This window comes from Silene latifolia, unplaced genomic scaffold, assembly GCF_048544455.1.
Source record: "Silene latifolia isolate original U9 population unplaced genomic scaffold, ASM4854445v1 scaffold_70, whole genome shotgun sequence".
Taxonomy (NCBI): domain Eukaryota; kingdom Viridiplantae; phylum Streptophyta; class Magnoliopsida; order Caryophyllales; family Caryophyllaceae; genus Silene; species Silene latifolia.
This window is the reverse complement of record NW_027413609.1, coordinates 2,558,811-2,630,899: the sequence shown is the minus strand read 5'-3', so window position 1 is coordinate 2,630,899 and position 72,089 is coordinate 2,558,811. Positions and strand designations below refer to the sequence as shown.

At 37.4% G+C, this 72,089-nt stretch overlaps 1 protein-coding gene across 1 annotated transcript; it reads left to right on the top strand.

The window, feature by feature from the left end:
* The first annotated feature begins 19,395 nt into the window (after positions 1–19,395).
* Positions 19,396–70,941, top strand: LOC141639999 (uncharacterized). The gene is made up of 43 exons (XM_074448967.1): positions 19,396–19,582; positions 20,231–20,389; positions 22,184–22,262; positions 30,452–30,532; positions 30,608–30,688; positions 32,874–32,950; positions 33,059–33,113; positions 33,229–33,277; positions 34,014–34,151; positions 36,485–36,566; positions 37,611–37,686; positions 37,791–37,837; positions 37,950–38,144; positions 39,248–39,323; positions 48,338–48,418; positions 49,646–49,726; positions 50,177–50,247; positions 50,588–50,642; positions 50,722–50,770; positions 51,757–51,894; positions 52,450–52,531; positions 52,615–52,693; positions 52,951–52,997; positions 54,384–54,595; positions 54,903–54,990; positions 55,107–55,226; positions 55,619–55,737; positions 55,815–55,887; positions 55,979–56,098; positions 56,506–56,574; positions 56,688–56,858; positions 57,167–57,214; positions 58,227–58,368; positions 60,195–60,292; positions 60,575–60,719; positions 61,265–61,353; positions 61,448–61,558; positions 64,521–64,595; positions 65,249–65,314; positions 65,474–65,662; positions 65,764–65,874; positions 68,634–68,714; positions 70,224–70,941. Exons 2-43 carry the CDS (start codon positions 20,276–20,278, stop codon positions 70,404–70,406), a joined length of 4,143 nt encoding a protein of 1,380 aa, XP_074305068.1. The 5' UTR covers positions 19,396–19,582; positions 20,231–20,275; the 3' UTR covers positions 70,407–70,941.
* The last annotated feature ends 1,148 nt before the right edge of the window (positions 70,942–72,089 follow it).

Here is a 72,089-nt window from a genome sequence, read left to right as displayed (position 1 = left end):
GAAGCCAATTTATCGCTTTATGTTATTTGTTAGTTTAATTATTTCAAGCATGAATTCAGTAGTATTAACTCTTAATCTTATTGTTGTTTTCATCATAGTCATGAGTAGCTAAATACTTTGTGCTAGGATGTAGGGAATCTGTAGAAGTAGGCGACATTAGAATAGGACGACCTAAATCGCCATGGTCGATCGACTGGGTCCCCTGGTCGATCGACTGGCCTCGTGAGATTACCTTCGTTTTAATTAATTTAATTGCTATGTTTGACGAATCGAGTGCACGCGACTAGTTAAATGTTTAGGATTTGACCGACCCAATAAAGATCAAAATATAGGGAAGGGAGATAGCCTACCTAATTAAGACGACTAGATTAACAAGATCGAAAGATAAGTTAGTTTAGTATTTTTAGTCACTTTTCAGGACGAAAGTCAGTATTAGTGATATTAGGGACCTGTAGCGAGATCGAAAGATGCTACCTGTGAGAGTGGACCGAGAGGACCTCTTATTTTCCCGTCTCACGTGTTTGTTTTAGACCTACCTAGTATACTGCCGCCGAAACTATAGTGAACCGACCATCTTAGCACCCTTTTAATATCTGTTTCCACCTATTAGTTTAGTTTATCTTTCTTTTATTGCCATTAGTATAGATCAAATCAAATCAAACCCCCACATTTGTTACCTTGGACTTAAAATTAGACAACTAATAATTGCATCGCCTCCCTGTGGTTCGACCCTGTTACCACTAGCTTCTGTTAGTTTTAATAGGTATTATAAATTTTATCTTTGGTGCACACAACGACGGGCATCAAATTTTGGCGCCGTTGCCGGGGAGGCAATTGTTTAAAAATTTTAGTTGTTTTATTTTTAGTCTTTTTCTTAGTTTAAGGGACATCTGTTCCTTAAACTATTCTCATATTCTATTTATAGTTTCTTCTTATGCGCAGGTCACAGGGTGGTGAATTACTACTGTTCAATCCTGAGATTGAGAAGACTTTGCGTGAGTTGAGACGATCATCTAAAGTATTGCCGACAGAGGAAGAGTTGAGTACTCTGTCTAGTTACTACGAGAACGAGCTATTTGAGGAGGATCCACATTCATCTCCTGTTTCCACTTCTTCAGCTGAGACCGTCACATCTCCAGATTTTCCAGTCATGGCTGAAGAAGCAAGTATAGCCAGTCACTCTGAGCCGACAGCTGCGAATCTTTATAAAGGATTCGCACTACCAGGGGAAGACAGAAAATTCGAGCCGAAGCCTTCGTATAATAACTTGGTTGAGAGAAACCAATTCGGGGGAGCTACAAATGAAGATGCAGCTAAGCACATGGAGACATTCATTGATTATTGTTGTTCCATACCCCCACCAACCGGTGTGACCCAGGACCAGGTGAAGGAAACTATGTTCATATTCTCTCTTCGTGATGCTGCAAGGGAGTGGTACAGAGACCTGGATCGAGCTGCTAATGGGATCGCTGACTGGAACTCCTTGGCCCTAGCATTCTATAAGAAATACTTTTCTGCCTCGAAAACGAATGCCATTAGAGCTCAGATCACGAGCTTTAAACAAGGTCCGGATGAGAATTTCCATGAGGCGTGGGTCCGTTTTAAGAAGCTGGTGCAAACCATTCCGCACTATGGGTTTGAGAAGTGGAGCCTATGCAATCAGTTCTATAATGGGCTCTATGACGATCAGAGAGTTATCCTGGATGCGGCAGCTAGTGGCAGATTCCAGGAGAATGTGGGAGAGACTAAGGGGTGGAAAATTATTGATGATTTGGCCACCCATAAAGCTGAGTATGGGAATTCCAGGGGAAATCAAAGGAGAAGTGCTGAATCCCCTTCTGTAGCTACATTAGAGGCTCTCACGGCCAGATTTGATAAGTACGAGTTGGGAGGAGCTTCAAAAGGAGGGATCTACCATGTGAATGTTGTTTCAGACGGTCCTTTCGTCTGCAAAAGATGTGGAGCTGAGGGACATGTTTCAGACAATTGTCCTAATCCCTTTGAGTCTTGTGCTGCCTTTCAACATTATAGGCGGACAAACACGTATTATGAGCCGAATGTCCATCCGAACTTGAGGTGGAGTAGCCAAAATGTCTTGAATCCGACTCAACCTCCACAGCAGCAGCAGCAGCAGAATTATGTGCCCCCTCATAAGCAACAACAGTTCCAAAAGCCTCCATATGTTCCTCAGCAGCAGCAGCAGTCCCAAGGTTCCGAATTTGCCGAATTGAAGAATTTGTTGCTGAAAGAGTCTCAAGCTAGAGAGGCCGGGATGAAGATATTAGAGAGCCAAATTGCTCAATTGGCAAGCAAGAATACAACTCGAGCTCTGGGACATTTACTGACTCAGACGGATCAAAAGGAGACTCTTAATGCCATTACCTTGAGGAGTGGGTCTACCCTTGATGGGCCCGCTATAGTGGAGGACATTGCTGAAAAAGATGAGGCAGAGCCGAGTCAGTAGAAAGCTGCAACGAACAGTGGAAAGAAAAAGACGATTACCAGGTATATCAGTCGATCGACTGATATACCCAGTCGATCGACCGACCATCGCGACAAACAAGTAGCTTCGTCTCAGTAGAAGTCGGGCGATCGATCGACCAACCTGGTCGATCGATCGACAAATGCTGATAGTGAATCTTTTCGCCCTCCAATGCCTAACAACTTGAGTAACCACTTGTTTTGGGGTACGACTACTCCGAAAATATTGAGTCAAGACCCAAATACTGATGGGTCAGTTCCAGTTCCGAAGTACGATACGATGACGGTTAATGGCTCATTTTTTAGACGATCTGAAGAGGGTTCGAGCTTCAACAAAGAGAAGGTAGTGGATTTTCAGCCTAAATCCACCGATGCTGCCATGAGAGACCTAGAGGAGAGGTCTAAGTTACTTCTTTCAGCCCCTTATCCGGAGAGATTAGTGCCGACGAAGGATCAGGTATCGTTTAATAAATTTGAAAATGTTGTTCGTAGCTTAAACGTACAAGTTCCTTTTCTTGAATTAGTTAATCAAGTGCCTGCTTACATGAAATTTATGAAGCAATTATTGTCTAAGAAGAAGTCACTTGAAACTGTGCATACTGTCGCACTAACTGAGGAGTCATGTTCCTATTTGACCCATACTGCACCCCATAAGCTAGAAGACCCAGGTAGCTTTTCCGTCCCATGTAATATTGGCACCTTTCCTATTGAGAAAGCCTTGTGTGACCTAGGAGCCAGTATTAGTGTGATGCCTTTGAGTCTTGCTAGAAAGCTGAAATTGACTAGGTTTGCAGTTACCAACATGACCGTACAGATGGCTGATCGTTCTGCGGTCCAGCCTATAGGAGTCTTAGAGGACATTCCCGTGCAAATAGGAAAGTTCTTCTTCCCTGTTGACTTCGTTGTGCTAGATATGCCCGAAGATGTCCACATACCTATCATACTAGGTAGACCGTTTCTGCACACTGCTGGTGCAGTTATTGATGTTGGCTCTGGGACTTTGACCTTTAAGGTAGGGAAACATTCCATCGTCTTTGCTCAGACCGCTAAGAAGAAAGACCCCATGTGACCAATCACTTGTAATACGGTTTCTGAGAAGAAATCTTATTTTGTACTTCCTGATATGCCTATCTTTGTTCCTACTCCTGCTATGACACCTCCGCCCCAGACTGGGAGCAAATTGGAGGAAGATTCTTCTGTTTTGAATATTGCAGGAGCTGGTTTGGGGAAGGGAGAGCTATATGTTGCTCCAGCTGCGAAGGAGCCAATCGTTCAAAGAGGCGGTCTAGGATGCCTTAGCTATGGCACTGATGAGGGGCCCGATGAGGATCCAGTCAAAGTGACGGAGTCCGATTTGGATTCTGACGAGCTCGCGGAGGTCATTGAGTGGGAAGATGTCCGACATGTTGATCCGTTGAGTTCTGCGGATGCTGGAGCTAAGAAGAGTGCAGCTGAGAAGATGAACACTGTTGAGGCTACCTCTAGTAGTCAGAAGCCGAGCAAGTGGGCCATTCCGTGGCCATTCTTGATCAACTATTAGTTGATTAAGGCTTTTTCAAAAACTATACATTTTATTGCTTTTAGACTCCTTTTTATTGCCTTTGTGTGCGCGAGACTTCGCATTTATATAAGTTTGCTTAGGATTTTCTACACTTTAGACTGTTGCTTTGGGTTTTGCGCAATTTTGGGCGCGTTATTATGTGTGTTTGCAGGTCTGTAGACCTTGATAGCTCAAGTTATCGAGCTAATTCGAAGAAATCAGAAAGTTACAGCGGGTTTCTCAGTCGATCGACCGCCCCCTATGGTCGATCGACTGAGCTGCGACTTCCAGGAGCTTCTGTTCCTGTTCATTCCGGTTGATCGACTGCCTGCTATGGTCGATCGACCATTGTCGCTGTTGTACTTGTTCACGACCTTTCCCCTGCTGTGTTTGGTCGTTTTGCTGAATTACGGGAGTCTTCCCTCCTCTTTATTTTTCGCCATATTTCTGTTTTCTTCCGTTTTTAATTTTTGCACCTTATTACCGCTTCCACATTGCTTTCTCGGATTTATGCGTGGTATTGTTTGTCTTTTCAGGTACCTATGGTAGCACTGCTGGCTACTGAAACCTCCTAGCTCACGCCGGTTTGGGGAGATTTCCTTCTGCTGCGCTTAAAGTCTTGTGAGTTTCCGAGTTCTTACTTCATGTCTTGTTTAGTTAATTTATCGCAAATTCCCGTTTTCCTTTTATTTCATTATATGATTTTGCACAATGGGGACATTGTGTGATTTGGTTTGGGGAAGGGTTTTGCGTTGCATTTCATTTGCTTGAATTCACGTTTACATTTTTGTCTTGCATTTGTTATTTATTTTCCCTTATATATACCAAAAATTCAAAAAAATTCAAAAAATTCAAACAAATTGCACGTTTATTTTAGCATGTAGGTCGAGTCGGAACGATAGTATTTCAATGATGACATTGCATTTGCATCTGTTTATGCCTAAGCCTTGCTAATTGACATGTTATTAGTAAAATCATATATGCATAGTCTACGAGTTTTTCGTTAAATTATTTGCTGAACTTGAGACTTGACTTAAAATTTTGGCAAACTACATCATTTTCTGAGGTTTAGAGCTTATAACTGGTGTCACTTATGACCAGTTTATCTAGGATTGTGAGTAGTTACTCCTTATGAGACATGTTGCATAAATATGCATAAATATGAACTTAATCTGCTTAATACCTGTGTGCATTCGGTCTATGGTTACTTGACACATGCGGTAGAGGTCCCCTTTTCTCATTTTACCCATAAGCTCCACACTGTCAAAAATAGCCTTTTTGTCCCGTTAACTACATCCTACATTTAGCCTGCCTTTGTCAAGCTAGTAGTTTACATTTTGGGATTGTTACTTCATTTTTGGTAGCTAATGCTCATTTTGAGATAAAGTTGGGAAGAGATGAAAAAAAAAGAAAAAAAAAGAAGAGAAAAGAAAAATGATTCGAAAAAGAAAGAAAAAAAGAGTGCTGTACTGTAGAGGACGGTCGACCGACTGCCCATTCCGGTCGATCGTCTGAAACCCGAGAAAGAGAAAAAATCAAAAATCACATGGTTTGAATCTTTATGAGTTGGTGATTTTCACTCCCATGTTTCATTTGTATCTTATGGGGAGTTGTTTAATTATGGAGATTGTGGGATTTGTGCTTGCTATCAGCACCGTTTCGATTGAATTTTGAGCAAGGATTTGGGATGATTTATTAATTTGGTTCCCTTAGTTACTAGCTTGGCTTTTAACTCTGTTTTTATCCAAATTCGTCTTAGCCCTTCTTGCCCATAGCCTCACATATCCATATTTATCTCGGCATGTGTCATGGTCATTTGTTTGGTTGGAATGCATATGTACGGTTGTAGAGATTACTTTCATATTATATTGCAGGCATGTTCTTATAGGTCGTAGTTAGGTGAGTGTCACTAACGAGATGAATTCTTTCTATCTTTTACATATTTCCACCTGTGCTTATTTGAGTGATTTGAGCGACCCATGAGAGTCCATAATGATAAGTTTCTATAGTTGACGGTTCAGCAGTTTTTAACGACTTCATAACTCGTTTGCATGATTCATATTGCTAATTGATTGTTAGTTAATGCATTAAATTGGTTTAGGCTATTCGGTTTGCATTTCGCTCTGAGATTGAACTCGTTCCATTAGGTTTTAGGATCGAGTCTAGTTCTTGCTTGGGGACAAGCAAGGGTTTGGTTTGGGGAAGTTTGATGCGTGTCCTAAATATGATGTTTTACACCCCATTTTACACGCATTTCGGAGCTCATTTGTGTAGTTTATGCTACTATTTGCCCCATTTCGTCTACTTTCGTATTTTTATGTAATATTGCAGATTTATGCGGAAATGAGTAGAAATTGAGCTAAATCCGTCCCTGAGTACCTTGCATTGCATTTGACGTGAAGTATTTACTCAAGGAACGAGCTTGGTGCGCATTTCGAGGCCCGAAAGACAAATCCACGAGAAGTTAGAAGTCAAGTATCAGCTACTTCGGTCGATCGACCGCTGCCCTTAGTCGATCGACCAACCCACGAGTTCCAGTAGCTACTGTTCAGCGAAGAGCAGTCGATCGACTGCCTTGTGTGGTCGATCGACCAAGCCGCTATGTCTGACGTGAATAAGAAGATCGAGAATTAAGAAGCCCATTGTACATTAGGTTTTGGAATAAGAACTACGTTGTATTCCTATATAACGTAGCTTTAGCATTCAGAATAATCATCAAGTTTTTATTCAGTTTCTATTCAAGTTTTTAGCATTTAGTTTTAGGAAATAATTAGGGTTTGGTTTTCGAGTTTAATCATTCAATACAATTCCTTTCATTTGTGTTTCCGATCTTCTTCCTGCAATTCTTCTACTGGTATTCTTTTGTTCCATAATTTCGGTTTTATCGCTTTATTGTCGTTCGTAATATAGATTTGCTAGATTAGTCTCCCGAAGCCAATTTATCGCTTTATGTTATTTGTTAGTTTAATTATTTCAAGCATGAATTCAGTAGTATTAATTTTTAATCTTATTGTTGTTTTCATCATAGTCATGAGTAGCTACATACCTTGTGCTAGGATGTAGGGAATCTGTAGAAGTAGGCGGCATTAGAATAGGACGACTTAAATCGCGCCATGGTCGATCGACTGGGTCCCCTGGTCGATCGACTGGCCTCGTGAGATTACCTTCGTTTTAATTAATTTAATTGCTATGTTTGACGAATCGAGTGCACGCGACTAGTTGAATGTTTAGGATTTGACCGACCCAATAAAGATCAAAAGATAGGGAAGGGAGATAGCCTACCTAATTAAGACGACTAGATTAACAAGATCGAAAGATAAGTTAGTTTAGTATTTTTAGTCACTTTTCAGGACGAAAGTCAGTATTAGTGATATTAGGGACCTGTAGCGAGATCGAAAGATGCTACCTGTGAGAGTGGACCGAGAGGACCTCTTATTTTCCCGTCTCACGTGTTTGTTTTAGACCTACCTAGTATACTGCCGCCGAAACTATAGTGAACCGACCATCTTAGCACCCTTTTAATATCTGTTTCCACCTATTAGTTTAGTTTATCTTTCTTTTATTGCCATTAGTATAGACCAAATCAAATCAAACCCCCACATTTGTTACCTTGGACTTAAAATTAGACAACTAATAAATGCATCGCCTCCCTGTGGTTCGACCCTGTTACCACTAGCTTCTGTTAGTTTTAATAGGTATTATAAATTTTATCTTTGGTGCACACAACGACGGGCATCAACGACTTGTCGCAAATTTTAAAAAAATCATTTCAAATTTCAAATTTTAACTTCGTGTCATCGCGGTTAAATTTTGTCTTCAATCGAGTGCCTTTTACGTGTTTACGTTTACGCATACGTGTTGCATGTTGCCTGTTTTCTACACTAACGATGCAGGAACTGATGCAAAGCAAAAGGGGAATTGACAGCCGACAACGCTCCTCCGAAACACAACACAAAAAAAGCAAAAATCACAAAATGAACCATAATCCAAAAACACATATATACAAACCGCCTCACTCAAAATACATCGACACACGTTTGGTACAAACGACTGACCATGCAAACAGGAGCTAGTACAGACATCTATCATACATACACTGGCCTAAAACAACCATCTATCATACAGACACTGGCCTAAGACAACAAACTGGGGGCTATCTGCCACCTACCGAACTAAGCACTCCCTATCCTTTCGCTCGGAAAAGAAAAGGAGCAACGCAGGAAACAAAGGAGTAACAACAGAAGAAGAGGTGGTTACCATGACGGTAATACCTCGTTCCTGCTCCACGACAAAAAAGAAGACAGTGTCTGGCAGACTTCGGATGATAAGGAGGCCAATTACCATGATGCGGCGCACCACCCCGGTGTTGACCCCCAATCATCAGTCATCCTGTCTATGAGCCATAATGAAAAAGACAAGCCGGCCACATCAGCCGCCTCCCCTTCTCTACGGAAGCATCCTCTACCACCACCTCGGCTCCAACAGCCCCCCCGATCGCTTCTGCTCCTCCCGGATCATCTTCCTCCTCCAAGATCTCAACGACAGGCCCCGTAAGCCCCGAACGCTCCCCTGCAATCAAAGGCAAATCAAAGAACGTCTGCCGAAATTTCGGCATTACGACGACGTAAAATGGACAAATCCAAAAAAAAAAAAAACTTGCAAAGCAGAACAAGGGCAATCCCGTCCCAACCCAACCAAACAAAAACAATTTACAAAAAACGCACAAAAAAAACGACTCGCCCTTCTTTTCTAGCAAAAGACGAGTCAAATCAACAACAGACAAAAATGGCATCCCAAGACCTGCACAAGGTCCGCCAACAAACCAAAATACGTTCCCGATGCGACGGGGTATTTTTCTACGACTCAAAAAAGGCAATTCCTACGCCAATTTGAGCGCAAACCGGTCAAAATTTCAAAATACGACCACAACAAGGCAACGTGATTTTATCACGCCTCAAAGCGACCTAAACTATCAATAAGGTCCATTTCAAGGCAAACTGACTCAATTCAAGCCCTAAACAGGGGCTTATTCTGTCAGACATAAGACCGTCACAAAAGGCAAAAATTCCAATTTTGCCCACAATACCCAACAAAGGCCCACAATGGCAAATACGGTCTTTCCCGACTACAATGCAACCTAATAGGACCCACTACCCAAGCAAATAAACTTGGCGTTGTGAAATGAGACGGTTTCTTCGCCTCACTCACGTTTTTCGAGCATAGGGGACGCAAACAGGGACCAAAATGCAAACTAAAAGCACCCTTATACTCCTAAACAGGTTTCTAACCTAATGCAATCATCAATTTCACTCGAAATGGGCTCAATCAAAAACGCCCAAATCGATTCTCAAGGGTAAACATTTCGCCCTAATTCAATCTATCAAAAAGGCCAACAAATTCAAATGGATTCAAAAGGAAATACGCACCTTGAGATGACATGTTGATAATGGCACGAATGGGAGCAAGCAAGAAGACCAACAATGGCGATTTTCGCGGGTTTTCGAGTTTGTGTGAGGAAGACGAAGAATGAATGACGAGCAAGCCATTCTCGCGTCTTTTACAGGAAAATAGGGAAGCCCCCTTACCTCGCCAAGTTGCTCGCGCCTCAATGGGGTGCTCCCTGCTCTATTGTAGCGGAATTTTGGGCTTTGGCCCAATTTCCCATCAAACTTCAAATTTTCAATGACGACATTAAGGACCGTCATTTTTTAAATACAAAAAACAAATAGTGAAATCAAAATTCCCTATTTTCCTTCAAAATTCCAAACAAACGGCGATTAAAACCGCCATTTTGCAAATACAAAAATAATAGTGAAAATTCAAATTCACTATTTCTTCAAATTTCAAACGACGGCAATTAAAACCGTCATTTTCAATAATGATAGTGAAAAATTCAAATTCACTATTTCTCCAAATTTCAAACGACGGCAATTAAAACCGTAATTTTCAAAAATGATAGTGAAAATTTCAAATTCACTATTTCTCCAAATTTCAAACGACGGCAACTAAAACCGTCATTTTCAAAATAATAGTGAAAATTCAAAATTCACTATTTCCTTCACATGTCAACGGCGGCAACATAAACCGTCACTTCAAACGTGATAGCGAAAATTCAAAATTCGCTATTTCCTCAGAAATTTAAACAAACGGCGATTAAAACCACCACTTCAAAAACGAGTAGTGAAGATTCAAAATTCACTATTCCTTCAAATGTCAACAGGGGGCTTCCTCGCGAAACCCACTTATTTCAAAAACAATAATAGTGAAATTCAAAATTCACTATTTCCACGGCGGCATCAAGAGTTCGTTATCTCTAAAATAAGCCCATCCAACGCGGCTATTCTCACGGTCTATCAACCGACCGCCCCATGGCTGGCGAGCCTTACAATGCATCGCGGCTGGCGAGCCCTCCTCATATACGCCCCATGGCTGGCGAGCCTTACAACGCATTGCGGCTGGCGAGCCCTCCTCATATATGCCCCATGGCCGGCGAGCCTTACAATGCATCGCGGCTGGTGAGCCCTCCTCATATACGCCCCATGGCTGGCGAGCCTTACAACGGATCGCGACTGGCGAGCCCTCCTCATATACGCCCCATGGCTGGCGAGCCTTACAACGCATCGCGGCTGGCGAGCCCTCCTCATATACACCTCATGGCTGGCAAGCCTTACAACGCGTCGTGGCTGGCGAGCCATACTCATGTACGCACCCCAGCTGGCGAGCCTTTGTCCGCAAACACGCGAGGACATATTCGAAGATGCCTCAGGTATGACTCCTTCTTATGGCTCGCGAGCCTTTGTACGTAGTCTAACTGACTTTAAACGACCCGCGCGGATAGTCGACAGACTCTAAATTGTTCCCGATGACAGGTCCTTGGCTCGTACCCTCGAGTCGCCTTGGCGTCGCCCTTCCCGACGGCAGGTCCTTGATTCGAATCCTTTCGAGCCGCCTTGACGTCGCTTGGGTCTCCAGGTTGTAATCTTCGATTGACCTGGGGGCTCTAATTTGACTTTTGCCCTGTCCAAGCCTCACTCAAAATGTGGGCTCTGTAGATACCCGGTATCTGCTGAGACTCCAACAAACACCCGATGATTATCGGACTACAACATGCTTTGGAATCACGGCGTTTGATCAACAGTTCGTATACAACTTTACGTCAAAAAACTTAAAACAATTTCGAAAATAAAACATTTCAAAACTTTTAAAAAGTACCTGGAGTGTTTAATGCATGACGACGGGGTCGCAATGACATTAACTAGAGTCAAAACCGACACCGGACCAAAAACTGACTCAAAATTCAAATCTCGACTCCAACAACGAGTCAAACCGAGTCAAACACAAAAAAAACCATTCAAATGCTTCCATGTTAAGATTTCCCGGATTCATGTATGGTCAAGTACCAAACATGTGCATACAAATCTTAGGATAGAACAAATCATGATTGCATTTGTGTGATAGTGACAAGACACCTCGAAGACGTGCTACATTGCTCGCATCTCTTTGAGCAACCCAGGTGGCCACGTCGCTCAAAACTCACACAACCACTCATTCTCCTATAAATACCCCTCAAATGCCACCATTTGAGAATTTACGTGAGTGTCCGCCCCCTCTTTTCTCCCTTAAAATTCTCGACTCGACTTCCTAAGTCACAATCCGACGCGTATTTACGACCTACCGATCGTAAATACAAGCCTTACACATTGTTTGGTACCGTCATCGTGCATTAAATCAATTGACCGACCACTACACCATCACTAAACTTAACAAAACACTCTTTTTACTTACTAAAATGGTTTTAAACCGAGTCTTTTCCGACCAAACGAGTTGATACACTTACGTCGGTTTCTCGCCATAAACCAAGCATGTAAGTATGAGGGTGTAAAAATCTTTCTTTTATCATGTCTTTACTGGTTTCATGACTACAATATGCTAAATCATGCATAACACGATCCAAATATAGGTTGGACGGGCCAAAACTGAGTTTTGGCCTGAGACAGAAGCCCCTTGTTATGCACAAAGGCTCGCGCCTCAATGGGGTGCCCAGGTCAGACTCAGCCGTATTTGTTCTCGTCTTTCCTCTTTAATTTATTTTCATATTTGTAATCGGTTTTCACCATTTCAAGTATTTTCAAACCCATTTTTATTTTATTTTACCAGTTTTAACCATAAAACATTTTTTCACCCTTGGTTCTTAATACCATGACGGTTTAATCCGTGTTTCGGTGATAATATTTGGTTAATTACATTTTAAGAGGTATTTTACAGCCTTTTATTTCATTTCTTTACATTTTGGAAGGTATTTTAAAGCCTTTCATCATTTCTTTACATTTTCAAAATAAATGTATTAGTCACCAACACAAAGTCATCCTTGGTTCTACATACCATGTCGGATTTTAACCCGAGTACGATGATGAGTATCGACTAATTATATTCAAATGAACTTAAAACAATTAGTTCATAATTACTTTCAAAACTATTCATGTCAAGCTTATAAAGTCGAACCCGGCATCGAATATCATCAAAACAATGATGATTATTCAAGTCTCGTTCCTCAAATCAACACAAATACGACCTAAACGGTCCTTTCAAACCAAAACGGGTCCAAATACCCATTTTCAATACGTTTTATATACGTTTTTCAATGGTCAGACGCGTCTTATACCGTTGACTGACCCGCGCCTAAACAAGCCATTTTCTTTTCCTATTTTCAAACCAGGGGAGACCCCTTACATCGCCAATAGGCTCGCGCCTCATCTGTCGCTGCGTGCGGTCTGCCCTTTCCAAAGATTAATCTAGGACGATCCCGACTCCGACTAACCCGGATATAGGACGGATCAGACGACTAACTTGCTCATTTAAAAACCGTATTTGAAAAACGTCTTATTAAGACAAATGGATCACGTTATGCACCAAAAACCTAATTTGGTAAATGGATGTTTAATTTCCGTCTTGCATGCAAATCAACCATAAATCCAACTCGATATCTTATACTTGATACTTGGATCAAATCAACCGACTTAGAAAGCTCTCACATGTTAGGTTTAAATTATTGGATGCGCATTCATGCATTTAAACCGTTTTATCAACTTTTGCATTCAACCAACCAAGATCGATCGGAGAGGCGCTACATCGGGCGGATTGGGTGTCCGATTAAAGGGCTTCCCAATACATACCTTCACCTCTTACTCGAAACTTTGGATAGTGTACGACCTTATCCAGGGCGCATTTATCATTCTAGAGATAGGATGCTAAAGAGGGACGATTCCTTATCTTTAGTACCTATGTCAAACACTGCTTTGTGCTTCGTTTGACCGAGGTATAAAGTGGATTCGAACGGGTTCTAAGCATCCCACAAATGCTTGGTGGCGACTCCGAACATCTCTAATCATTTAGAGACCCTTACCGAGACGAAACCGACCGATCTAAAACGATCCGGTCGAAGGCATTTTTACGCCGCCGAGCGTGGCTTTCAAAAGACCGCTATACGTCCGACAGATCGGCTCGGCGTATAGGTGGGCCCTTGTCCATAGTACCCACGTAATGTCATTTATGTACTAGTGCACAAATACAACTAATACAATCCAATCCAATTATAGTACCATCCTCCAAACTCCATTCGTAACCATTAACCGACTACACACCTAAGTGTGCAGCCCTGTCACGTTACCCATTTCAACAGGTAATCCTCACCACCAATGGGGGACCGCAATTTTGCGCACCTAAGCCCCGCTCATCGCAACGATCGAATAATCCATGTCCATTAATATGCGCATCCCCCTTGTGATAGGAACCACAAGTGCGTGAAGCCATTTCTGATGATGACTCCACTCAGCCGAGGGCGCACCTCGCGAACCACAAACAAACTAACCACCAAGCTCACAATACCAATATAAACATGCCAAATCCAAGGTAACGATCTCAACAATAAAAGTAATCATGCCAGTAAAATAATCACCATCTTACAGTTAATTACACAGTCAATTGAGTAGGGAAAACCCTACCTTATTACGAATCCGAAATCACAAGCAATCAGCGGAAGCTAGAACTGTTCCTCTACGAATCCTTTACCTAGCAATAATCACAAACATACCTTATGTCACAAACATGCCAAATAACCCCATTTTTCCCCAAATTAAGAATTAGGGCAAACCCTAAAAGACAACATACCAACTGATTACAAAGCACTAGAAACTTACCAACGAAATCGGGATAAAAGACGAAAGTGTAAACTCACGATCGATCAATTAGCCTTGAGAGTGAGTAGGGTGATTAGAGAGATGATGAACTTCGTTAGGTTTTGTAAAAGTGATTTGAAAACTGTTAAAACATAATTTATAATCTCTAATCACCTTAATCAAAACCGCGGAAATTAATCCCGTCAGACCAGATACTCGGTCGAGTACCTGGGGTAATCGGCCGAGTACGACCTACTCGGCCGATTATCTCACTACTCGGTCGAGTGCTCCTAGGCAGTAGCCTGACCAGAAGTCACACGACCATCTACTCGATCGAGTTCCCCTATTCGACCGAGTAGACTAGATTCCGAAAACCGTGGTATTACACTCTTCCTCTCTTCTCTATTTGATTTTATGTGAATACTTGTGTAAATAAGCAAAAGGGCATAAATCTGGTGTTAATAAGGTATTTATAGGCTTTTAATAAGGTATGTCAATCTTAGGTAAGAATATAATAATATAAATGAATTAGGAAACACGAAATTAGGAAACAAAATATGCGTGCTGTGGTTGCTCAATCAAGCAAGTGTCTCTGCTCGATCGAGCACACCTTGCTCAGTCGAGTTTCGTCTTTGCTCGGTCGAGTTGGCGATCGACAGCACTCTAAGAATTTTCCTTTCAAAACTTTGACTCTATAAGAGGGTTGCTCGATCTAGCATTGCCCATGCTCGATCTAGCATCCCTAGAAATCTCAGGTATTACAGTCGTGGTGTAGTGCTATGCCTCTCGCATCAGCTACCATCACACTGGCTTTTAATACAGATGAGTATACTATGTAACAAATACATTAAATAACACGAGCAGCACCCTTCCTGGCGGATATCACATACATGAAAAGATAAAGAACTAACGGGTTTGTAACGAGGTTTAATCAGAAAACTGATATTTTTAAGCCCTTGATAACATAAAGGTGATCAATGTTTTTAAATTGCACATGCCATCATATAAGACGTTGCACAAGTAAGATGACTTAGAATCGGCCCTGATCAATTGATATAGAATATAAAATGACCTACAGGTTATTTGAAAACGGTTAAGGTGAGTGGTCATTTGCATGTCGATAGCCATTGAAGGTGATGATTGTAATAATTATCAATATTCATTGCAAGAACCAATTACTACAAGTGATTTAATTTGAACTATCGTTTTTTTTTTACTTATTCCCCTACATTTGTGAAAGGTTGTGTAGTGTTAACTATGTTCTGTATACGTCTACGACCACAGCAGATGCGTCGCGTACGTTTCTACTACAAAGGCTCATGTTGTGTTCTGCTAAACGACTGGCCAAAATGGGGATAAGGCGTGGGGCAACAACTAAAGTACAAAGCTACACAACTACTATACATCCCACAATAAGCAGATGGGTTATGATCATTCATGGACATGAATGACCATTATACCCTTCTCATTTCTCACACCCATGTTCAATTTGTTTCAATATTAATAAATCCTCTCAAATTACTCACTCAAACAACCGTCCACTATTAGCTACCAACCACCACGTACAACCACCATACACCACCATGATGCGGGAGCACTTGAAGAAAATGAAAATGAAGTCTTAATTAGTCGAAATGTAACTCACATTTTTGAAGGTTTCAAAATGGGCTCAAGTATCATGAATATGATAACATGGAAGGACAATGGAGAAGGGTTGGAGTCGGTCTAACCAACACGCAACCCGAGGGCTGTCTAAGTCGGTTCTGATTTAAGCTCTGGGATTATTAGTTTCCTTATTTCTGCTTTCCTAATTCTAGTAAATGAATTTAAGGTAGTATTGTTATTTTTTTATTGTTTCTTTCCTAATCTTATCAAGATTGTAATAAGGCAATTTGCCATATTCAGGGTCGGTTTCCTTATCAGTTTAGGCGTGTGATTTAGGGAAGCTTAGGGAGTTTAAGGCCAGTCTATTTAGTATAAATAGGGGTCTTTTGTATTCAGTTTTTACATACATCCGAGTTTAAGAATCAATATAAGTTTTCTTGCTGCTTATTGCTTGCGAGTTTTAAGTGTATTATTTCTTTCTTGCGAGGGAGAGATTAGAGTGTGAGTCAATCCTTGCGAGGTGAGAGTCACAAAACCAGTCGTGTGTTGCAATCAAGTTCTTTGCGAGGGAGGAGAGAGTGATCAAGTCATATCCTTTTATATTTTCGTTCCAAATCATATAAAAACCAAAATAAACAGTTTAAACTGTATACTTGATAATATAAAACGAACAGTTCACAAGACCGTTCTATCCTATAATTCCGAGTAGTTTTTACATCACACCGTCTCCCAACGTCCCATCCATCCTATGCACGGTCGTCATTCCTCTTTTTTCGACAAGATTCATCACTTGAGCATCGCCGCCAAGACTACATCCTCTTGTCTCTAAACTCAATCCTCAATAATCAAGTAGTAAAAATATACACCAATTAATGAAAATAAAAAAGTAAGACAAAAGTTTATGCTAAAGCTTGGTGTTTTCCGACGAACGTGCTGTGGTGAGCAACTGAGCATGGGTTTGTAATTTGTGTTACACAGTGCTTAAGGAAGTGTGTCATGCCATTTTAGTGTGTGTTTGACAACCTAGAGTGGTCGAAAGCAATCGAAACAAGAACTGAGTCAATATGAGAATTAATCTGAGTATAATATTAGGTTAAATATGAGAATTAAACTGATTAAAATAATATCAATAATTTTCATTGACAATATTCTCCAAACCCTAATTTCATTACTCTAAATCTCCCTAATTTGACAAAAAGTTAATAAATTAGAATTATTAATTGATTAATCTGAGAATTAGTGTCCATCAATACTATATACGGAGTGTATAATCCGGAAACCAAGGGACTTTAATGTAATTAAATAAATCTATACAAATTAATTATACTATATAGTTTTAATCGATAGCGCTGTGTGATAGACGTGACTAAGAAACTTCAAAATAAATATTATATAGTTTTGGTTGAAGTATAAATTTAGAGAATTTCAGAATATGGTGATTTTCCTTAAAATAAACATGCCCCACTTATGGTATTAATTAGTATAAAGATGTTAATTATTTAACATCACAACTATAATATAAGTATGTTATATTTTGAAAACTATCAAAAGATAAATAAACCAAGCTAGATTTCCAAAAAAATATAATATTTCATAATTATTTTGATTTGATTTAATACAAATATGTAATATATTTATATAAATATATAAGCCTTTTAAAATTGCATGCCTAAATAGTAAAATTAATTCTGTTAGTAGTGAAAAGAATTATAGTAATTGGATACAGTAATATGATATTAGTGACCCATTTGAATAGTCAAAGTAACAATATTAGCAGCGAGCGGGAATAATGGAAGTAATAGAAGTAACAGCGGGAGTAGTGAAATTATCAATATTAATGTGGCGGTAGTGAAAGTAACAATAATTACGTAACAATAATTACGGCGGGAGTACTGAAAGTAACAGTAGTAATAACGAATGTAATAAAAGTAACCATACTAACAAAAAAAGAAAGTATAAATGAAAAATAATTAGCTAACCAATCGATTTAAGTAAAATATTAAGAGCGGGAGCACTGAATTTGTCTCATAATTTATTTCATCTTAATTTTAAGATCTGTCATAGAAAAATATATTAATGATAAATTTACGTAATTTATTTTCGCAGTACACAATTTACTCAATACAGTACTTTTTGCATAATATTTTCCATGCCCTTTTGATAAAAAAGAGTGTTAAATTCTCTCTAATTCCATCGCTACAAACTCAAAAATCTATCGAAAAATTCTATTATAGATCCCAATTTAATCGAGAAGCATATATTTGATTTGTAAATAAAATTAAGTGCTAAAATTATTTTATTATTTTGTTAAGAATCTTGGTTATGGTTGAAGACGAAGCGAGGGTTTGAAATTCATTTTGATGAGGGAGTCGTCGGTCACGGCGTGAGGTTTGCGAGGGCTTCGTGGATGGCACGAATGGTCATGGGGAGGGGGATGAAGCCAGTGGTTGGATCGACACCAGTGCATTGACGTCGGAGGATTGACGGATAACGACTTGGGGGTGGCTAGGTGTGCGGTGGGTGGGGTGGTAGGCTGGGTAGGATGGTGGTGGATGGGGGGACGTAGTGTACTGTATACATCTTCCCTTTTTTATGCAAAATGTACCATGCAGTACAATTTTGTGAATTTGATTTCATTTTCTTTGGATGCAGTACAATATTATACACTTGATTTAATTTTTTTCTCAATAGAATACAAAAATATGTTTTGATTTAATTTTGTTTTCCTAGATGTAGTATCAATACATTTTAATGTACGACTTTTGTTCAGTGGGAGGGAGAGAGATGGGAGGTAAAATTAGCGGAGGAAATAAGAGGGGTAAAATTGTCAAAATGTACTGTCTTGAGTAAAATGTGTACTGCGAAAATACTAGTAAAAATACTAATAAAGGAAGATTTGATTAATTGTGTATAGCTAGCTATACAATATGCAATTTAAAGTAGTGCATCAATACTAGTAATTCATTAATTTGACAGATTTAATTAATTTTGTGAGGAAAGTAATTAGAAAGGCTTGTTTATTGTGTTTTTTGGGGAAGGATAGGAATGTAAGGTCTCGTTTGATTCATCTAGGAATTTAATCGATACCGGAATATCCAATTCATGTGAATTATTTTCCAGTATACGAATTCACATGAATTCGGAAAAATCGTTTGGTTGCGCATGCGGGAATTGAATTCCACAGGAGTTGTGAACTACCTAGGAGGGCTAGGTCATTCAATTCCACCATTATGTAGGTATTTAAAACTCTTTGGAAACTTGAATGCCTACATTTTGCCAAAAAAATTGGTAACCAAACATCCACCACTTTTTATAATTCATGGGATTTTTATTTTCCCATGAATTGAAAGGACAACCAAATGAGACCTTAGGTCTAGTCTACAAAAGAGTAAACTAAGTCAATGAAAGAGCAACTATGTTTACAAATTTGCTTAAAAATTGACACTGCCATGTGTTTTAAGCTTAAGACGAATAATAAGACGGTAGGCCCTGTATGTGCATGAGGAAGACGACGAGAACAGGCGTGGAGGTTTGATGCATATCCTTCCAAGTGGATTCCGTGTAGGATTGATTGTACATCCCAGTTTTCGAACTTATTAAAACTAATAATGAATTAAAAATTAAGAATACTCTATAAGAATACAAGTCAACCTATTCTCGCTAACTGCTACTACTTGTGATTTGAGATCACAGATTCTTGATGTGATACTCATCTCTGCATTCTTCTCCATCATCATCATCATCATCATCATCATCATCTACAGCCTTTACAACTGACAAGTTAAGTGTAATTTGATTTTATTTTATTTTCTGAGTTTTTATTTTGAGCTGAATTATTTAATTAATTAGCAAATGAAGTGATAGTGTCAATTTTATTGCTTTCAATGCCTGTTTACTAATTCATTTCTTTATTTATTTTTGTTTCATCCGACTTGACTTGCTCCACAGTATTGAGTTTGATCACATTACATTATACATGTATCATACGGAACTAGTATCTCAATAGCTAGCTATACAGTTTGCCTAGAATACCACAAATTGGAGGTATCCGTTTTAAACCTTAGAGCATTCGCAAAGGTGTATTTTAACCTCCCCATATCCTTTCTCTTTCATCAAATGAGGAGCCTCATTGTTGCGGGTGGTTTCCCATAATTTGGGGTGCTTCTAGTTTTAGGGAAGGTTCCCAACTAAAAGCACACAAACTTTTGGAGCATATGGGGAGGTTTCCAAATTATTTATGTGTATATTAGTATTGTTGGGGAACCCCATTGTTGCAGAGATGTAATTATAAAATGGGGAGGGTAACTGATAAATTTAGTGGAAAATGAGGTGGACGAATGAGAAAAAGAGAGATAAAATATGGGGAACTCCATTGTTGCGGATGCTCTTAGAATACTGCCTTTATTTATTTATTTCACTTATACAACAGGCTCGATCTCATATAACGTGGATTGTTGCACAAGGATACGAAAATATGACTTCCGCACCAAATGTGGTTGGTTTTGTGGGACTAGATGATGATATTAGCTTCGACTTGGCTGCTTCACTACTTCGCTCTGGCTACACTGTCAAAGCTTTTCATTCTCAGGTACCTCAACTTCAATTATGTTTCTCTTTCTTCAAATATACTGTATTACTTTAGGGCACACATTTTTGACTTCATAGCTTTGCCACAAACAAATTAGCTTTATTAGCTTTGCACACATTTTCATTCCCTTTTGGCTTTTGCTATCTTATTTTTACCTTGAGAATGGGTTTTGATCATTTTATGGGGTCATTTTGCCACAAACAAATTAGATTTCACATGTTCAGGCCATCCAATGAGATTGTTGAAGAGAAATGCATTTACCTTGTGTCTTTCTATTTATAAGAATTTTGTAATACTCCCTGGTTTATCTTAGTTTGAAAAAGGTGTGCCTAGCCGCAACTAGTGAGGCGCACTCGAGGTGCATTACTTCTGTGCAATGCCATATTGTTTTCCCAAATTCTTTTACTTTTTTACCCTCCTCTTCTCCCCGCATCCTTCATAGCACTTATAAATACATCTTAGCTCTCTTTAAAAACTGAAAGACGACTATTGTTACACAAAATTCTAAAATATACATTTTTGTTGTTTGCCTCATATTCCTAAGGCCTGCGCCTACGTCTCGTTGCCTTGGGGCCTCATCGCATCAGTCGCCGCGAATTTTCAAACTAAGAGGTTGTTTCCGAATGACACAAAATGAAAATTGCGTCAAGAGCTGCATTGAATGATTGCCGCTTCACAATAAAAGAAGCCCATTTTGATTTATTCCATCATAATCCAAAACCAAACAACAATGAGCCTTTGGCTACATTAGTGCAATTGGACCAATAAACAACCTTCCCAATATAGTAAGGTAAACAAATGAATGAGACACCCTAAAATGGAATAGGTAAACAAATTCCGGGGACAGAGAGAGTAGTTTCATTTGAGCCCTTTATATTTTTTGTTGAACGAAATTCTCATAGTGCCTGATTTGCTGTCCTGTCCAGTATTTTGCAGGCCTTTCCCTTTGATATAGGGTGCATATTAATAAAAAAAGTTCAGTTGGCAGCATTTTTCATTGCATTAATGAATTCTCTTCTTTTTTACTGTGTATGCAACAACAATTTTTTTAGAATGTATTATTCTTGGCCGATTTAGGATCCTTTTTTCATCAAGTTGGCCATCTACACATGATGTGAGAAATTTAGTAAGGCTGTAGCTCAAAATGCTTGGAAATGTTGTCACATTTTGATTCTTATTCTTATAATTAAGGGCCGTTAATCAGTAATCACATTACATCTTACAAGCTGCAGTTAGCCGTATATGTACTAAGAACCTCTAAGCTGTTAGCATTACACTTGTGTAGCATTGCCATTACTGTAATTAATCTATAGTAGGAACTAGGAAGTAATGTTCACTTATTATTCATAATTTTCTTGATATAGATGTTTGAAATGTATTCCTCACAACCACTATGGTACTTGTGCTGCATGAATCACCTTGGGTGGCTGGTGTCATATATTTGCTACATTTTTTTTTGTCTTTTTCGCACAAAAGGTACTGTACGGACTTAACTTTTAACACACATTTTGCTCCTTATACTCTTTAGTTAGGCTGATCTATGTCATAACCTGGTATGTTTACTTGTAAATTTTGGACATTCTGTTGCCCTATTGGCCAATCAAATCACTTTTGTTATATGACTCGCATTTGTTAAGTTTTCAGAGCTTTCCTTACTTATAGTCATGGCTATGAGGATACAGTTGCTCTTTCAAAATAGTGGCATTTGCTTACATTTTTATTTCACCTCAGTGCTAGTGGTCTAATATTCAGTGCACTCATTGGATGTTGCATTCTCTTTCACTGTGACTTCAGAATGATAGTCACGCAGCAGTTGGATTTTCTAAAAGGTTTGGAGGAATAACATGTGCCTCTGCAATGGAGGCTGCCACAGGTAGTATTTGATTGCTAAATTATTTTTACTTTCCTGGGACTACTTGACCTTTTGTTTCCAAGTTTTTCTGTCGTGAATGTGTTCTTATTTTCGGCTCTACCGTTCTTGTTATTTTACCGTTTTACATTTTGATTGTTAATTTACTTTTTGATTGCTTCAACCATGGAAAAAGATTACAATGTGGAGTACAAAGAAAATCAACCACTTGTGAAAATTAAGACTAACAAATTGGGGTAGTTTTAATTTCTTACCTACCGTCAAAATGCTCGTTTCGAAATGCTTTTCTGCATGTGCCCAAAGAGAGCTGCATGAATAAATGTTCAGATACACAAAGTTACATAGTCTCTTATTTGGATATTTCTCATATGGATATATTTAACCGTTTGTTTTCGTAAAGCAACATTTCCACAGTGCCTCAACGGCTCCCCAAATAATAGGGTATGACCCGGATGTACGCAGCCTTACTCTTGTACTAAAACTTAAATTTTGATACCAAGAGATTGTTTCCGAATGACTCATAATGATTAATTGTGTTTAAAATTGCATCACTCTTCATTATAGAAAGAACAACAACCAGTTTAGTAGGCCATTTTGCATTATTGCATCGTAATACAAAGAAAAAGAATTTGAGTCTTTTACTCCATTTAAAACAGAAAAAAATGTTGTTTTCTTACAAATTATAAATTCGCCACTGCAAAGTATTGGGAGAAAGATATATTTCCCTCTTTTCTGCATGTTTATTGTCAAAAGCTCTATGTTTCCCACTGAAGTGATCCATAATAGCTGCTTGGCAAGTACAATGTGTGCCCCTGTTTTCAAAGAAACTCTTCCAAGGGTGTCAGGCATGTAAAACACATTGCCATGCCAAGACAAAGCTGATAAACCTTCGTGAATATAGACTCAGTGAGCTTACGCTTAAGGACTTGTAGCACGTCATTTGAAAATGTGTACATGATTGAGTAAATCATGTACATGAAAGAGCATAACCCTTTTTTTTTGGGCAGTAGCTATAGAGGATATCCCGACTGGAGATAGTTGTTTCTATTGTTTTGACAACAAAGAATCCACCGACCATTTTTTGCTTTCTTGCTCTTAGGTCTTTCCCTTGCATTTTTCATTGTCTATTTTGGTGTGAATTTAGATCCTTCTCGTAAGGGTAAAGATGTCTTGTTGACTTGGGTAAGAAGGACGAATAAGGGTAGAACTGTTGCGGAAGTATGTAAGATGATATCACTGCTGATTTGGTGGTGCACTTGGATGAAATGGAATCATCATAAATCTGATATTCTGATGATATTGTCTCTATGCGTCGAGAGTTCATATTTCACTTTTTGAAGTTGCTGTATAGTTGGAGCCATGTTCTCCACTTCAACCAGCACACTTGACCTTATTCTTTGTTTTAGATGAGATTACTCATGATAGCTTGAGAGCAGAGGTGTCTAGATCTATTTCTACTTCCTCATGTTTTCTTTTTGTATATAAGGGTCAACCCATTGTATCCTTTAAAAATATTCTCTATTACCTATAAGAAAGTAGGTCATTCTCTGTCGACATCTGTGTCGACATCTGTTTCGTGGATGGCTAGACATTTTATATCTTTGATCTCTTATATAGTTGGTATAGGAATAAGTGTAATTTTGTAAAGACGTATGGAAAGGTGATGTGTAATTGTGTACTTCATTTCAACAACTTCATTGTCTTTCTGCACATATAAATCATCCAATTCCGTTCTCTCATATTACCTATGCTTTCTGTATCTTTCAATTACAAAGTTTAAAAAAAGTAAAATCAAATTCTCCTTTACATTTCACTTGATTTTGTTTTTAGAGTTAACAAAAGTTGTTTTATCTCAATTTGTATGAAATTTCCGTCATATGAAGCAGGAGGTTTCCAAACCTTATATGTGAATATAATAGAGATTTTGAGACTGATTTTCTGAAATCTCGAAATTCACGAGAAGTTATGGTCTAGGTAGCATGAACACTCCTTTTTACCAGCGTACCGTGTCCGACAATGACACTCATGGGACACACTTCAAAACGTGTTGGACACGTATAAAGACACTGATTTTTTAAATTTATTTGGGCACGTATCCGACACATGTCCATGGTATTTGGACTCGACTCGGACGTGTGTCCATGGTATTTGGACACACCTTCAAATGAAATCAAGTTCAATCCAAGGTGAATGGTGTGTGTTGTTCTATGGTGGAGGCGCGGACTATGTTACTCAGACACGGGAATGAAGTATCGTATCCGATACGTATCGGAGTATCCGACACGTATCGGAGTATCCGACACGTAATTTTAAATTTTAATAGATACGGGAATACGGTCAAAGGAGTTTCCTGACTATTTTATAGACACGGATACGATACATCTTATATATTTTTTTATCATATTTGAGAAATAAATAAAAAATTTGCTTTCAATTGGTATCTTTTCTGTTTTGTGTAAGTGATAGTCCTACACTACTCCGTATGTAATAATTGTATTAAAGGTGACTTAGAGAATAAAACATAATAAAATATTATAGTTTATCTTTCTAGCCGTCAGCCTGTCATCCACCCACCTTTTTACCCCCACTCATTTCTTAAAAAATAGAAACCCTAACTTACTACCCTACCCGCCGCACTACCACTTTCTTTTTCTCTCTCTCTTCCTTTTTTTTCTACCTCCTGCTACAGAACCTCCTTACACCCATCACTCCATCAGGCTTCAACTCCTTGAGATCTTCTCCTTCTCCAAGCACTGATAACATACTCCAATGTAACCAGATCTGTGTGAAGGTCAAGATCTTTCCTTTTCCTCTTCCATTGTAGGCGGATCGCTTCCTTCGTCTTCCATGTAAGTTTTCCTTGCCGTGTCAGTATCGTGTCTGTAATCGGCGTATCTGATACGTATTACGTATCGTATCGATACGGAATACGTCATCCAAGTGCCGTGTTCGAGTATCGTAGGGCGTGGAGCTTGGTGGGTGTAATGACTAATGAGTTAAATTGGGGGTGAATGATGTTCTTTAGATTGGGGGTGAATGAGATGTTGAAAGATTAATTAGAAGATGAGTTTGAGTGGGAAATGAGAATAAGCTATAGTAAATGTTAAGTTTTACCTTCACTTATATAAATCTAATATTAAATACTTTCACAAAAATAAAATCGCACTTTTATAACTATAAAATTTATATTTTATTAAATTTTAATAACGTGTACCATGTCCTAAATTTTATGATATGCCGTGTCACGTGTCCATATCCGTTTTGCTGTTATCTTGGTCTTGGTGGGTTAATGATGAGGTCGATCGCGGAAACGAATTTTTTTTTAATGGTTATGGACGCTTCCATGCAATGTTGTTAGGGTTAGGGTTGGGATTGACGCTTCCATGTAATGTTGTTAGGGTCGGGATTCTACTTTGGATCGATGGTGTGGATAGGGTCGAATTGGTAGAACCGGATCGTAGGAACGATCCTACGAGCTCCCTAAGTATAGTTTTTTATTTTGTAAAAACATATCATTCAAGATAATAACACTTCTTTATTAATATTTATTTATAAAATATTGATAATTAATGATTTTAGAATCCTTGTATTAACATGTTTCCACAACTTACACAAAATTTGGGTTTTACAACGTCATTATATAAACATATATATTTTTGTTTTTATTTTTACTATAGAATCGGATCCTAGGATCGTATTATGATCCTACATAGAATCGTAAGTTCCGGGACCCGTCAAGCGTTTTTGGATCGTAAAGTCGTATAATTGAATCGGGATGATTCTGTGCTTTCAGGGCTTGGTTGCCTGTTTGAGGGGTGGTATGGTGTGAACTTGGTGTAAGGCATTGAGGGTGGGTTCTGAAGGTGAGGTTTGGAGATTTGAAGGAGTGTCAGATAAACATATTTCTAGTTGACGATGGTTGTAAGGTAATGTAAAAGTAAAAATTGGATGGTGGTTGAAAAATGTTACACAAATGAATATATATGGTTGTTGATAATGAAGATGAAGGTTGATGGGTGAGGAAGAAGAACTTGATGGAAAGTTAGAATTAACGTAAAACTTAACAGAAATTACAACTTAGGTTACAAAATACAAAATACAATGTGTAATAGGTAATAAAGTGATGATTTTGAAAAAGAAGAGGTCTGAAAAAACACGGGTATCATATAGAATTTCTCCCTTTTTTTTTGTTTTTTTCCTCTCGCTATAAAAGATGCTCACTATAAAGGCTAGATGGAGTTCTTACTTTGATACTTTATTCTATGGACATCAGGAACAAGGTTTTGGGGATGTAGAGGTAATACCAAGCATGGTTAATCGGGAATTTGTGCGTAGAATACAAAAGAGTGAAGTTAGAAAGGCGTTAAGGAACATGGGGTCAAAGAAAGCAGAGGGACCGGATGGTATACCCATAGAAGTTTGGAGGTGCTTCGGGGAGAAAGGGATTGAATGGGTAACCATGCTCTTCAACAAGATTTGGAGGAGCAACAAGATGCCATCGGCTTGGAGGAGAAGCACTCTTGTCCCTTTGTACAAAAACAAAGGTGATGTTCAAGAGTGTTCGAATTATCGGGGAATTAAACTTATGAGTCATACGATGAAGTTATGGGAGCGGGTAATCGAGCAAAGGCTTAGGAGATGTGTAGACATCTCGGATAACCAATTTGGATTTATGCCCGGGAGATCGACTATGGATGCGATTTTTCTCATGAGACAGTTATGGAATACCATCGGGACAAGAAGGACTTACATATGGTTTTTATTGACTTGGAAAAGGCATATGATAGGGTACCAAGAGAAGTACTTTGGTGGGCTTTGGCGAGAAAGGGTGTGTCGCGAAAATATATTGACCTCATAAAGGACATGTATGAGGGGGCTAGTGCAAGTGTACGCACTAATGTTGGGAGAACGGAAGAATTTCCTATTACCATCGGGGTGAATCAAGGTTCCGCACTTAGTCCTTTTCTCTTTGCTATAGTTATGGATGAGTTGATAAGGGATATTCAGGACGACATCCCTTGGTGTATGATGTTTGCTGATGATATTGTGTTGATTGATGAGACAAAATAGGGGGTGAAGAGAAAGTTGGAATTGTGAAGGCAGACTTTAGAGACTCGTGGGTTCAAGCTGAGCAGGAGTAAGACTGAGTATTTGAGGTGTCAGTTCACTAAGGTGGCGGCGGGGTTGAGATCGACAGAGGCGGGGAGTATTATTTTCAATGGGAATGTTGTTGACTGTTCGGATTTCTTCAGATATCTAGGATCTATTATTAAAAAAGATGGGGAGTTAGACGGAGATGTGGCTCACAGAATTAAAGCGGGATGGTTGAAATGGAAGAGTGCTTCAGGGTTTCTATGCGATAAAGATATGCCCCAAAGATTAAAGGGAAAATTTTATCGTACGACAATTAGGCCTGCCTTACTTTACGGCTCCGAGTGTTGGGCCGTGAAGCATTGTCACATTCATAAGATGAGTGTGGCGGAGATGCGCATGTTGAGGTGGATGTGCGGACATACAAGGAAAGATCGGTTAAGGAATGAGGTGATTAGGGAAAAGGTAAAAGTGGCGCCAATAGAGGACAAGATGATGGAAAACTGACTAAGATGGTTTGGCCATGTGAGAAGGAGACCTATGGACGCACCAGGGAGACTTGGAGAACAGAAAATGTCCCTAGAGGTAGAGGAAGACCGAGACAGACATGGTTGAGAGTGATAGAGCACGATATAAGAGTGCTGGGGCTTGAGGAGAGTATGGTGACGGAGAGGGCACAATGGAGGGAAAGGATACATGTGGATTTTTAGTATTTGATGTTTTTTGACATATTTAGTGTTTTTATTTAATTTAAAGAAATTAAATTATTTATTCTTCACTCCTTTATTACATTTTTTACCAACCACTTTCTTATAGATTTTACCTGGTTCATTCCGGATCCTTAATTCTATTTCGGTTTTTAAAAATCGTTTTAATCTTTTCTCTCGATCTAAATTTTAAGTTTTTATAAAAGAACGCCGGAATTCGATTTTAAAACCCCTAAGTTTACCTTGACTTTCCATTACATTTTCGTTCTTCCTTTTTGTTTTTCATCTTCCCTTTTTTTATTCGCATTTTGAGGCGTGCGTTCACCCATGGACGGTTCGAAAGGATGATTCATGTCAGCCGACCCCAAATCATTTTGGGATTAAGGCTCTGATGTTGTTGTTGTTGTTGTTGTATAAAAGATGTCCACTATTAAAATTGTAGAATTTCCCCGAAGCATGGTTAATCGGGAATTTGTGCGTAGAATACAAAAGAGTTAAGTTAGAAATGTGTTAAGAAAGATGGGGTCAGAAAGCAGAGGGACCGGATGGTATACCCATAGAAGTTTGGAGGTGCTTCGGGGAGAAAGGAATCGAATGGGTAACCATGCTCTTCAACAAGATTTGGAGGAGCAACAAGATGCCATGAGCTTGTAGGAGAAGCACTCTTGTCCCTTTGTACAAGAACAAAGGTGATGTTCAAGAGTGTTCCAATTATCGGGGCATTAAACTTATGAGTCATACGATGAAGTTATGGGAGCGGATAATCGAGCAAAGGCTTAGGAAATGTGTAGACATCTCGGATAACCAATTTGGATTTATGCCTGGGAGATCGACTATGGATGCAATTTTTATTATGAGACAGTTGATGGAACACCATCGGGACAAGAAGAAAGACTTGCATATGGTTTTTATTGACTTGGAAAAGGCATATAATAGGGTACCGAGAGAAGTACTTTGGTGGGCTTTGGCAAGAAAGGGTGTGTCTCGAAAATATATTGACCTCATAAAGGATATGTATGAGGGGGCTAGTGCAAGTGTTCGCACTAATGTTCGCACTAATGTTGGGAGAACGGAAGAATTTCCCATTACCATCGGGGTGAATCAAGGTTCCGCACTTAGTCCTTTTCTCTTTGCTATAGTTATGGATGAGTTGACAAGGGATATTGAGGACAACATCCCTTGGTGTATGATGTTTGCTTATGATATTGTGTTGATTGATGATACAAAAGAGGGGGTGGAGAGAAAGTTGGAATTGTGGAGGCATACTTTAGAGACTCGTGGGTTTAGGCTCTGCAGGAGTAAGACCGAGTATTTGAGGTGTCAGTTCACTAATGTAGCGGGGTCGAGATCGACAGAGGCGGAGAGTTATTTTCGATGGGAATGTTGTTGAGGGGTCGGATTTCTTCAGATATCTAGGATCTATTATTCAAAAAGATGGGGAGTTAAGACGGTGATGTTGCTCATAGAATTAAAGCGGGATGGTTGAAATGGAAGAGTGCTTCAGGGTTTTTATGCGATAAAGATATGCCCTAAGGATTAAAGGGAAAATTTTATCGCACGGCAATTAGGCCTGCCTTACTTTACGGTTCCGAGTGTTAGGCCGTGAAACATTGTTACGTTCAAAAGATGAGTGTGGCGGAGATGCGTATGTTGAGGTGGATGTGCGGCCATACAAGGAAAGATCGATTAAGGAATGAGGTGATTAGGGAAAAGGTAAAAATGGCACCAATAGAGGACAAGATGATGGAAAATCGACTAAGATGGTTTGGCCATGTGAGAAGGAGACTTGGAGAACTGAAAAGGTCCCTAGGGGTAGAGGGAGACGGAGACAGACATGGTTGAGAGTGATAGAGCACGATATGAGATTTGTGGGGCTCGAGGAGAGTATGGTGACGGAGAGGGCACAATGGAGGGAAATGATACATGTGGATTTTTAGTATTTGATGTTATTCGACAAATTTAGTGTTTTTATTTAATTTTTTTAAAAAAAAATTATTTGTTCTTCTCTCCTTTATTACACTTTTTATCAACCACTTTCTTATATATTTTACTTGGTTTACTTTTAAGGTATTCCGGATCCTTAAATTCTACTTCGGTTTTCAAAATCGTTTTAATCTTTATTCTCGATTTAAATTTTAAGTTTTTATAAATGAAATTCGGACTTCGATTTTAAAACCTATAAGTTTACCTTGACTTTGTATTAGCATTTTGAGGTGTGCGTTCACCATGGACGGTTCTAAAGGATGATTCATGTCAGCCGACCCCAAATCATTTTGGGATTAAGGCTGTGATGTTGTTGTTGTTGTTGTTGTTGTTGTATAGTCACTCTATTTTCTGTATGTGGTATGCTGAAAGACGCTGCTTTCAAATTGTTTTTTGATTTATGGCTTGCAGGTGTGACTGCTGTAGTTCTATTAATATCGCGACTGGAACAAATAAATGAATTTATCTTGGGGCCAAATGGGGTTGTGAAAGGTAAGGTGGTTTAATTTGGAGAGAGTGAATTTTTTTTCAGTAAACTAGACTACTAACTGACGTCCATCATTGCAGTTTTGGACAAAAATGCAGCAGTTATTCTCCATACTGTAGTATTACCTGCTGAAGTTCAAAAGTTGGAAAAATGTCTAACAGGCAAGTTGACACTCTTGCTGTATAATCTTCCTTTGATAATGACATACACAGTATCTTAATACATCTTGTGAATTTCGGTTTTATATTTCTCTTGTTAATATTTGTCATTAGTCCTCTGTAATGTGTTTTTATAGAAGTCTTGTGTAAACAAATGCAATTCACCAGGAGCTCTTGACCCAATATTAGTGAAAAAATAGGTACCAAGGAAACCCGTTTACAATGTACTTGTGTTGGGCTGCCTTACACAAGTATTTGTGTACTCTTTGATCTTTTCGTTTCCTTCTAGAGCACTTTAACAACAATCACCACTGACTGAATCTGTAATAATACGGGTGGGAAAGCATTATTATTGCTGAAGTATGTAACCTGTTGTGCGGAAGCGTGAAATATCTCGTGTTGGGCCTCAGCTCCATCTGTGTCCACAATCCATAATAGTACGATATTGTCCTCTTTGGGCGAAGCCCTCACGGATTTACTCTTGGGCTCCTTCCCAAAAGGCCTCGTACTATTATATTTTCTGGACACTTGTAAAGATAATCTTACATCTTTATTCTACCGATGTGGGACATGAGTTTGCACCCTAACAATCCTCCCCTCAAACCAAGGACCATCATCTTGACTCGGACCTTGACCTCTATGGAGAACTTCCCACACCATACAGCCCCAACTTCTAGACACTCGCATCACCAAGTCTTGATAAAGATCCCCTTAAACGACACACCATGTGTCTCATGGGTTGTGCTACACTTGCGTACCAAACTCCTCTACATCCAATATATCCAGTCCAGTGCCTCAGTGCGTCGCCCCGCCCCGGAACCGCCATTGGACTTACCATGGATCGCTTTTGCTGCCTCCATTAAGCCTCATCCCACCTCGCCGGGTCGTTGACGATCTTCTCTTGGACGGCCTGCCGTCTCATCACCGTGAGACCAATGTCGCCTTACGCGAACTAGCTCTCCTTTGAGCTATAGGAGTTCCACGCCTTATAGTGTACGTCCACCTTCAAGTCTTGGTCCTGATGAATATCCGTGTCTAGCCCAAGTAGAGCTAGCCCAAGTAGAACCTAGCTCTGATACCACTTGTTGTGCGCAAGCGTGAAATATCTCGTGTTGGGCCTCTGCTGCATCTGTGTCCACAATCCATAATAGTACGATATTGTCCGCTTTGGGCCAAGCCCTCATGGATTTATTCTTGGGATCCTTCCCAAAAGGCCTCGTACTATTATATTTTCTGGACACTTGTAAAGATAATCTTACATCTTTATTCTACCGATGTGGGACATGAGTTTGCACCCTAACATAACCCATAGATGATATAGCCTTACTAATGAGTTATGCATCAATGGATGATAGATGAGTTAGCCTTTCAAATGGCAGAAAATGTGGTTGTGGTGTAGATATTAATAGAGGACGGAAGCTTATTTACCTGAATCATCATAGCATTTGGTGATTGTACTAATTTGGTGGGTATCCTTAGGTCTCATTCCGTGGTATTTTAGGATACAAAAGGATATTAGCCAACTATAAAGAAAACGTAGCCAGAACTACAGGATTTAATTTATTGCGAGTTTTCTAGTACGCCTCTGAGTTAAAAGGAATAACATGAGGGGCAAGGAAATCTCTTTGATGCAATGAGTGTCTAGTTGCTCTACCCCATTGGAAACAAATTCAGACCAGCTACCCAAACCAATTAGAGGAAGGTAATTCGGAGAACGACATGGAAATTTGAAATCTAAATCATTTTTTGATTGGAGGGATTAACAAGAGGCTTTCTCAGCTAAAAATCTGGAATTCTCTTAGCTTCACGTTTTTCCCGTCTTTCTTTCAGTTCTTTTCCTCTTCTTGTTCTTTTACATAAATTTTCTTCCGATATAAAGGGAATAGTCTTTTTCATATATTTGTAAGGAAAGCAATTCAAATATCTCACTAAGTGTGCTATTGAGTAGTTGTTTCGCACTTCCACTCTACCCAAAAAAGACGTGTTTAGGCATAATCAAAAGTTGTATATATTAAGTTTTGTGAAGCATTTCTGGACAAATCACATTCTTGACAGTTTAGGCCTCTTGTAAAAGTTATCAATTGTCCTTACACATTTTCTACTATTGTTCAAAGGTGACAGGGCCATTATTTTTTTGCACTGTATTCTCATGCTATTTCTGATAGTGTAAGTAATAAATTTTTTTCAGAGGAGTATGGAATTAGTGTAGTGGTTGACGCTTATGTCTCTAAGGGAATGTCCGAAGATTTAAAGGAAAAACTTATGGTATGTCATCCCTGTCCTTTTAGCAAAGGATTATGTTCTTTTCTGCTCTGGAATTAGATTTTCATCTTGATAAGTATCTAATTATTGTTTTTTTTCTAATTATCATAGATAGTATCATCAGGGAAGTCTAATGCAATTACACAGGCACATCCGCTTCTCTCTGGTAATCATAGTTCCAGACGCAATTGATTGACCTTTTTTCTCAACTAATGTTGTACCAGAAACACAGATAGACAGTCTGTATATTGACTTCAGGAATATATTGTCTTTGTTGGCAGCTATGTGTGAAAAGCTGTATGTGTTTGATGGTGAGATTGGTGCTGGAAGGTACGCTTCAATGTATAGTTGCAACTGAGTGTATAACTTGTAACCACTAACCAGTAATATACACAGATTAGTTATTTTGTAAGATTTTGCAGGAGCTAAAATTTAATTTCAAATTATCACACCCCAATTGATCTAGATTCTGCTTTCATTTCAGTTAGATAATTTGAATTGTAACAGCATGGTACAAAATTACGGCTTGGCCACTGTCCAGGAATCTTCGTTTCGGGATATGGTTACAAGTTGCGGACAATGCAGCTGTAGTTTCAGAGATCTTTACCGAATGCATTTAATCTTCACGCCAGCTTAAGATCTGAGATTTGTGTTGATTTTTTATGTTTGTAGTCAATCTTCAGTCTCTTAGGACCCCTTTTTTTTTTATCACAAATTCAATTGTCCCTTACTTTTCCAGAAATATAATGGTTAAAATAGATTATCCCATGAGAGTATTGGTTAAGCAACATCGACACTTTGAAATATCCGTTGGTGAAGCCAGTCAGCGTTTTATCCGAGGCTGACGTGATAAGAAATAACGTGTCAACACTAAATTTTGTTACGTAGCGTAACATGAGATTTTTAATACCATTGTTGTAACGTATTTGATTTTCTTAACCATCTGTCGTCCTATTGTCTTCTAAGCCATTAAATTTTATAGACCTTTGCTTAATTGCATCTATATTAGGCTTACTACGATCTCATGTGAGACATGGAGGCCTTATACAGTTTGTGCCTTTTGCAGTAAAGTAAAAATGGTTGTTGACGTCCTTGAGGCCATCCATCTTGTTGCTGCAGTTGAGGCTATTTCTCTTGGAGTACAATCCAGAATTCATCCATGGATTCTTTATGACATCATCTCTAACGCTGCTGGTAATTCCTGGTGGGTATCTCTTTGTATAGTCAAATAATGGTTTGAAGTAGGTTTTGATGTTGTTATGGTGATTAATGACATGAGACACGGAGTAGGACCTTCTGCAACCAACATATTACCTCACCGACGCAAAGGCTCAAGGGCTTCTGCAAAATTGTGGCCATGGGGGTGGGATCTCTGGGATGGCTAATCGGTTAAAATTGTCATCAGAGACTTCAAGAGTTTTGTGGCGTGTTACAAATATAAAATTTATAAAAGAAGAGAGATCTTGTTAGTTGTATTTTGTCTGGGCAATATTATAAGCAGTCTGTCACTAGGGTTAAGGTCGGTTCCTTCCATGGTTCAAAATCATGGTATCGGTCTCTGTAATGGTGTTGCGGAAGCGTCCTCGACTCGGCCATCGCGCTCCAAGCCGCAGTTATCGCGGTGATTGTTTTTGTTTTACAAGCATTTGTAGTTAGTTTATCATTTATTGGCTATTTCGTATAAAGTTAATATTCAATCTACGAGTATTTAGAATAATTAAATTTGACCACCGTATACAACTTCTAAGAGCTTTTCATTACAAAGTTTGGCTAGTATAAGTTACAACTCGTACATCTCGAGTTCAACGCGGGCCGTATCGAGCCGAGTTGGCCGATACATTTTATAAATCGCACGTATTGGCCGATGTTTTCCTATATTTAATTTACCCAATACATTTTGGGATATCTTGTATAGGCCACCTCCGATACTGATGCATCTCGGGAGATATGATATGTCTTGGCCGAGATTTAAAACAATGTTTCTTCAGCTTTGAGTCCGGTAAAGAACTAAATCGATGATAATAAATTTAGGCTGCATCACGACTGTCGGGCTATGAATATTATTTTAAGGTTGGAGTCACGATCCCAGGTATTGTTTTCAGCTTAAACATAGTATTATGTTCTGAAGAAGATGACTCAGGAGAGACTGCACCTTTCCTCTGTTGCTCATGTGTTCTTGGGCTTGGTTGACATTGACTAGGAGTTAAGATCATCAGTTTTGTTGTCGATTCCTTGGAATAATTTGTATGATAAGTAATAGAGGATGTTTATTAAAGGATACAAATAAGGTGACAACGTGGTGTACCTCTCATGGAGGCAAATTACCCTCACGTGAGTAATTCTGCACCCGACTCTGTTATAATCATATTTATATTGGAAGAAAGAAGGCAAGTTTCTGTATAGTCCTGGGCCTCCTGGCATTCAGTGGATGGATTATTTTTTTTTTTTTTTGAAATTGTCATCTCATTAATAATCAACTAAGCGTAGGTTACAATGAAGATAACAAATAGACAAAGGAAAATCAAGATTGCTAACGTAAAAAATACATTCAAAATAACTATCTAAATACTGGTAATGGCGCTGCCGCTCCAAAATCATAAATTTCTTGAATCTATGAATAATCGATGTCTTTGCATCCTTCTTGATGGAGGGAAACAGTGTAGCCGTCTTGATGTATTCATCCACGAAACAAATTTGATAATCTCCCCGTCGATTAAAACTTATTATATTGATAACAAACCCACGAAAAAATGGAAAAACCCCGAAAGAAGGGACGGAACAACAGATCTCACCAAAAGGGAGACTATTATTGAAAATAAGATAGATCTGCATAATATTAGTTGTTTAAGAAAGCTTTTGTGGGGCTTACCATCGATGGATGATCGATGGAAGCCCCCGAATAATAATGGAGGCTAGGTTTTTAGAGAGGGTTTTTTTAGAGAGAGAGGAGGTGGTGAGTAGTGGATGGATTATTTTTGTCAAGAGCTTTTCTATCTTTTTGGTGGGCTAAGGTAGCAGGTGCTTTGAATGATATTCCTACTACGCTCATTAGTTGTTTCTGGACCTTTTTGTAAACTTCTAGTTATGTGATTCTTTGTGCTCTATTGCTCCTTGATCTGTTTAATAGTGTAATTAAATTGTCATATTGACTCATTCTGAGCTAAACTGAAACTGCCATAGACTGAGTTGGTAACTGTAGCATGAATTAGCATGGTCCAGAATTAAAGACCAATCTACGACAACTTGATTAAATGTATCTTGATACTCCAATCCAAAGGTTTTCAGCAACTCGGTGTAAAGTGCAACATCTTGATTAAATAAGAAAACAGAGCAGTCTGGCATTCCTATTGTCAAGGACATGGCCTCAGAAAGAGCATTATAGTGGTCGATGATTGGGGTAGCTGATCCAAAATGTTGTTAGCTATTAATAATATTTGATTAGTTGTTGTTTGCTATCATTCTTATTATTGGTCTTTATCCATGCTGAATTTTTTTTCTTCTCATATGGTTGCTCATCCAATCCATTGAAACATGCAGGGTTTTCAAGCATCATGTTCCAAAGTGGTTAAAGGCCGACCACATGAAGCAAGAAAAGTTGAATACTGTTGTTGAAAGTTTGGTACAACACTGTTCTATTTTTAATTTTCAAGTGTGGCTTTTATTATAACCCTTCTTTACCATTTCCCCCATAATATGAGGTAGTGCCAGGTAGTGTGAAATGTGAATGTATTTGCCATGCTTTTTCTTTTCAGATAATTTTCTTTTGTTTGGATACAAGAGCACAGCTTTTGCAATAGCCTTATTTGGACCTTTTAATCCTCAGTTGTGGGTGTGATCAAGTCAGATGTATAACATTAGCCAACAGCTCAATGTTATTGGCTCGACAGCCACTTAGAAGATTTTATTGATGGAAAATTTTGGGATGCTGTAATCATGGAAACGTGCATATCTTTATTTGTGGATTTCAATGTTTTTATCTTATCCATGTGAAAATAGTGGTTGCCTAGAGAACTGGCTGAACTAATGAGGTCGACCATTAAAAGGAAACTTATTGTAATGGTATACAAGTATACAACTACTCCGTATATATTGTTTTCACAGACCAGTCACACACTCACACTAGACTCGGACTATTCTCCTAAGTCACATATGCAGCAGTACGAAAAGTAACCAGGCTATGATATTCAATCAAAAACTTGATCTGGGAAGTTGTAGCCTTATCTCGGCCATTACGCTATAAATGTACACAGTACAAGTTGCGGTAACTTTCAAACCTTTTGTATGTTGGTGGTGATGCTGTGTCCATAAGTAGCGGCCTAGATTTTGTACCATATCAGTAACCCTTAAGCATAAATCAATCTTATACTTCACAGGGCATTGTTCATTCCCTCTCTCTTATTCTAGAAACGGTTTGGCGAGGCTATTAAAAGGTAAAAACTAGTCATGAATAAAATGTGGTTATGCCAAGTTAATCCTCACTTGAATTGCAATTATCTGTATTCCTCACCATACAATTTATTTATTGGTAAAAACAGTGCCACCAACTTTGGAAGTTGTCTTGTTATGTAACCTATAGTGTATTTACGGAATTACAGTGTGTTGATATGTTTTACTTTTCCATTGTAATTTTTATACCACAACACTTGTCTGTTGTATTTTGAAGGGAATTATTTCTAGTCTGGCTAAATCTCTTCCATTTCCTCTGCCACTTCTTGCAGCTGCACAACAGCAACTTCTAGGTATTGATTCGAGGATCATTCTCCTTTTGTTTTGTCTGTACCGAGTATGCTCTATCTAGTGCCCTAAATAATAAACTTGATTGTTATTGGTCGTGCATTGGCAGGTTGCTCAAATAATTCCGGTGGGAATTATAAGTCACCACTATTTAAGGTCATTCCTTTCTTCTAGGGCTAAATTTGAGACCATTAGTACCCCAAAATACCTTTATTCGATAATATGCTGGCTATGGTGTATGGATTTTACAATCAACATTCCTAATCAGGTATGGGAGAGAGCTGTTGGAATAAATTTTAATGCTGCAGCCAATGAAGAAACTTATGACCCTGAGGAACTAGCAAGTAAACTGATCTCCAGTTCGAAAAGAGTAAATCGGATTGGTTTTATTGGTCTTGGTGCAATGGGCTTCGGCATGGCAACTCATCTGTTGAGGTCAAATTTTACTGTTGTTGGTTATGATGTAATTACACTTTCTCTCTCTTAGTAGCTTTATTAGTTCTACTTTATTAGTTTATTGCTTTCATTTGGTGAAAATAGTTCGCATATTGTGTGTACACGTGACTACGTGAGTGTGCCACATTAAAAGAGTTGATCACTTTATTTACCAAAGTGTTGCTCCACCCATAGCCAAGCGGTTTTGGATTGGAACCTCCTTTAGGCTTATGAAGTGGGGTCTCTCATCGTCTTGTGAGTGTGGCCCAGACTTATTTTATCTGGAATTTGGCACATTTCAGTGCTACTGTCGGAAAGAGATCATGTCATTTCATCATGTGTAAACATAAGCAGAAAATTGGATTTAGTCAGCACGAGGTTTCTCAGGTTGTGGTCAGACAGACTTTCTCAAGCCATGTTGGCTAAGCCGTAATTTTCAGTGTAGCTCCTGATTGCTTAGTCAAGTAGCTTGTAGGAAAGATTAGGTTTCTTCCATGTTTAATATCAGGTTTTCAATGTTTCAATTTTTTATGTAAATTGCCCCCCCCTAATAAGATGGACTACCCCGATGAGCCTATCATGGACCACTTGAGAATAAAAGGGAAAACTTCATCACTGACATGGCAGGTGAAATCTTTTGCAAACATGTGAGACCGTGGGTCCGTCAGATTACTCAGTCTTAAATCTCTTGATTTATAACAATTCTCTTAACCCTTTGTTTGGATAGACATTGAGGAAGGGTATGGAGTATGGTGCTATGCCATTTTCCTTCTAAATAATTTCTATGTTTGAAGGAGTTCTATTTTGTTTCTAGGAAGTAAAATAGAGCCGTTTATTTTCCGTCCTCACCTCCATATTCGTCGAGTCAACTTGCTAACAAAAGAAGGGAATTTCCCCCTTCCTTTTTCCCTCCAAACCCCCCTTCCCCCAATCAAAACCAAGGCTTAATCACTTGTGGCATTAAAGTATCTCCTTGTCTCAGTTGGTATAAATAGGAGTCATGAGTTTTGTATATAACTGTTAGTGATGAGCCTGTTTGTTATGTGGATTTTATAAGAAATCTTTTTTAGTTCTTTAAATTTTTTGTCCACTTTTAGACATCATTAATTTTTCTAAATTTCGTGACTGAAGGTGTATAAGCCTACATTATCCCGGTTTATGGAAGCAGGTGGACTAGTCGGTGATTCCCCTGCAGAAGCAGCGAAAGGTATTTGACTTCTTGTTTCATCTCCATCCAAGAAAATAAAACATGAAAGAAGTTTGATTGTTAAATGTTTAGACAGAAAACATTACAACGTAGTATCAAATATGCAAGAAATGCATGCTCTTAATCTCTTATTTGCTCATTTTCAACTAATTTCATATATATATATATATATATATATATATATATATATATATATATATAGTAATAAGATCATGTAAGTCCACCTTGTAAGAGTGAGTCCATAAGTTCTCTTGAGAACCATTAGATGAGGGAAATGGAGGGGTAAGATGAAAACCAAAAAAAGAGGATTAATTAGCTAATTTACACTATCTCTCTCTACCTTTCCTAAGTTATCCTAATTAATCACTAATTCACCATATATCATTTTTCCACTCATCCACTTATCTCTCATCTCATACATATCACACATTACTCTCAACTTCTCTCTCAAAAAACCCCCAAAATAAAAACCCAAATAAATAAAAACCAAATAAATCACTCACCCTCACCTATTCCATCAACCACCCCTAACACCACCACCCACGCCCCCGACCCACCACGGCTACCACCAGCCCACCACAAACCATCTCCTTCACGCCCTCCCACCACCCGCGACCCCGACACACCCTGACCGACCCGAACCATCACCCACCAGCACCCACACCACCCGAACCGTCACCCACCATCCCACCTACCCACCACCACCCGCGTGACCACCATCCCGACTCACCACAACAACACCCACACCTCACCACCACACCACCAGATCTGACGCCTCACCCCTGCCTCACTCCTCCCTCCCTTACGCCCCACAGCCACGCACAACCACGTACACCGAACGACGACCACCACCCTCCTCTGCCGCCTCTCTCTTGCTCTTTTCAGATCTGAAATACCTCCTCACAACACCTGCTCACGCCCACCTGATCCCGACAACAACCTCACCACCACCACCACAGATCTAATCAACTCGGCCTCCAAAACAACTCCACCACCACACGACCACATTAAATCCCGTCACCAAACAAACAAACAAAAAATCAGATCTTCTCATTTTGTTTGCTCAAAAAACGAGATCTTTGAGGAAAACGAGATCTTCTCAATTTTTTTTTTTAATTTATTTCTTTCGTTCTGTGTGTGATGGTGGAGATCTTGGAGATCTTCTCATTTTGTGTGTCACCAATTTGTTTCTTTCGTTGTGTTTTTCAATTTTTTATTTTATTTTTATTTTTACTTTTTTTTTTTCCTGATTGTTGGCTTCTCATTATTTTTTAAATTTTAGATCTAGGTTTTTGAAATAGATCGAAAAAAAAGATCTCACATAAGTTGTTTAATTTTGTGAGATCTTTTAATTTTAATCTTAGATATATTTAAAATGTCCTCTCATTTTTCTTCAATTGTTGTTACACAAATTAGATCGTTTTATTTTAGTCTTAGATCTAATAAATAGATCTAAGGTTATTTGTTGAATTTTTAAGGTATTACACTTTTTTCATTAAAATTACACTTTTTTTTATTAAAATTACACTTTTTTCTATTAAAGTTACATTTTCTCTATTATTAAAGTTACACTTTTCTTTATTAAAATTACACTTTTTTCTATTAAAATTACACTTTTTTCCTGTTAAAATTACACTTTATTCTGTTAAAATTACACCTTTTTCTGTTAAAATTACACTTTTCTCCATTAAAATTACACTTTTTTCTGTTAAAATTACACTTTTTGTTGTTGTTAGAATTACACTTTTTTCTGTTAAAATTACACTTTTCTCCATTAAAATTATACTTTTTTCTGCTAGAATAACTCTTTTTTCGGCTAAAATTACACTTTTTCTACTAGAATTACACTTTTTGTTGTTGTTAGAATTACACTTTTTTCTGTTAAAATTACACTTTTTTCTGTTAAAATTATACTTTTTTCGGCTAAAATTACACTTTTTCTGCTAGAATTACACTTTTTGTTGTTAGAATTACACTTTTTTCTGTTAAAATTAAACTTTTTTGTGTTAAAATTATACTTTTTTCTGCTAGAATAACATTTTTTTCGACTAAAATTACACTTTTTCTGCTAGAATTACACTTACTTCTATTGGACTAATGTTACACTCTCAATGGACTTGGTCATATTCTCATATTCTCATTGGACTAATGTTACACTCTCAATGGACTAAAATTACATTCTCAGTGGATTGAAATTATATTTTTCTGGACAAAAATTACACTTTTCTGGACTAAAATTACATTCTCCTTGACTAAAATAACAATCTCATTAGACTGAAATTACACTTACCTGGACTAAAATAACACTCGTAAAATGCTAAATTACAATAACTTGTGATAAAATTACAAAAATTCAAAATATTATTCGTTAAAATCACTCGGAAAAGATTGAAGTTAAACTTGTAAAACGCAAAATTCTCGTAAATATTCCTTAAAATTACTCTTTTTGCTGTTAGAATTACACTCGTAAAATCCTAAAATGTCGAAAACTTGTCTCGAAAAAAAATATGAAAATGCCGAAAACTTGTCTCGAAAAAAAAAAAAAATGAAAAAACCGAACCAGGAAAAATGTTAACAAAATTTTCACAAACTTTGAAGTATAAGACAAAAGGTGGTGTTAATTGTGTATGATAATGAATTAGTGAATGTATTACTAAAACTAGAGAGAGAAGTAAATTAATTAGTGTTAAGTGTGTTTCTTGCTTTCAATCTCAACCTTCCACCATGCATGATCCAAGGGTTGTGGAAAGGACTTATGGACTCAAAGTATATGAAGGGACTCATTTGAACTTTACACTATATACTCGAGTCAAGTTCTTATAAGTCCACCTAAATATTTGAGTCCCTAAGTCCTCACTACATCCCTTAGATCTTCCCCTATGGATGGTTGAGATTCAAAGCCAAAAAACACACTTAACACTAATTAGTTTCCTATACACTAATTAATCACTTTCTCTCTCTAGCTTTAATTATACATTCACTAATTGATTATTCTACACAATTAACACTATTTTTTGTCTTTTTATACTTTCAAGTTTATACAATTTTTTTTTGAGAGAGTTTATACAAATTTTATGATACTTTTACTGTTTTAAAAGTGTAACTTTAACAAAAAAAAAGTGTAACTTTAACAAAAAGAAAGCGGTTTTGACGGATAGTATTTTGAAATTTCAAATTTTGAACAAGTTTACGACAAATTTTGCATTTTACGACAAATTTGAAATTTTGAAGCAAGTTTACGACAAATTTTGAGAAATATTATTTTGAATTTTTCAAATTTTAACACAATTCATTGTAAATTGAGTGAGTTATAAGTGTAACTTTAATCTTTTAGAAGTGTAACTTTAGTCCATTAAAGTGTAATTTTAGTCCATTAAATTGTAATTTTAGTCCATTGAGAGTGTATCTTTAGTCCATATTAAAAGTGTAACTTTAGTCCATTGAGAGTGTAACTTTAGTCCTCTGAGAGTTTAATTTTAGTCCATTGAGAGTGTAACTTTAGTCCATTGAGAGTATAACTTTAGTCATTCAGAGGGCAACCTTAATAGACATAAGTGTAACTTTAGTGGAGATAAATGTAATTTTAATGGATAAAAGTGTAATTTTAATGGAGAAAAGTGTAACTTTAATAATAGAGAAAAATGTAACTTTAATAGAGAAAAGTGTAACTTTAATAGAGAAAAGTGTAACTTTAATAGAAAGAACTGTAACTTTAATAGAGATATAAGTGTAACTTTAATAGAGAAAACTGTAATTTTGATAAGTGTAACTTTTATCGAGAAAAGTATAACTTTAATAGAGAAAAATGTAACTTTAATAAAGAAAACTGTAATTTTAATAAGTGTAACTTTAATAGAGAAAAATGTAACTTTAATAGAGAAAACTCTAATTTTAATAAGTGTAACTTTAATAGAGAAAATGTAACTTTAATAGAGAAAACTGTAACTTTAATACGAGTAACTTAATAGAGATACGTTTTTTCAAAACCTAGATCTAAAATTTTAAAAATATATCTAATGTCATACTAACACCCGAAAATAAAATAAAAAATAAGACGATGTTTTAAATACGAAATATGAAAAACAAAACCTAGATCTAAAACATCACACCTTTAACAAAGAAAGAAGATATCAAAAAAACAAAAAAAAAAAGAAAACTAGATCACTGGCTCCAAAAGTAAAGAGGACTCAATAACAACCACCACCATAATCCTCCTCTTTATTTTATAGATCTAAAATTTTTCAAAACCTAAATCTAAAACTTCAACATTAACACCAAATCTGATTTATTTTTTTCAAATACAAAAAAAAAAAGGAAAAAAAAGAAAAAAAAACGAACGACATTTGAAAGGGAAGAAAGCAATCTCCCTGTTTCCTTAGTTCAACTTAAAAAAAAAATTGATAAAAAAAAAAGAGGAGGTCTGGGAAGAGAGAAATGAGGGAGAAAAGGAGAAGAGGACGGCGGAGGATGGTAGGGTGGCGCGCGGCAGGGCAGCCGTTAGGAGGAGCCATAGACGAGGTGGTGACCGTCGGGGGTGGTGGTGAGGCAGGGGAGGAGAGGAGGTTGTGGTTGTGATGGTCGGTGGTGGGATTGTGGTGGGTGGGTGGTGTCGGCAGGGGAGGAGAGGAGGTAGTGGTGGTGAGGCAGATCGAAGAAGAGAAGAGTAGGTGGCAGCGGAGGGGGTAGGTGGTGCATGCGTAGGGTCGACGGCAGTGAGTGTCAGTGGCAGTGGTGGGTGGCGTCTGTAGTGGTGGGATTGTGGTGGTGTCGGGTAGGGGTGTCGGTGGTGGGTGGGTAGGGTCGGTTGGCGGGATTTTTTTTTTTTTTTTTTTTTTGGGGGGGGGTGGGTGGGTGGGTGGGGTGGGAGGGAGGTGGTGGTGATGTCGGGGTGGGAGGGAGGTTATTTTTTCGGTTTGTTTGGGATTTTTGAGAGGTGCTTTATTTAGGATTTTAGAGAGAATGTATTGTGAAATGAGGGAGAAGTGAGGTAGAGAAAGAGGAAGAGGTATATATATTAAATTAGTGAGGAATTAGTGATTAATTAGGGATGGTAGAGAGTGAGAGCTAAAACACCTTATTAATCACCATTTTTTGTTCGAATCTCAGCCGCCCATTTCCCTCATCTAATGGCCATATGAGGACTTATGGACTCACACTTAGGGAGCGGACTTATATGATCTCAACTAACTCTCTCTCTCTCTCAATATATATATATATATAGAGAGAATAGATCAACTAAGGCCATGTATATGTATTGAGTCCATAAGTCCTATTATGAGCCATTGGATGGAGGGAGAGGGAGGGATGAGATGAACCCACCCAAAGTCATTATAGAAGCTAATTAACACACTTTACTAATCCACCCTAATTAACCACTAATTTACTATATATTTGTTTTCTACCCATCAATTTCTCTCTCATCTCACACATTTCACTCTTCTCTTCTCTCAAAACCTCCATAAAAAAAACCCAAAAAATCCAAATAAATAAAAAACCCAAAAAATCCAAATAAATAAAAAAAAACCCAAAAAATCCAAATAAATAAAAAAACCCAAAAATTCCAAATAAATAAAAAAAAACCCAAAAAATCCAAATAAATAAAAAATCCAAAAAAACAAAAATCCAAACATATCAAAAACCCCAAAAATCCAAATAAATCAAAAAATCCAAATAAATCATTCATTCCTCTCTTCCTCATTCACCACCACCCACCACTATCCCACCCGACATCACCCACCGCCCACCTCCACCTCCACCGCCGCCGTCGGTAAATTCTATAATTCGTTTTTTTTTTCCAGATTTTGCGTCTCGGTTTTTTTCGTCACATTTTTTTTTTTTTTTTTTCAAATTTTGTTTTAAATTTGTTGTTTGGGGTCGGTTTATTTTATTTGTTAATTTTTGTTGGTTTTTGTTGTTATTTATTCTTTTCAAATATCTTCTTGTTATACGTTTTTTTTTTAAAATTTCGGGTTTTAGATATTGTTTTTTTCATCTAAGATCTACTAAAATATTTATCATAAAATTTGTTGTTTTAATCTTAGCTATATAAAAATTCTTATAATTTGTTGATTTTTAATCTTATATTTCACATTTTTATATAAAAATTATATAAAATGACTAAAGTATACACAGTTATGGACAAAAGTTATACTGTTATGGACCAAAGTTATATAAAAATGGTCTAAAGTTATACAAAAATTGACTAAAGTTATACAAATAAGGACTAAAGTTATACAAAAATTGACTAAAGTTATACAAATAAGGACTAAAGTTATACAAAAATGGACTAAAGTTATACAAAAATGGACTAAAGTTATACAAATAAGGACTAAAGTTATACATATTTAGTCCATATTTGTATACCTTTAGTCCTTATTTGTATAACTTTAGTTCATTTTTGTATAACTTTAGTCAATTTTTGTATAATTTTAGTCAATTTTTGTATAACTTTAGTCCTTATTTGTATAACTTTAGTCCATTTTTGTGAATAAAAATAAACCAATAATTCAAAAAAGTACAATAAAAAAACTTCAATCTCATTTTTGTATAACTTTAGTCAATTTTTGTATAACTTTATTCTTTTTTTGTACAACTTTAGTCCATTTTTGTATAACTTTAGTCTTTATTTGTATAACTTTAGTCCAGTTTTGTATAACTTTACTCCATATTTGTATAACTTTAGTCCATTTTTGTATAACTTTAGTCCAAAATTGTATAACTTTAGTCCAATATATAACCGAAATCCTAAAACCACCAATACTAACTTTAAACCAACAATAATAGATCTGAAAAAAAAAAAAGAGATAAAAAACCCAAAATACTAAAAATCAATTCTAGATTGAAAGTAGTGACACTGAAAATTGCAAAAAAAAAAAAATACTCCAATCAACAATAATATTGCAAAAAAAAATAATCAACATTAATATTGCAAAAAAAAAAACCGTCTAAACTTTAAAATTAGAATCTTAAAAAAAAAACCAACAATACCACCATTAAACCAACAATAGTAAATCTGAAAAAATAAAAAATTAACCAATAAGTAAAAAAAGTAGACTCCATTTTATTTATTATGTTGAATTTTTTTTTTGCAATATTATTGTTGATTATTTTAAAAAAAAAAAAATCAAACTTTAATAAAAGAAAAAACCAAAATCCAAACCAACAATACTAGAAAAACAAAAATCCTTATCTAAAAAAAAACCATAATATGTAAACACTGAAAAAAGGCCAAAAAAAATAATGAAAAAAAAAACCGAAAGACATCCCACAAACCAAATTCTCAAAAAAAATAATAGTGTAACCAAATTCTCAAAAAAATTATATATCGTGTGTATAACTTAATGCACGCAGTGTATAACTTTAATAGACAATATGTATAACTTTAGTCATAAAAATTGTAACTTTAATGTTTCAAGGGTAAAACTTTAGTCGTAAATAGTGTAACTTTAATGTTTCAAGAGTATAACTTTAGTCATAAAATGTATAACTTCAGTCGTAACTCGTAAATAAACAAACAATACTAGATCTGAAAAAATAAAGCCATTATCTAAATAACAAATTGTAATATAAGACATAACTTTAATTTTTGACCACAAATGTCATCCAAAGGCAATAATGACAGCATGAAATTTTACTCTCGACATCATGACAATAAACAAATGTGGAACATGTCTTCATAACATACCACCCAAAGAATATGGGTTTTGTGCTCACGTAAAAAAAACTCCACATAGGCATTAGAATGATCCAGAACAGAAGGTGGCAATCAAGCTGTGGACTTGTGAATTGTGATGGGAAGTGAGGAAGTCGTTGAAAGAAAATGAAAATGGCAGAAAGTGGTAATTAGAAACAAACACAAAGGAAGGTGGTGTGGTCGTGGTTGGGGGTGACGGCGGCGTGGTGGTTTATTGTTGTGCGGTGTCGGCGTTGTGTTTTCAGAGTTTCAGATCTGAAAAGGGGCGTGCGGTGGTGGTGTCGTGCTTAAGGTCTGGTGGTGGGGTGAGTGGTTGGTGTTGGTGCGGCAGGTCGTGGTCGTGCGGGGGTGGCGGCGTGGGGCTGGGATTTTGTTGTTTATTGGGTTTTTTTATTTGTTGTGGAGGAAGAGAGTTGTTATTTGTTTGGTTTTTTTTGTTTGGTTTTTTTTTGTTGGAGAGAATGAATCAGGAGAGTGAGTTATTGAAAGGGGTGAATGAATGAATGGATGAGAGGAGGTTATGAGAATGAGGAGGATTAAGAAGGGAGATTAATTGAGTTAGGAAGCTAATTAGGGGAGATCAATTTGTGGCCTTCCATCAAGATGTAATCTCATCCCTCCATCCCTTACATCCTAAGGTCCTTATAAGGACTTAGGGACTCATAAGATGTAAGGGCCTTATGAGAACCCTTTTCTCTCTCTCTCTCTCTCTCTCTCTCTCTCTCTCTCTATATATATATATATATATATATATATATATATATATATATATGATCTTGTGAGTTTGGTTTCTTATGGTGAGTTGTGAGTTTTGGGCTTTGAAATCTCAGTCACTAGATTATATTAGAGATGAATGGCCAAGAACAAATTTTATTTTAATTAATATGATATTTAATCAGTCACAAATTTATCTACAAAACGTTGATCATGCATAATTAATTATCACTTATTAGTTTTAATTAAAATTGTATGTATTTTATTTAAGACATTGAAGTTAAACCTAAAAAAATTAAATTCGAGAAAAATTAATTAATTTTTATTTTATTTATTTAAGTAAAAATATTGAAGGTCATATGAATTATATTATTTTTCTTCAATTATAATAATAAAATTTTAAAACAGGCCGCGCGAAGCGCGGGATAATGGTCACCAACGAAATTTTAAAATGATTTTGTTGTTTCTTTCTATCTGTTAAATGGCAAACTGCAAAGTTTTATTGAGTATTTACCATGGCGCTAAAAGAGGAGTGGACAGTTATGGGGAATTGTGAAAGCAGTGTTTTATACCAGATAATGCAGTCCAATGAATATTATTACTGCAGATGTTGAAGTGCTTGTGATAATGGTCACCAACGAAGCTCAAGCAGAAAGTGTCCTTTTTGGAGACTTAGGCGCAGTGCAAGGCATGTCTTTAACCAAGTTCATGTGCTTAAGAGAGTATTAATTTATGCTATCCTTTTTTTCCCCGTAAAAAGTGTTGTTAAATGTTAAACAGGTTCATTTGCAAATGCTGTATGTATTTGTGAAAAGAGGCCATAAACGATTAAACATAGACTACAAATACGGAAAATGAACTTAAATTTCAGATCTCAAGAAGAAGAGAAACCTAACACATTCGTGCAAACAAATTTAAAAGTAGGGCCACATTGGTCTCACCCTTCGCTTTGTGTTTGTTATCGCATTTGCTACCAATACCACATTTTTGTACCATGATCCATTTTTGTACCATGATCCGTAAGGACACTTGATACCTGGTTCCAGACTAAGTGTTGACCCCTCCCTCCCTGGAAATCAATCTGATTGCATCTCTGGTATGGTTTTGAGTTTTTATTCAAACTCAACCTAACATCAAGCTGTATTGGTCATACGACATCTGTTGACAAGAGTGCTCTAAATTAGTGGCATTATCTTATACTCCCTCCTATTCATTTTAACTCTCCCCTTTCAAAAGGGCACGCAAATTAAGGGGAGGATTATTTTATTGTAAAGTATTGTGGTGGTGTAAGGTAATTGGAGAGAGGGAAGGTATTGTTGTGGGGTAAGATGATTAAAATAAGTATTGTTGTGGGGTAGGGTGATTAAAATAAGATAAAGTATGAGTATTGTGGGGTATTGTTGTGGGGTAAGATGATTAAAATAAGTATAAAACTTTACTAAATAAGGAAAGGGGAGAGTTATATGAATAGATAAAAAAGGAAAGGGGGAGAATTAAAATGAATAGGAGGGAGTATATACTTAGTTAATCTTGAACCTAATAATTAGGATTAATTGCTTGCTAATAAGTTTTATTTTTAAAACGAGTGGGATGTAGTTCTTGTTTTAGTGTCTTTAACTGCTTCTTATTAGCATAAATAATCTGATATAATGCCCTGTTCAGGACCTTTAGTATGTTAACTCAGTTTAGCAAATCTTCATAGTTTTCGTTTCTCCGCTTAGGTAACTCATTATATCTTTCCTGTTTGATAGATAATGGATCTTGCTCTATACAAATAATGTGGTAATTGCCACCATGGCACCACCCAATCTTAATACTCACTCCCTTCATTTATTTAAATGGGGGCCTCTTGACCATAACAATATTCGTGCCATGTTTCTGAAACAAAATTGACTTAAGTTTTCGCATGTTTCAGCTCTTTCACCCGGAGCTTCTGTTATCCTTTCGTCTACTGTTTCACCGGCATATGTGAGCCAGCTAGAGCAACGTTTGCAAGGTATCTCCTATTTGTTGTGTTCTATAGCTTAACCAGTTTATCATTCTATATTCCAATTATACATCTGATTGAGGATCTTTCACACCTGACGTTGTCGTGTGTGTTTCAGGTGCTTCACCTCTTCCCTCAAAACAAGATCACCCATCTTACATTTTAGTGGATTGACTTGCGTAACTATATAGTCATTTTATTTGCTGGAAGTGCATACATTTATATTTCCTGTGCACACTTCAACTAGAACATTTGTTCCTGGATTACTTTTTTTTTTTTTTTTTTTTTTTTCTAAAAAAAATGTAAATTCTCTATCATTGCTACTTGCTTTCTATATTTGATAGTGCTAGCACCATGGGAGATGTGGTGGCATTGTGGTAACTTGTAGTCTTGTGCTACTTCTATCTAATTTTATTGTTCCCACTTGACCGTTTATCCTATGTTCACGTGTGAATTCAGGCAATAAGCTGAAACTTGTGGATGCGCCTGTTTCTGGTGGTGTTGTGAGGGCTTCTGCAGGAACACTTACGGTGTGTCCATCTATAAGTTTATGCTCTCAAGTTAACGAACTTTGATCAGATCTCAAGTGTTGTCACTCTTGTTTCTGTAAGCTGTAAATAGTACATACTCAACTTTAGTTAAAAATTGATAGCTAGCCAGATTGATGACTTATTTTCATTTAGCTTACTTTGTATTCCATAAACACAGTTGAAGGAGGGCGAGTATTTAATAATAAAATCTAGTGCAGTCTGGAATGCTTGTGGCAGTATCTTTACTTCCACTCAAAATTCCCGTGTAGATATTGGATTCTTAGTGTCTTAATACTTAAGCAATTGGTGGTTTCTTAATCTATATCCACATCTTTATCAGGTAATGGCATCAGGAACAGACGAAGCGCTAGAGTACTGTGCATCTGTACTTGCTGGTAGGTTGAATATAATACTTTCAATACAGTAGTCTTTCCTTGGCAAAGAATTCACTAGTCCTCTCTGTTTCCTTCACAGCACTAAGTGAGAAGCTTTATATCATTAAGGGAGGATGTGGATCTGGAAGGTAAGTCTGATATTTTAACTTGTGCTTGATTTTTTTCCCTTGCCGTGTGAGAACCTATGAAGTTAATAATATGGATATTGATCTTGTAGAAAAGTTTTTTCTGAGGCCATATTTTTTGCAAGCTTCATGTCAATCGACGAGAGCTAATTTTTTGTACTGTATATGTTGCTTTGACAGAGACCAATCAACCAGTGCTTATGTATATCTTGTGCACATTTTCACTTAAATCTTACGTATGATGGTTTCATGTTTCCAATTTCTTCTTGAATTCCTTTCCCACTGGCTAGGTGGACATTGACGGTCCTCTTAGAGTAGGCTGAATCAAACAAGAAGCTGTTCTGTTAAATGGAAGGAAAAAAAATTTCTACTAGAGCCCTGTGAATATTCCGTTCGAAAACCTTCTATCAATTTTAAAAATTATACTGTCTTGCAGTCTGATATAATAGGAATAATTATAATAGTTGGGCCTCAACCATAACCTTAAGGTTTTGGTTGAGATGGTTCATCTATCATAGCCAGTGTGACCGAAGGTCACGGGTTCAAATCCTGGCAACCTCAAAACTCCTCAAAAACTCGAAGTTGAAACCCAACACACGGTACGGGGGAGCCGGTGCACAACTAACCACTCTTCAAGCCCAACAGACATTTGAGTGAGGGAGCGTAATAGGAATAATTATAATAGTTGGGCCTCAACCATAACCTTAAGGTTTTGGTTGAGATGGTTCAACTATCATGATAGAAGTATTTATCAATTCATATTTATAGAAAAAAGTTTCTTAGAGTAGCCGAACCTTTTAGGGTTAAGTGAAACGATCTTTGTTGAGAATTTGAAGGGGTAACTTTATAAACCAGCCACAAACTCTCTCTCTCTCTCTCTCTCTCTCTCTCTCTCTCTCTCTTAATCTATGGCTAAACATAGTATTACTTCTTTAATAAGATTAATGTTCTTTACATTGTTGAACTAACACCTAATTCTTTATGTTTAGCTGTGTAAAGATGGTTAACCAGTTACTTGCTGGAGTTCACATAGCATCATCAGCTGAGGCTTTGGCGTTTGGAGCTCGCTTGGGTCTATACACTCGAGATTTGTTCCATTTTATCACCAGTAGTGCAGGAACTTCTTGGTAACTATGACCACCTGAAACTAATTGTATTGTTGTGTTTCTTTGCCATGTTTTAGAACAAACACAACATCATTTAATCAGATTCTTAATTATAAATAATGTAGGGAGGCTGTAAAGTATTAGAGAAGATTACTTTTGCCAAAGAGCTGTTTCAAACTGTTAACAACAGCAGTGTGAAATATCTCTGTTTCTATTTGTCTCCTCATATTTTTTTTCTTTGTTAACTACAATCAGAATTGTATATATTCTGGACTGTCTCATTAGTTAGATAAAAAAAATTCAGTCCCCTTGTTGCAGTAAATTGCTCCCATTACTTGGCTTGTCTTACTCTGCTTCCAATCAATTAAATTACCTTCTCTACGCTGTATTATCAATGTTTGTTTATTTCTCACTTTATTATCACTCTTTGATATCTGTGAAAAGTCAGTTATGACAGTTTGGATGGAGTACACTTTATGACAAGTTATAATTGTTGCATATCTTATTCCTTATTGTGTCTATCTTATAATAACACTTGTTTGCATTATTTACTTAAACTACCCGTGTGCTTTTAAGGATGTTGGAAAATCGTGGTCCGCACATGGTGAACAATGATTTCACACCTTATTCTGCACTCAATATCTTTGTGAAAGATCTGGTGAGCAGAACCTACATCTGGAAATCCGTTCATTTTAATCATTCTAATTTCAGCATAGGAACTACAATATCAAACATTTTCAGGGAATTATATCTCATGAAGGTTCTTCACGGAAAATACCACTTCACGTAGCTGTTACTGCTCATCAGTTATTTCTTTCAGGTATTGACACTTGAGCTAATTATTTTCCCATAAATATGGATTCTATAACAAGAACTAGAACAAAAATAAGGTTACCCTATTACCTTTTAGGTCCGTTTCCATCCACTTCTTTGTTTCTATTCTGTATATGGCAAGGGTGGATTAGCTGAGTTTACATACAGCACCAAACATTCGTGTGCTGGGAGTTCGTGTTTTACTGATGTAGTCCTTAATAGTAAACCTTTTCTTTATATCTGAACAATAATTTCGATTAATAGGTTCTGCAGCCGGGTGGGGCTCTTTAGATGACGCTGCTGTGGTCAAGGTACAAAAACATGCATTTCTTGTTCTTCTTGTTGAAAAGTTCAGTTGAGTTGCCGGATTCATCCGGCCCCAGCAAGTTGCATTTCTGTTCAATGTATTTTATCCCATTTCACTATAATCTTCTTGTTACTTTTGGGCACAGTATTTTAGGGAAGTGGAACATGATTCTTATTGAAAGAGGGTGTGTGGGGGTAAGAGATGGGGGTAATATTAGCCATATATTTTGTGTCCAAAAGGAAAGAGGAAGATCATAGCGAAAAGACCCCAAAAAAAGGAGGAAGATCTTAGTGAAATGAAGGGAGTATTTAACAAACACTGTCCAATAGTTTGTGTATGAAATATGGCGTATTCATAGTGACATAGGCAACATTGGTTGTAAAAGAAGCTGAATGTGTGATAATCTGGCTGTCAAGTGCATGGTTTAAAATCACGATATTGGTAGCGATAACGGTCGTAGTAATGGTGTTGTGGCCCAGGTCGCGATTATTGCTGTGACATTTATTTTAAAAGTGTTTGTTAATGAATTTTGTTATCTTGTATCTATATATAAAATTGGATTGAAATATTGTGGATACGCCATTGTGTCATTTCAGCCTTGGCATTAATTACTACTAAATTAATAAATAAATGTTGCATAGATTTCATGAGCATATTAATTACAATTTAATATATGTTCATCATATTACATTCAACAAGTACGGTGCATTAATTCTAATTTTCATGAAAAAACATTTTGAGAATAATTTTGAAACTTAAACGGTTGCATTTATAAAAAAAAATAATTTCATATGAGTGAGTATAATTTCATTAAATTTATTAAATATTTTGAGATATAAAGAAGAATTAACAACATTTTCCATTCAACAAAAAAGTATATGGAGAAAATTCAAAAACCGACACCGTTAAATATTTTGAGATAAAGAGGAATTAATCGAGTGCGGATTTTTTTTTCTTATTTTTAATTTACCCAATACATCTCGAGATATCTCTTATTTGCGGCCTTCCGATACATCTCGGCCGATACAAGTCGTATCAGACGAGATTTTAAACTGTGTGTTATGTGTGTGGTATGGGATTTATCGATTGATCAATGCTGCTATGCCATACATACTACAGCCAGAGTATCAGTTTGTAATTTCTGGTCTGGCAATGCTATGGCATACTACAACCAGAGTAGCTGTCTGTATGGAGTGATGTGGCCTGGCATTTAGGAAGATCTTGTGAAAAGAAAATAAATCGAGTAATAATAATTCTTATTAACAAATTTATGATATTGCTATATCTTTATTGACTCGTAAGATAGTCTTGGTCAATTATTTATATCCTGCTACTATGTGTTTGAGCATAGCTTGCTAACTTCAGATTTCCTTTTGCGGTCTCTATTTAGTTTTACGAACGCCTCACAGGTGTCAAAGTTGAAGGAAAGCTTGCGGTTCTCAATAAAGAGTATGTCCTAAAATCGCTTGTTTCTGAGTGGCCCGTGGATCCAATTAATGACATTGTCAAGCTTTGTGAGAACAATATAAAGCCCTTGGTAGTTCTTGATGATGATCCCACTGGAACACAGACTGTTCATGATATTGATGTTCTCACGGAGTGGTTAGTAGTCCCGCTGTCCGCTCATCAGATATTTTCTGTTTCCTTTTGGATCTTTATTTACGTTAGCTCATTCAAATGGGGTACATATCCAACTTTTTTTTTCACCACACAACACTTGCTTAAAAAGGAACTGTAAACCATCTCATGTATTGAGATTGGTGCTGTATCTGTGCAGTGTACACTAGCCTGAAGTTCTTGAGTGTAAACCAAGTTACTTTTAGTTTTATTAAAAGTATATTCTTTATGGATTTATGTTGTCTAGGGACATAATTTCGGAATAATGAAGTTGCCTTTTGCTTTCGTTTAGGAATGTAAACTCCCTAATTGAGCAATTCCGGAGGAAGCCTAAATGCTTTTTCATTTTAACAAACTCAAGGGCTCTCGGTCCTGATAAGGTATTTGTTCTTTAGATTAGTTTTGCATGTGATTTAATTTTTTACAGGAATGTATAACTATACCTAGCATAAATTACTGGATCTCTCTGATTGGACCATTATTTGATTTCATTCAGGCTAGTAATCTAATTGTTGAAATATGCACGAACTTAAAGAGTGCGGCTAAAACTGCTGATAATGCCGAGTTTACAGTAGTATTAAGAGGTGATTCAACTCTAAGAGGCCACTTCCCTGAGGTAAGGATTTTATACTTATTATTGCGAATTTAACCTTTATGAAAGCATATTATCGAAAAATAAGGCTCTTTTCGTCAGCCACTAGCATTCAGCTTTTAGCTCTTGTTAATGTGAAATTTTGGCTAGTGTATCAGATGCTGAACGTTGAGATAGACTACCATATAGGACTAAGGAAAGAATAATGTTGAAAGAGATAATGTCATTGTGTGTTGGGTAAGGGTTAGACCTTGCTAAACACGACGTCACGACCAAACCCATACTACCCACAGTGAGCTTGTGGCCGTGTGCAGTTTGTAAATTGCTAGGGGAGTGTAATCACTGTGTTAGTTAATTGGTACTTTTATGGTTTTATTATCCCTCCTCTGTGTATGTAACCCTAGCTACTTGGACAGGAAGTAGATGCTGTTGTTTCAGTTCTAGGGCACATTGATGCATCAATCATCTGCCCGTTCTTTCTTCAGGGAGGTCGGTTTACTATAGGAGATGTACACTATGTTGCAGAATCTGACCGGTAAATAATTTGTCTGGTTGAGTTCAGGTGGTGAGTAGCTTTATAACATCTAAAGTTGTGCTAAATTGTTAACTTAGGCTTATTCCTGCTGGAGATACGGAGTTTGCTAAAGATTGTGCTTTTGGATACAATTCTTCAAATCTTCGCGAGGTTTGACTTGGAACATGACTAAACAGGGCTTCTAGTTAAGACTATGCATGCCATTTACTTTGCTTTTAACTTTCGACTTTTTTTATTGAAGTGGGTTGAGGAGAAAACGAAAGGGCGTATTGCCTCCAGCAATGTTGCTTCCGTTTCTATTGATCTCATACGGAATGGAGGTCCAGATGCTGTTTGTGAGTACCTGTGCAACTTGGAGAAGGTGAGGGATTGGCATTTTCACATAGGTTGTTTAGGTCAGGGCATAACATTTATCTAACAGTATGTATGTCTCCTAGAAAATAACATTTAAGAAGATTTGATTTGAGGCTCCTCATGCAGACGATTATTAATTAAAAATGCTTCCGAGAAGCGCATATGTGTTTCTTGAATCATGTCTATGGTCAAGCTTCATCCTGAGTCCTAGAAGCTTCATCAAACAGGCAGTCTTTATTCTTTTATTTTACTATGCCTAGCCTTAGCAAACACATGGATTATTAGCAAATGTCCTGATCACATCATTTGGAAAAGCAAAATGATACTTTACATCCGCAAGAGTTTCTCTTATAACTTTTATACATCTCCATTTATGTAATAATGTGAACTATGTGCAAACAAATGATGATACAGGGGGCAACATGCATAGTAAATGCAGCTAGTGAAAGAGACATGGCTGTCTTTGCTTCCGGAATGATGTTGGTGAGTTTTCTTGCTCTATCTTGCAGAACTATTATCGCTGTTATGTTGCTATGATGAGAATGATGTCAGAACTATAATCTTTTGTATTACTCTATGTGGATTTACTTCCCTAGGCGGAGCTACAGGGAAAGAGTTTTCTATGCCGCACAGCTGCTAGTTTTGTTTCCGCGAGAGTTGGGTTAAGATCAAGGCCTCCCGTTTCACCAAAGGATCTAAGAGTACACGAGGAAAGGGCTGGTGGTCTAATTATTGTGGGATCGTATGTCCCCAAAACTACAAAACAGGTGATCATGAGTACACTGTATTTTATGAATGGACTTCATGGTTTCAATATTGGGTGTGTCCATGAATAAATTTCGCAGTCGGAATCCTTGCAATTTCATATGTCGTTTCTGGTCATTACAGTTCCTGACCCCTTACTTTCCATGAACTTGCATTTCAATTCCATATTTATTATTTTCTTAATTCTTGTGCGAAACAAACTAGGAAGTTTATTCATAGATGAAGTATGTGTTCATGTTATTTCTTTGTTTGAATTGTATACATATTTATGTGTGTGAGATGCTTCTTTGTATCACATGTTTCTTCGTAGGTTGATGAACTCAAAGAGCAGATGGGCAATGCATTAAAATGGATTGAGGTTATCTATATTTCCTTCTTTCCTTGTTAAAAAAAAAAGGAAAGGGTTTTTTTTTCTATTATTATTGTTTATCTTTCCAAAATATTCTTTTTTTTTGGTGGAATGTAAGTTCTCATTAAGCTCAAAACAAGTATTACAAACTACATAATAATTAATCAGTACAAACTCAACTCCAATTACACGATGTTCCTACATAATTGAGTTGATCCACACTCTATCTCTACCACTCATTGCATTAATCTTCTGAGTTATCAGTCTGCATCTCAGCATCGTTTTAATTTGTGCAATCAGAACTCCTGGACTCTGTAACACTCCATCCAATCTAGCTGCATTCCGCTGCTGCCATACAGCATAGTTAACTGCCATAAAAACAGCAATGCAAATGTCTCTCTTCAGCTGTGTCCATTTCCTTCTACCAAGCCATATGATACCATTGCCAGTTGGTTCAGCAATGTGAAGCCATGAGCAAACTCCAGTCAAGATCACCCTAGTATACCTGCACTGCTGGAACAGATGGCACACAGTCTCCTTCTCAGCATTGCAAACACAACACTGATCATCTGCACTTACCTCATACCTGAACAGTTTTTTACATTGATTGTATCCAGAACTAGCTTAGCCCAGCCTACTTTTTGTTCTTTATGTCTTATCCATTCATATCCAGAACTGACAATATAACCTTTCTGATCAGCAAGCCACACATCATCAGTATACCCATCTTTAAACACATTCCCAGTCTTACAAATGGCCTTCAAATTCCCACTCATATGGGTCTTAGGAAGGTGATTATCCCAGGAATCTCCTTTCAAGTACAGCTGGTGAATTCATTTAACCCATAACCTATCAGGCTTGCTATATATCCACCATACTATTACTAACATGGGAGAAGATTGTTACGAGAAGATAACAATAAACCAAGTAGTGTGCCGTGTTCATATAATCGTATTGCATAAAAATTAATATATTTCACTGCCACGAGAGGGTATTTAATTATTCTTATTGTTCTACATAGATTTCTGTTGATGAAGTGGCCTTGAAATCACCAGCAGCGAGAGAACAAGAAATCAACCTAGCTGCAGAATTGGCTGATATGTTCCTTAGGTCTCGTATGGATACTGTAATAATGACCAGCCGACAGCTCATTGTTGGGAGAAGTTAGTCAACTCTTGCCTCGTTTTCTTTTCTTTTGTTAATTATTACTTGCATTACTAAATTTTCTCCGTCCATTCTAGTGGATGTCATTAAGCTTTCCATAGTACAGTACTTATATATAGAGGGGGTAGCAGCAGCACGTTTAATAGTAAGGAGAATCCGTGTATCAACTATATACTCTATAGTTTGCGAACTCTATTAGATCATGCAGGAGAGGATGGACCATCCTCTTAGCATTCTCTGTGCTCTAAGAGGATGTCCTCACTATTGCGAAACATATGTTGAATATCCTCTTCTAAAGCGGAAGTGAATCACTTCCTCTAATTTTAGAGGTAAGGTAACAATGGCCCTTGTGTCGGCTAACCAACCAATATAAGCCATGTGGACAACATTTCCTTTTTCCTTTTAATAAATGTCGAGAGTAGAATGCAAGATAGAGGTATCATAAGAGGATCCTCTCCATTGTGGGAAAAAATAGAAGAGTTAACGAAGAGGATGGAGATAGTGGGAAATGAGGTAAATGAAAGAGAAAGTGAGGTGTCAAAATGAGAGAAAGGCGGAGCAAAAATAAGAGGAAGATAACATCCTCTCTATTGGATTTTCTTATACACAATAGTCTACTTAGTTTGAAAAACGTGTCTCAGGCGTTCTTAAGCCCAAGAGCCCAAGAGTCAGTGAGGCGCTAGCTATAACACCTCGGTGCTCCTTATCCGCGCCTTGTAGATAAGGCTAAGTCGCATTACTATGCCATTTTAATGTATTTTCCTTCTAGTTTTTTTTTCTATGCCCTACTCATTACCGCATTACCTCTAGCGTTTTCTCCTTTACATGTTAACCCTCTTTAAAAAACTTCATAAAAAGGGAAATATTGCACATTTTATACTTCCTCTATCCTATAATAATCGTCTTCCTCTCCTTTGTGAGTAATCCCAAAATAATCTTCCAACTTTCTTTTTCCAATACTAAAAGAAAATGTCCGATCAAAGACTCGATATGGGTAACTTGAATAGTATGTGAAACCCCATCCAATCTGAATTGAACCGAAATTGAAATGGATTCAATATACCTGAAAGCTACCCGGACTCGAATACAGCTGAACTGATTCTAACCGAACCGATCGAGGTGAATTAAAAAACATATCTTCTCATAAAAACACTCCCACTTTAAGAGTTTTTTCCGAGTGATTATTAATTAACAGTACTAATCTAAGGTCAACATGAATAAGATCGATCTGAAACCGAACTGGATTTGCATAGATGAATAAACATTATTGATTTGCCGTAGATGAATAACAGTGATATAGGACAAAGGAGAACTCACCCCAAAAGCTAGCTCAAAGGGTGGTAGAGCCTTTGTCCTATATAAACCGCACATCAACCCCCCATTTCATCGATGTGGGACTCATGTCCCATACCATGCAATGGGATCAGTCCTGTAACATTCGTCCCTTCTTCAGGACCAACGTCCTCGTTGGGTCACGGCTGGCTCTTCCAGACCACCCACTCTCACCATTGATATAGGACAAAGGAGAACCCACCCCAAAATCTAGCTCAAAGGGTGGTAGAGCCCTTGTCCTATATAAACCCCACATCAACCCCCCATTTGATCGATGTGGGACTCATGTCCCATACCATGCAATGGGATCAGTCCTGTAACAAACAGGCTAATTAAAGAGTAACAGGCTAAAAAAAGAATAGGAATACATAGATGAATAAACATTATTGATTTGCCATGCATATAACATGATCCAGGCAAAACTTGTTAGTGTATTGGTCCCCATTTAACATGACATATCTAATCTTCTTCATTTATGCTCAACACTGAACAGCACCTACTGAGAGTTTGGAAATTAACTTCAAAGTCAGCTCTGCCTTGGTAGAAATCGTCAGGCGCATAGCAACCAGGCCTCGCTATATTCTGGCAAAGGTATTATTTAGGATATGACCTTGCCAACCCCTTCTGGGTTGATTTATAGCATTTCTTTCTCGTAGATGTCATGTTTCTCATGCTATCTGATAAATCTTTAAATGAAGATATTATCCTCATGTTCTCACTCTGGCGATTCTTTGAATGATGTTATTCTCACTGTTTATCAGTTAGATAAATCAGCATTACTTTGTCACTACATACCCACAAAAACTTGGGTTTTGGTGTTAACTTAAGTCGATGGCTAGAGTCTGCAATGAATATTTTGTTCATTAATTTCAGGGGGGGATCACTTCATCCGATATTGCTACCAAAGCTCTTGAAGCTAAACGTGCCAAAGTTGTTGGACAAGCTTTGGCTGGTGTTCCTTTGTGGGAGCTAGGTCATGAAAGTAGGCACCCTGGAGTTCCGTATATAGTATTTCCAGGTGAATGTTGCATTTTAATCTTTCTCCCATGCTTATTCTCCTTAACCCTTTGCAACAAACATCTGTTTTCTGTTACACTGTACAAATCATCTCATATAGACTATCCAAGATCAGACATGTGTTGTGTATACTCTTTCTGTTTTTTTTTTTTTTTTTTTTTTTTTTTTTTTTTTTTTTTTACATAATATGATATTCTTTATTGTATGACAACGATTTGACTCTTAGTTTTACAAAACCTATTTAGGGAAATTTTTTGAAACTTGAACTCCCTCTTAATTTTTTTTTTTTTTTTTTTTTTTTGGGAATTGCCCAATGTTTCAAAAATATTTTGAAAGAGGGAGTGATTCTACCGAATAGGAGGGTGTGTCATTAAATGGCTAGCAAAATAATTTTTTATAAGTATAAATTTCTTAATAGCCCGTTGTGTTTTGAGAGGTTGATAAGTATATTGACTAGAAATTTGACAACATATATAGAAAAACAGAGGGTGTGTGCATACTTTTAGCATCTGTTTGTTATTTTCTTGACACATCTATGATTTATAGGTAATGTTGGCGACCATAAAGCTCTTGCCGCGGTGGTGAAGAGTTGGGCTCATACTACTAAATCATCATCCACCAAAGACCTGCTGCTTGTCAGACCTCATAAACTTTGTGCACTTGTTCAAATATTGTTCCTCAAAATATGTATTTTTAATGTTTATATTCGTTTAAATTTTTGCCATGTAGCATGCAGAAAAAGGTGGATATGCTATTGGAGCCTTCAATGTCTACAATTTGGAAGGGGTTGCTGCTGTTATTGCTGCTGCTGAAGAAGAATGCAGTCCTGCTATTTTACAGGTGAGTATTTACGAATGATCATGACTACATAAGTAATGCAAATGTTTTCAGTAGAACGATATCCTTCGGCCATTGTGTTTCATACTATGTTACTTTGGCTTTTCACTTTTAGGACCATACCTGCATCAATGCAACACCACATCGATATGGGTATGGATTCCGTACATGACACTTGTTAGTCCGACACTTATACTACGAGAGCTGAACTAGAGACGCTCGCACCATAAAAGTGGAGGAAGAAAGGAAAGTTTTTGAAGCATTTAGTATTATACTTAATAATCTTAAATCATATTTGCAAACTTCTTTCCAAGTACCTAAAAGATAGATTTGAAATGTTTCGTGTTTAGAAGTGTATTTCTACAACCACCATAACAACAAAGCCTTCCCAAAATACCCAAGGATCCGACTCGGACAGGGATCCGAGTGTCTGATCCTTGAAATCTTAAAATCAAGGACTCGGGTACGAGGATCCGTGAGTTATTTTGGACACGGCATTTTTCTAAAATGATAAAATTATCTATACATATTTTAATATTTATTTATGAACTATAAAAATATCTATACATATTTACTTATCAATCTAGTTTTCTTACCCTACAAAAAAAAAAAAATAAATAAATAAAACCCTTAGATAACACCTGCTTCAATTTTCAATGCAAAATCATTTACTCCTGGAGTCTAAATGGCTAAACCTTCTCATCCTTATAACCTCTGCTTTCTCCTTCATCCTTAAGTGTTCAACAAAATTATTATTTCTTTTATTATTCACTGGCAAGGGTCCAATTTCACACTGAAGGGTCGGACACGAAATCCATGTCCGGGTCCGCCGGATCCTCCGGGGCAACTGAAGAGTCTGAGCATCACAGGTGTAGTTTAGCTTTCGAGTCATGTCCCGGCACCCGTATCCTCATCTTAGGACAGATTCCCTGTCTAATATTTTAATCATACCGTGTCCGACACTTGGATATGTATTCATGTCCAACACTCGTGCTGAAGTCACAGAGGCATAGGTTTCATATATAACAGAGACGCTCAATGGTGATATTGCAGCAGGAATATAACAATTCTATCTTGATCCATTTCCTACTCTCAGACTCTATCTACCTGAAAGCTAACTATTGGTCTCTCGTACTGTTGATTCCTGGTTATTTATCTGTAAACCTTTGAAGCTTAGTGGTACAAGATACTTCTCAATTTATTTTAATATATGCTTATGAGATCTATGATACTTCGACATGTCATCCACATTGAATTTCTTTGACCACCAGCTAACAATTGAGAGTCCAATTGTTTCTTCACAAGAGTGATTAGTTTCATACATGTTTTGGTGGAAGTGGAAGTTGGAGGATTGCTAATATCTTCTTTCACTGCGTGTGATTTTTCCATAATTGCTCAGTCTGCAGCTTCATTACAAATCAATAATATTACTGGGGCTGGGAGCTACATGTTTTGACAAAGTTATCGCCCTAGTGAAATTAGAAAGTACCAAGCCACCCCCAAACATCATAGTTGGCCCCATGTCTAGAAGTAGTGCAAAATATAATGAGCACCCATGTATGCTAAAACCTTTCCGATGGTCAAGGGAGTTGATCATCTTGCACTTTCGGTTAACTGTTTCATTTTCACCTTTTACTTAGGTTCTTCACTGCTTTAATTGCTTATCACCCATGTTGATGCTGCTTAGGTTATGTGTGCAACATTTCTAATATGCTGTTTTACTTGTTTTGTTGTCCCTTGATTTGTTTGGAGAGAAATGATTGTACCTTGAGACATATCCCCTTCAATTTTTCAGAATGAGTCCACATTTTCTATTTAGGCAGATTCACAGAAGCTTCCAATTACCTTTGTAGGACAGTAATATGATAGCTACAGGCCACACTATCCCCACCCCTCACTCGCTTACTCCTACTCCACAAACTCCAATCACTAGAATCCGCCTACGTCTTCACTCCGCCCCACTAGACGCCACCACCCCACTAGGCAACGCATCCGTCTCAAAAGCTACCAAACCTCAACCCAATCCATACGTCAACCCAAGACTTCACCCTTGAAAATGCAGCCCCCCCCCCCCACCCCACCCCAATCATTCATTCCAACCCAGAATCTTTCTCCCCAAACCTTTAAACCCTAGACAATGTAGGGTTTTCAAAGGTGAGGGAAGGATTATGAGAATGGGGATGGATGATTCCAGAATGGGACGGTTTTCAAGGGTGAAAAAGGGCAATTTATGGTGAGATGATTAATTTCTAGGCGGGGGAGAGGGTGTCGAGGATGGAGGATTCTTTCGTTTTTGAGGGGGTTGGGACTAAGTTCTGGTGAGTCTAGGTGAGCTGAGAAGTTGGGTTAATGTCAATGGCTGCGGGGTGGGGTTTGGTGGCCAAGGGGCTGGTAGATGGTGAGTGGATGATGTGGTGATGATGGGTGAGAGAGGTGTGATAAGATGGGTGGGTTGTGTAATGGAAGTGTTGTCTATATGCCTGAACACTTATTCGAACTGTTCTATTCTAGTATCAGTAATATGATAAGACTGGTTAGTTGCTTGCTCGCCGCATGATGACGCACGCCCAAACCAGCTCCAAAAAATGTGTATCCCAACAGGACATTTCCAGCGAGTGTTCCACTCTGCCGTTCAGTGCTACGGCATCATTACTACAGTGTCAGTGGCTGTTCTGATTAACCCAGGTCAATGCTCTAGAATCACACTATAATTTATATTTTAATTAATGTAGTCAAGTAGGCCAAAATATGCTCGTAAAACTTTAATCACCATGGCCCAGCAAAACTATTTAAGATGTTCATATACTTATTGCATCTTTGTTGACGGTTGATCTCGTTCTTGAGTTGATAGATACAGGATGCCTTGCAAATGTATACTCTTTACCACACTTATTATCTTTGCCCTACCACATTAAAACCCGGTCCTCATTTTCACCAAGCAAACTAATGTTATAAACTTGACCAGATTCATCCAGGAGCCTTAAAACAAGGAGGCCTTCCCTTGATTGCCTGTTGTCTCTCAGCTGCTAAGCAAACAACTGTAAGTATATCTTCATTTAGGATTCAGTGATGTAGACATGAGTCTCATCTGCATTGGTGTCCGCTTTTTTATGGTTTTTCAGTTAGTCCTTCTGTTTGAATAACATGGATACTCTTCTAGTTCAGTGATGTACAGCTTTGAACAATGGAAGCAACAACTTCTCGCATTTGTAGACTAGAATAAAGCTATAAGCTTTAAATTAGAAGGCAAATTCTCATTTCAGACGGGCCTTTTTCGTCTGAGATTAAGACGGAGAAAATGTCGTCCTTTGTAATAAAAAGTGGCCATTTAATGACAAAATGTTACAGCTTAAATTGTTCACAATTTATTAGAAAACTGTCCTGGTAACTTTTTATCAAAAACCGATCACATTTTATCGTAAAATGGTCACATTTTCTCCGTCTTAATTTCAGACGGAAAAGGCCCGTTTTAAGCAAGACTTTTGGAAATTAGAAACAGTTTTGCTTTAAAATCAAAACATATGCCAGTGATACTGGCATGTCTGTTTAACCCTGATAAGGGCAGTTAGTCGGAAATCAGAAGTTTCCAGTTTTCGTATAAAAGCACCATGCCTTTATCTTAGGATAATTGACTAATACTTTGCAAAAACTACGTTTCTGAGTTTTTTTATATGTGAAATTATGTATTAACAGATTCCCGTAGCTGTTCATTTCGACCATGGAACATCCAAACAAGAATTACTAGAAATTTTGGAGTTGGTAAGTTGGTTTACCACTTGCCAATATAAAATAACGGCTTCTGAATTATTTTCCTTTCTGAATAATTGGCGAAGTTTTTGAATGCAGTATATCTATCGTTCTAAGTTCTAACTCTAAACCTTTTAGTCTTTTGTATTTCATCATTATTGGAAATGACAGGGTTTGGACTCATTAATGGTGGATGGCTCACATCTTCCATTTGACGACAATGTTTTGTATACAAAGTACATATGCCAGTTGGCTCATAAGAAAAACATGTTCGTTGAAGCTGAGTTAGGCAGATTATCAGGAACAGAGGATGATTTGACCGTCGAAGAATATGAAGCAAAGCTAACTGACTTTGGCCAGGTTATCTATATACCTACGAGTCTACAACTTCCAGTCATCATTGTTTTTGATTTATCATATGGTCCGATTAACAACTATCTATTTTTCTGTCTCCCGTACAGGCACGGGATTTTATTGATAAGACCGGTATTGATGCTCTTGCAGTCTGCATTGGCAATGTCCATGGGAAATACCCAGCAGCTGGCCCAAATCTCAGGCTTGATTTGCTTGAGGTAATATATATATATATATATATATATATATATATATTTTTTTTTTTTTTTTTTTTTATTTTTTTTTTTTGCAAGCAAGGGAAATGACTTCCTTTCAAACCTTATTGGATCCGCCTAGTCAGAACTATGACGAGTGTCATTACACCAGAGATCATAAGGAGAGTCCGGCGAGTCCAAACCTCGGGAATACGCGACAGCACGGAAAGCCGACACCCCGTTTAACAGACCCAAAGGCCACCGTGCAATACCTCAGTGCTCCCGTCTAGGGCGTCGAACCCGGGACCTCAAGGATGAGGAGTTTGTACCTTACGGTACCCCCGGGACACCACTAGACCCAAGCCACTTCGGTTAAGAGGTCTTGAGGACCGATTGCCTTAAGATTGGATGTCTAGCACCAGCTAGAATCAATTCATCTTTTTTTTTTTCCTTTCTTTAACTCCATTTGATTACACATGGCTTATCCGTGTCTGCTAAATTTCAGCTGCAAGGTAAACCCAAATTTGTGCCGTTGAAATAATTTGTACTTTGGTCCTCTACGTATCAATTTAGAAATAAATTCTTTTGGTCATTATCAGTGAAGAAGTAATTTCTTTTAGTACTCTTTTGGCAAACTACTACAAGGGGGAATAAGATGAGCTGATAAATTGCTACTACTACAACAATATTATCTAAGTGCCTATAGGGCTCTCCATACTATTATAGAAAATTTATTGGTAGGTATCACGTGCTCGATAGTTTCATGACTTCCGGCATGTTACTACTGATTTGTTTGAAAATGGGGATTTGGATGGAAAAGGAGAGGGGAGGGAAATGGAGAGAGGTGGGTTCCTTTGTTTTGTTAACAAAATGGAGGTGAGCGATTTAGAGGGGAGGTACAGTAGATTTCATCACTTCCCTCCTATAAGGCAAATTAACATTCTTCCAACAAAGGAAAGATTTGGAGGGAAAAACTCATCCCACCATTCTCCCTCCCTTTCCCTTCCCATGTTCCTCACCCCTCCCCCTCTCTTTCCCCCCTCTTTTCGTATCCGAACACTCCCTAAGGGCTTGTCTGATGGAGGGAATGAAACAGAGAGGGAGGGAGGGAGAGGGAGAGATACAAAATCTCTTGTTTGGTTACAAAATAGGATAGGTGGGAAATGGATATCCATTTCCCCTCCTCCGAATCTCTTCAAAACCCCTCCACTCGAAGAAAGATTTGAAGGTAAAACTCCTTGTGTCATTTCCCATTTGCTTCCCTCCCTTCCCCCAAATGATCTATTGTTTGGTGGGCATAAGTTGAATCAAAGATAGTCTTCCAACTTTATGGACATTTTTCTTTCAAGAATATAGCCTAATTAGTAAACCTGGCAAACGAATATTTAGAGCAGGGTTTGGGTCAATTTGAATTCACTCTTATTGGGTCTTGGATTGGGCCAAGTTGGGACAATTTGGATGCACTCTTATTGGTGCACTCTTATTGGTCGATCCAGGTAGCGGTAGTTCGGGTTTATAATGTTCTGGGGGTTAGTTGTTATGGGTTGGATTAATCCGGGATTCTTAGGGTCATATTGATCGTGGCTATTACACGTTTTGTCTTAAATTAGACACTTCAAGTCATTTATGATAGACGTTATTCTTAGGCTGATTGTTTTGGGGTCCGGTTAGATTGTATAATTCTATTAACTAGTCCGTCGTATTTTGTATTGATATAGTCTTTGTTTCCATCCCACTTGGGGTGTTTGGTTCACCCAATATAGGTATGAGGTATGGGGTTGGAATGAACCAAACCCATACCATGTGTTTGTTTGACGAAAATGGAGGTTTCATACCCATACCTCAAACCCATGATGTATGGGTTTCTCATACCCTTGGAGGGGGTGGGTATGAGATTGATGCCCATGATATCAAATTAAAAATAACAAAAAGTGATAAAAATAATTATGTCATATTGCACAAAAATCTTTTTATATATTTATTTGATTAATTTATCTACATGATTTAATAGTATTAAAAATTATTATTAAAAATATTGTATTTTGAAGATTTTTTTTGCTTTGATTGATTTCTAACCCCATACCACACAAATTGAAACAAACACAAGGTATGAGGTATCAAGTTCCAGCCCGATACCACCCACCACCCAGGTATGATTCCTGATTCCAAACCCATACCCACGAGCGAACCAAACAATATTGAGGATAGTATCTTTATGAACCAATGACCAATGGAAAGTTTCCAAGAGCAGGGGTGTCTAAGGCCACGGGCAACCACGGGCGGTGGAACCGGGCCTCCGGTTTTCGCCAGCGAATTTACAAGCTTTGTTAATGAATTTAATATAAAACTCGATGTATATTACACTCGTATATTCATATTTGGGGCCTCATTTTCCTGTGATGCACCGGGCCTCCATTTGTTTTAAGACGCCCCTGTCCAAGAGTATTTATAGATCTGTAACAGGACATCTTTCCACGAAGACATATTTGCCAGTCAATCTGAAATGGTGATTTTTATGTATTAGTGCAACATCCTGGCTCTGATCTCGTTTCTCGTAAAAAGTCAGTGTTGAATTCATTCGTGTTTGCATTTGTGCCTATACTTCTTGGTTTGCAGTTATGCTCTTTTCGAAATTCCGGTTTAATCCTTTGTTATCCAACAGTAGTTTTCTAGGATCATTTATTCTTTTCAAACTTTGTGCTTGCTTTGTACTGTATTTATTAGCTTCATTGAAACTTAGGTTGTTCATACAAAATCTTGATTTTCTTATATGTTATTTGTAGGATTTACGTGCTCTGACTTCTGAGAAAAATGTAAGCCTTGTCCTTCATGGAGCTTCTGGTTTGCCCATGGAACTCGTCAAGGTAAATTACCATTCGTATTTTGTATTGTCTACGTAAATAAACTTAACAAATGAACAGTTTACTTAGGATATCTATGAATAAACTTCCCATTTGAAATATTTCTTTTTTTTTTTGGGTTTTCTACGATGTATCTCCCGTGTTTTTTTTTTAAATTCTAACACATCCTCGGTTTTTCAAAATAAGACGAGGTATCCCTAAACTTTATGAAAAGTCCTTCAAGTAACCTAATTTCCCTAATTTTGCTCTTTTTAATTTTATGTTTGTGGGTATTTAGTTGATTCCTCATCCTAAATACGTAACCCCTGATCATCCAAATTCCTCTTTTAAAAGTCCTTCAAGAAACCCCTAATCATTGTTTACTAATCAATAGACAACTTTTTATGACAAAGTTTGGGCCTTAAAAATCTCGAATTAAGATGCTTTTGATATTTTTGGAAGGTATTGTTCTTTCACATACGCATTTTACTCATTCACATACACAAATTACACTTTTACCCCTTTCACTTTTCAATTTTCTTTCATCCCTCGTCTCTCATACTTAATATTCCCCACCACGGCCACCTCCTCCATTTCTCTACCGGACCACCACCAACCCCCGATTACTGGCGATCCCAGCCGCCAGAGATACCAGCCGCTTTCCCTACCGATGATCACAGCTGCGACTCCACCAACAAACCACCCTTCACGCAGCCTCAGTCGATCTCGATAATAATGAAATAATTCCCGCACACCACCATCTTCCCTATTCTCTCATGCATGTTAAAATTCATTCATTGAAAAAAATGACAATTCAATCAAGTATTGAATAACGATTTGATTGAAATATCAAATTTAGAAGCAATATGGACATTGTATTTGTAACAATTTTCATATAGTCGAAGAAATGGGGCACTGCAATTTTGCGTCATACAAAGCAATCAACTTGCGTAATGCAATTTTGTCTAATATAAAGCAAATTAATGTAGATTTTTGATAAATCAAACTAATAAATTGTTCAATAAGATCCATAATTGAAGAACTTGAGTGAGATTTAATTAGGTTTTAGGAGAAAGGGAAAAGATAAAATTATGGTTTTTTTGTTGATGGGAGGGTAATGTTTGGATACATTATGAAAAAAATGTATGTAAAAGAGTATAAGTCGTATGTGAAAAAGTAACACCGATCTTTTAATTCAGGGGTATAATTGACGATTTTTAAAATCAATGGTGTATGTTCGGATTCGGAAAACATAGGGAGGTAGAATATCCCTTCCTTTTGTATGTTGTCTCGTGACTACACATCTTTATTTAAATTTGCATTTCCATCATCTTATTATGTTCTTTAGTTGTATGCAAAACAACCTGAAAGCCTATTCATGTAGAGGGAAGTATACTGCATCAAAGTAAATCCGAAGCTTAGACTTTCAGCATTTACTGAACAAAGTCGATTGTTTTTTCATATGTTTGTGCTTTTAGAGGATTATTGTGTTATCCTTATTTAAAAAAAAAAAAATGTCTACTGACTGAGCAGAGATGCATCGAGCTTGGCGTGAGAAAGTTCAATGTGAATACCGAGGTCAGGAAAGCTTACATGGATTCACTAGCCAGTCCTGGAAATGATCTTGTAAATGTTATGGCTTCAGCAAAGGAGGCTATGAAAGCTGTCGTTGCCGAGAAGATGCGGCTATTTGGCTCTGCAGGAAAAGCGCCATGATGACATATCGGCCGAGATAAAATCATTAACTCCTATTTATCGTTAGCTTCATGACCTTGTCTCAATAGAAAGAATAGGAGATTGGAAGGGAAAGCGGGTATAATTCAGCTGCGGCGTTAATAAATAATTGTTGGAGGGAATTCCTTCCTTTCTCCAAACATAATTAAAATTCCTCTCTCCAAAAACACTTTGCGTTAGAGAAATCATACTTCCTATGTTTTTTCATTTAAAAACACAACAAATTAGAATTATAATATCATCAATAATACAACCTTACGCCAAAGATGTGACCATTGCCTTTGTATTGGAAGAAAATGACTTTCAAATATAAGATATGCACAAAATAATCTTTTTTTACATCTCTCTTGTAAAAAATACTTTTCATTTTTTGCGTTGGGTTCACACTATTTATTAAACATAGTTTATTTTCGCAGTATGTATATTTCTCATTACAGTACTCTTTACGTAATATTTTCCATTCACATGCCCTTTACTAAAAAATAATCCATCGCCCAATTTCTCTCAATTCTCTGACGAGACTATTTCGATCGATCAATTTTCTTTGATTACTAACTCTAATAAAACATATACTTAACTCTGTAAATGCATTTATTGAACAACTCAATATTTTCATCCACTTTTTAAAAAGTAATTTACTTATTTTATGATATGTTTTGGGTTTTATTAGGGTATTTGGGTTTGGTGGTTGGAGGGTGGTCTGAGGACGGCGCATGTATAAAATCAGGCGGACGTGTGGCTGGTTGAGGAGCACAAGTAGTGGTCGACGCGGTGGCCATCTAGCCGAGCCACAAATTAGAGGGAGTATAATTTGTGGGAGGAATTGAAAGGCGGTAATGTTGTGCTAGGGCCGTGGAAGAGACGATGTCATGACGAGGCGGTGAGTTGTGCGACGTGGCGGCTGCCAATAGCTACCGTAAATCAAGGGTGTGTAGTACAATTAATGCCTTGAATACCAGGGCATTGATAGCCAGGAGGAATGGTGAGGCCATTCTCACACGGTGGTGAAACGGCCGGGACAATAGGAGTGGTCTTGGGTGGTGCTTGGGTTTGATGGGCAGTAATGTTCACATTGTTCAACGTCTTTTTTTCTTTCTTTTTGCCCGTAGGATGCAATACAATAGAGGAGACAGATGAGAAGGGTAAAATCGAAAATAGCATACTGTATTGAGTAAAGAGTGTACTGCGAAAATCACCACCCATTTAACATGAGGAAATGTAGTAGGATCTTGTGTTAATTGTTGGGTTCGAATCAAAGTCACCAAACCGTTGGTTGAACTATAGGTTTTACAACACGAGTGGCTCTAATATTTTTTTTTTGGACAACGATTAACCAACATAAAATATGTAAAGAAATGTTTTGTATGCTCTAAGTAAATTTTATGGTTATATAGTCACTTGCTTAATTAGTGAATTACTCAGATTTTCAATTTTTTTCAATTATTAATTATTGAAAACATTCTTTAATGTCACACTTTTTAAAACTTAATACCTTAGCAAAAACAATCTAAACTTAATACCTTTAAAAAATACTCCCAACAATATTTTGTCCCTTAAGTAACTTTTGCGAAAAAAAAAATGAATTCTTCCATGAACTTTTTAAATTTTCCTTCAAAGTTTTGATTTTATCGCCATTACACCCCCTATTCTTTTTTCACTCTGTTC

Coding starts and splice junctions, on each gene's coding strand:
- LOC141639999 (XM_074448967.1), top strand. CDS start 20,276: ATGACTTCCGCACCAAATGTGGTTGGTTTTGTGGGACTAGATGATGAT. Junction 32,951..33,058: donor ATTTAAAGGAAAAACTTATG/GTATGTCATCCC, acceptor TAATTATCATAG/ATAGTATCATCAGGGAAGTC. Junction 54,991..55,106: donor GGGCTCTCGGTCCTGATAAG/GTATTTGTTCTT, acceptor GATTTCATTCAG/GCTAGTAATCTAATTGTTGA.